The 59,857-nt window shown below is 43.8% G+C and overlaps 1 protein-coding gene and 1 long non-coding RNA gene across 5 annotated transcripts; both read right to left on the reverse strand.

Moving 5' to 3' along the window:
* Positions 1 to 3,247: 3,247 nt before the first annotated feature.
* LOC114899349 lies at positions 3,248 to 18,244 on the reverse strand. Of its 2 annotated transcripts, none has more exons than XR_003794554.1 (8): positions 18,069 to 18,244; positions 17,193 to 17,269; positions 10,899 to 11,014; positions 9,211 to 10,498; positions 8,461 to 8,593; positions 6,595 to 6,600; positions 4,459 to 4,642; positions 3,248 to 3,512 (listed from the first exon to the last, which is right to left on the reverse strand). It is a non-coding gene; the product is annotated as an uncharacterized LOC114899349 (long non-coding RNA). The 2 variants fall into 2 exon arrangements; XR_003794555.1 differs by having other exon boundaries at positions 17,193 to 17,293; positions 18,069 to 18,213.
* A 2,450-nt stretch (positions 18,245 to 20,694) lies between these two features.
* BCL9 (BCL9 transcription coactivator) lies at positions 20,695 to 46,216 on the reverse strand. Of its 3 annotated transcripts, none has more exons than XM_029229799.1 (11): positions 46,129 to 46,216; positions 42,196 to 42,331; positions 40,208 to 40,299; positions 35,510 to 35,822; positions 34,449 to 34,543; positions 32,837 to 33,026; positions 31,841 to 31,940; positions 25,825 to 28,066; positions 25,025 to 25,129; positions 24,378 to 24,638; positions 20,728 to 23,063 (listed from the first exon to the last, which is right to left on the reverse strand). In XM_029229799.1, the coding sequence occupies exons 4-11, from the start codon at positions 35,560 to 35,562 to the stop codon at positions 21,946 to 21,948; spliced, it is 4,164 nt and encodes a 1,387-aa protein (XP_029085632.1). In that variant the 5' UTR covers positions 35,563 to 35,822; positions 40,208 to 40,299; positions 42,196 to 42,331; positions 46,129 to 46,216; the 3' UTR covers positions 20,728 to 21,945. The 3 variants fall into 3 exon arrangements, with proteins under 3 accessions (XP_029085630.1, XP_029085632.1, XP_029085629.1); XM_029229796.1 differs by having other exon boundaries at positions 34,227 to 34,543; XM_029229797.1 differs by lacking the exons at positions 25,025 to 25,129; positions 46,129 to 46,216 and having other exon boundaries at positions 20,695 to 23,063; positions 34,227 to 34,543.
* Between the last annotated feature and the right edge of the window lie 13,641 nt (positions 46,217 to 59,857).

Raw genomic sequence — 59,857 nt, forward strand, 5'->3', positions numbered from 1 at the left:
TCTTCCCCAGAATCTATTTCAAACTTTCTCTGATCTCAAGCCACCAACACCTTTACTTCTCAGAGAAAATAGCAAGCACAAAAACCCCTCTGCTTCCTATCTTTATGTTGTTGACTCCCAGATCTACTTCTCTAGTTCAAGTTTTTTCTCCCGAGCTTCAGACACTTATGTCCACTTGGATGTCCCACAGACACAAAATTTTCCCTCTCTCCTCCTAGATCTGCTCTTCCTACAGCCTTCCCTATTTGAATGGAAGACGCCTCCACCATCCACTCAGATACTAAACCAGAAATCTATCCTTGTCTCCTTCCTCTCACACTTTTCTATGTCTAATCAGTTAAGTTCTATCAGTCCTACCTGTTTATTTCTTGAATATACTCATATCTTTTTTCCTCGATCTTCAATATCCCCTCACCCTACTAATTGCTCTATTTCTTATTTCACTAAGAAAGTAAAAGCAATCGGAAGAGAACTTCCATATCCATCACGCCACCCCCAACCTGCTAACCCAGCTGCATTGGTGCCTATAAGGCCCTCCTTCCTGTTACTAAGAATGAACCATCCCTACTCCTATCCAAGGCCAACCCTCCAGCTTTGCAGTAATTCCTCCAATTATTTCTTTCCTCTATTGTTAATTTTCTCTTCCTACCAGTTATTCCCATTAGCTTACACATATGCTGTAAAATCTCCTGTCTTAAGTTTTCCCACATCTTTGAACTACTATGCTCTTTTCTTCTTCCCTTTGTAGCAAAACTGCTCAAAAGCGTTGTTCATACTTGCCGTCTCTGATGCTTCCCTTCCCCTTCTCTCTTGAACCAACTGTGATTTGGCATTCACCCCTCCCACTCCATGGAAACAGCTTTGTCAACATCATCAGTGACCTCTGGGTGCTAAATCCGTAGCCAGCTTTCAGTCTTTGTACTCAGCTTCTCATCGGCACTCTTGGAATATTTTCTTCATTTGGCTTCCTTGACAAATACTCTCTTGGTTTTCCTCATTTCTCAAATTCTCAGTTTTTGCTGAATCTACCTTTTAAAAATCTCTAAGTGTTGGAGTATCTCGAGGCTTAGTCCTTGGACCTTTTCTCCTACACTTACCCCCCTAGGTGATCTCAAGCAGTTCCATAATTTAAAATATTATTTACATAATGTCTCCTAAATTCATACCTTCAACCTGGACCTTTCCCCTGAATTCTGGTTCCATTTCCAACTGTCTACTCAACATCTCTGCGTGGGTATTTAAGCTATTTAATATGTATTGAATTTCCCATTGTCCATGCTAAACTCTCAGTTCTCATGCCTCTTCGGCTTCTCCCACACGCTTCCCCCTTGAGGTAAATGGCACCACCATTAACCCAGCCGGTTGGGCCAAGAACTTTGGAGTTACCCTTAACTCCTCTTTTTCTCCTGTACTACATCTAATCCGTCAGTTAATCCTATTGCACCTCTCTTCAAACTTTATCCAGAATTGACCACTTCTCGAGACTTCCATTGCTACTATTTTCATCCCAGCATCACCTCTCACCTGGATTATTGCACAGTCTCCTGTTTCTGCCCTTTCCCTCTCTGCTAACTTATCCTCAACACAGGTGTTGCTTTTAAAATACGAGTCAGACCATGTCACTCTTCTGCTCAAAATTCTCCCCGGGCTTCCCATCTCAAAGCGAGAGCCAGTCATAATGGTCGTCAAGGCTTTTATGTGACTTCTCTCCTACCTGTCTCTTCTTACTTTACGCCGGCTGCACTAGCCGCCTTACCGTTCTCATCTGCCAAGGAGCCCCAAGTCGCGTCCTCACCTCAAGCTCTTTGCACAAGCTCTTCCCCTCTCTGCAATGCTCTCCTAGACATGGGCATGGCTAGCGCCCTTTCTTCATTCAGATCTCAGCTCACTGTCATCTCAGGGAGGCCCTTCCCTGTTGTCCTACATAAGATATTTCATATCCACCCCCTCACTCTACCTCCAGCCTAGTTACACTCTATCACCTTGTGTTATGGGTGGAATTACGTCCCTTCAAAATTCACATTTTGGAGTCCTAACCCCCAGTACCTCAAATGTGACTATATTTGGAATAGAGTCTTTAAAGAGGTAGTTAAGGTAAAAAGAGGTCATATGGGCTTCCCTGGTGGCGCAGTGGTTAAGAATCCGCCTGCCAATGCAGGGGACATGGGTTCGAGCCCTGGTCCAGGAAGATCCCACGTGCCGTGAAGCAGCTTAGCCCATGCACCACAACTACTGAGCCTGCACTCTAGAGCCCGTGCAGCACAACTACTGAGCCCACGCATCACAACTACTGAAGCCCGCGCACCTAGAGCCCATGCTCCGCAACAAGAGAAGCCACTGCAATGAGAAGCCCGTGTACCGCAACGAAGAGTAGCCCCCACTCACTGCAACTAGTGAAAGCCCACGCACAGCAGCAAAGACCCAATGCAGCCAAAAATAAATAAATAAAGTAATTAATTTTTAAAAACCATATTTCTCAACTTAAAAAGAAAAAAAGAGGTCATATGGGTGGGCCCTAATCCAATATGACTGGGTAAAGAAGAGAACATTAGGACTCTGACACAGAAGGAAGACCATGTGAAGACACAGGGAGAAGATGGGCATCTGTAAGCCAAGGAGAGAGGCCTTAGCAGAAACCAACCCTGCTGACACCATGATCTTGGACTTCCAGCCTCCAGAACTGTGAGGAAATAGATTTCTGTTGTTTAAGCTACCTGATCTGTAATACTCTGTTACAGTAGCCCAAGCAAATCCAGGATCCACCTTGTCCTGTCTGTTTTCCCCTGTGGTATTTCTCAGTGCTTGATATTACACATCTGTGTATTTATTTATCTCCCTGATGAGAACGTAAACTCCACGAAGGCAGACTTTACCTTGTTCACCGATGTGTCCCCAGCACTGAGAATAATGCCTGCCATGCACTAGTGTTCACACATTTGTTGAGTGAGTGAGCACCTCTGACACTGCTCTCCTGGGCCCATAATCATCCTCCCAGGTTACTCAGTGCCTTCCTAACGGGACACTCCCTTTCTTGTGCTCCGTTACCCTTTGAGACGTGGCCCCTGCTTATATCTCCAGCCTCGTCCCTCACACCCCCTCATGCATCGCCCCCCGGCCAGACTGAACTCTTTCAAGAACAGTTAGTCCCGCTCCTCTGGCTCTTGTGACACACTGTTTCCTCCCCTGGCCCCCGACACACCCTCCCTTTGCCCATGTATCCCTCTCATCTTTTTTTTTTTTTTTTTTTTAAATTAAGCAATTTTTTTTAAGGAGAGAGAGAGACATTTATTTTAAGAAGTTGGCTCACACAATCCTGGGGACCAGCAAGTCTTTAGGAAGTAGGCTCAGGTAAGAGATGGTGTTGCCATCTTGGGTCTGATGGTTGGAAACTCAGGCAGGGTTTCTACATTGCTGTCTTGAGAATTCCTTCTTCTTCTTCTTCTTCTTTTTTTGGCCGTGCCTTGTGGCATGTGGGATCTTAGTTCCCCGATCAGGGATCAAACCCGTACCCCCTGCATTGGAAGTGTGGAGTCTTAACCACAGGACCACCAGGGAAGTCCCTATCCCTCTCATCTTGATGCCTCCCGTGTTTCTGTTTGTCCCTCAGTAGGGGGCTGCCTGTCTTGTCCATTATTGTGTTCCTAGAGCCAAGCACAAGACGTGGCACAAAGTGGACTTCAGCCAAGATCTACTGAATGGATTCTGACCTCTCCCTCTCCTTGTTTCCGCTTTGCACAAAGGGGCTTCTATGTACTCTTCCCCACTCACCACCAGGGGGAAGCATGGAGTAAAGAAAACACGCGGCTTCTACTGGGTTCAAATTCTGAAGCTAGTATTTGTGACCCTTGGACAGGTGTCTCTGAGCCTGTTTTTCCTCTCATGTAAAACAGAGATAATTATACCTACTAATTAGGGTTGTTGTGAGAATTGAGTAAATATAAGGGCGTTCAAACTTTCCTTTTTGCCCTTTGGCTATTTCTTCCCCACTAGATTCTTAGCTGTAACAGGTTTCCTCAACTAGTAGGAAACTGGGATTGTTCTTTCCAGCCACCCTCTTCGTAGGCAGTGCCTGCCCTTACGGAGGAGAGTGAGCCTGTGTGTGCGGGAGAACTCTGGCCCCTCGCCCACCAGTTGTGCAGCTGTGGGCAAGTCATTTAACTTCTCAGAGCTTATGCTTTCCCAACTATAAAACAGTGATGTTGCTATTTGCCTCCCTGACGATTTGTTCTGAGGGTGGATGTGCAAAGCACTTCATAAACTCCTAACCAGCCCTTGCCCTTGACTCCTTTCTCTTAATGCTTTTGAAAATGAGTGTTGTTAAGGTTAAAATAATTTCCAGAGGGGATCTCATCCTTGGATGGCAAAGTAAAGGGCCTCCCAGGATAGAGGAGAGCGGTCACTCCTCTTCCCCCACATAACCGGGCTTGCTCGGGTAGGCTGATTTCATGGGGAACTCACCTGCCAAACCCTCCTGAGGGCCTCATGGCTTATCTTACTCAAGAGCTCTTGGTCTGGTACGCAGTGGGATGAAATAGCTGTTAGTAGACAGGGCCAGGCATTGCTCTGTGCTGGCACCCCTTTAATAGTTGCATGTAGACAGTTTAAAAGAACAGCAAGGACATCAAAACTCTGAAAGTTCCACCTGGAGAGAGGGAGGAAGAAAGAGTTCCCATCCCACCCCACCCCCAGGCCTCAGAGCACTGGGTCTTGGCATGGTGACCTGTTTGTATTTATTATAAGAAACTTGGGTCTTTGTAAGTGATACCTGGCACCCCTTTTCCTTAGCTGGACTCCTCTAGGGCACTGCCCATGTACCTGCGAAGGAGGCTGGGAGGGGCTAAGAGCAACTACTTTGTTTACTATATGCCAGGGACGTATCATTCTTCAGCTTTGGGGCCAAGAGCTGTGGTTCGCTGTGTACCCTGGGTCTGCTAGGGCAAGTGTGAGTCCCTTTGGCTGGCTGGAGAATTGTCTGGGGAGAGGCTGTGTGCTCTGTTCAGACCCTGACTTCTAGTGGCCAAGGGGACCAGCCATGCAGTCCTGACCCTCTCAGTCCACCCCGCCAGCCTCTAGGAACCTGGTCCCTGTCCAAGGGTGAGTGGAGAGAGGGGAGAAACACTTTCCCCAATAAAAAGCTGCTCTTCCCTGAGCTCCTTTCTCTCCACCTGGCTTTTGAAATGCACACTTCCCTGAAGGTGGGAGGTGGTGGAAGAGGGCTAGTGGCATGGAATCTCCATTTCTGAAGCAAAAATCCAAACTAATGTGTAAGGACTTGAGAGAGAACTGGTCTTGGAGTCACGAGCTGTGAGTTCAAGTCCTACCTCTGTATGTACTTCCTGTGTGACCTTGGACATTCTGTTAACTTTCCATTAACAAGCCTGCATATCCTCGTTTGTATGGTGGGACTCAAATATAGCGCCTCCCTCACAGAACTATCCCAGGGGCCACATGTGTAAAGCACTTCATAATGTAAAAAGTGTTATAAAAACGTGAGGCATTGCTCAAATTATTGCCAGAAAAGCCTCTTTGTGGCTCCTTCTGAGTGTTCCTCAGGCAGCCGTGGCGGTGGGCGCCCCATCCTAGATGGCCTGCCATTGGGGGTTAAGATCCTGGTGACTGTTTTAGAGGCACTTAAGCCACTTGTGGGATGGTAAGAGAGCACCCACCTTGGAGTGAAGAACCAGGGACTTGAATTCCACCTTTACCACTTTCCCGTGCTCTGTGACCGTGGGCCACTCACGTAACATGGCCAAGTCTCTCTTTATCTGTATATTGTGACCGTGGGCCACTCACGTAATGGCCAAGCCTCTCTTTATCTGTATATTGAGGATGATGATACTCTCTGCACGTTGGAGAGGGAAAGTGGTGGAGAGTGTAAAACAAAATCACTATATAAAAGGGTCTGGAACGTGGTAGCTTCTTAAGTACAAACTTTGAATCTGCATCTTCATGTACTTGGGGCTTAGAGAAACTACAATTCAGCAGCTTGTTATATGCCCTGAAGTTTTGAGTTGCTCCTTGTGGTGTAGGGATGTTTAGAGAGTGCAGGCATGTGCTTTGAAATCAAAAGTAGGGCCTAGGTAAACCAGTAAAGGAAGTGTGCTGCGGGGTAGGTCTGTTTATATAGGTTGGAAAGCAGGGCATTTTCCCCTGAGGCAGGTTTTCCACGGAGGAAAATCTGGATTCAAGAGAGATTAAAAGTGTCAAAGGTAAAGGAAAGATGTAAGAAAATGGCCTGTACTGAATCACTGCAAAGGACAGTATTCATCAGAGAATTAATTTGGAAGGAAATAGAGTGTGAAATAGCAGCAAGGCTTTCAACTCTGGCCTTAGAAACCCAGTCAGTGCTTCAGAGGCTTGCCAAGGCCCAGCCTGGGAGCTACCTCCAGAAAAGCAGCCAGGGGATGCCCAGAGACCACAAATTGCTGAGATCGGGAGGAACTGATTGAGTGTGTAATTAAGGGGAGGGTTGTATAACACTTGGGTAAGTAGAACTTGATGGGGTCAAACCAGCAGGGCTTCTGGGAGATGAGAGAGCAGTCCCTGGAGCTGCTAGTAATGGAAGCCAGATGCATCATGTTAGACACAGCTTACCTGGGCCTGTGGGGAGAAGGATGGAAGAGATCAGGAAGGAGAAAGGTTGAAAGAGTGATTGCTCCCTAGATCAAAGTGTCCCCAGATGCTTAACACCCTAGTGGTTCAGTTCTAGGTGTAAGGTGGCATTCTGGAGCAATGGGCAAAATCCCCAGAAACTGAAGATCAGAGAGGCTGTGACTTGGCCAAGATCACATAGCACGATGCAGATGTAATGGATGCTGAATCTTGACTGTGGGTCCAGAGTGTGTCTTGGTACACACCAGTGATGGTGACAGCTAGAAGGGAACTGTCAGAATGTAAAGGGGGCATCTTTGATCACGTGTGGGGATTAGGAATGGAAATCATTCACGTTATATTTGTGGAAAAAATGATCATGTGTAGGCTGAATACTGAAGCAATTAGGCATATTTATGAACGCTTGAGTTCCTATAGCTATATCCCTAGCATTCCCCTAGTACAAGAGGCCCCTCATGATAGGCCCTCTGCCCACCTCTCCTACCTCTTGCTCTTCCCTCAGTTCTTGAGACGTTGGCTCCCTCTTGTCATTCAGACCTCAGCTTAAATGCGACTTTTTTGTATGAGAATATTTCCTTATGTGTTTATGTGTATGTTTAATTTAGTGTTTATTTTTGCAGAGACACAATAGAAACTCAGTGGTTAAACAGACAGGCTCTGGAGCCAGACAGCCTAGGCTGATGCTCCATCCGTTAGGATCTGTGTGATCTTGAGCACGTGTCTTAACTCCTCTGTGCCTCAGAACACTTAATCTATAAAATGGGAATAATGACAGTACTGTATTTACTTCATAAGATTTTGTGAAGAATAAACATGTAAAGTGTTTAGAAAAATACCTGGCACATAGGAAATGCTCGATAAATGTTAGTTATTATTAGTAGTAGTATTAGCATTATCCTGTCTCTCCCTCTATAATCAGCAGGAACCTTGTCTGGTTTGTTCACTGCTGTGTGTTTCTCCAGCACATAGATCATGACCTGGCGCATGCAGCCTCAACACATATTAATTGAGTGAATTTTCTGAATTAATAAAGTAACTAAATCAGTGGTCAATCATTCTTCAGGGAGAGGTTTCATGTTGTACAGTAGGCCTCTGCCCTTTTGGACATGTTTTTCAACAGTTTGCGTAAAAATATAACTGAATAAACGTAGAGTGCAGGCTAGTCACATTTACTAAGTGCATAAAACTGGGAGGAACAGCTTATTGAATGAATGAATGAATGAGAGTGAATAAATGATAAGTATGTTAGATATGTCCATGTTGATACCTTTCTTTTGTTCCTGGGCCAAATATTACAAGATGTAACTTACTAGGGATAAATACAGAGTTCTTGATCTCACAATCAGTTGCCCACAACAGTATAGGGGTTGTAGTGAGCAATTTGTTCAGTGTGAATCAATAATATGACGTGTTCCTCAAAATTCTAAGTGTGCTGTGTCTGCACTGGTCCCTGAAATGAAGGAGGTGATGGCCCTGTTTTGTCCTGTGCAGCCCGGAGCACACCCAGAGAGCTGTGCTCAGATCTGAGAGCCAGACTTGGTAGCAGAGACAGACAAACATGTCAACTGGAAAAGGACCATCAAGGGGGAGGAATGGAGATGCTGAGGGCACATCGAAGATTTTTTTATGTGGATCCCAAGGACCACACTCAGACCGGTATGTAAGCTATAGGGACATATAGACTTTAGATCAATATAAGGATAGTCGATGAAATAATCAGAGCTGCCATGCATGAACTGGGCTGTCACTGGAGGATTTTGAGCTTACACTGGCATTTTGCCAGACTATGGAAAAGGGTCGCACACCAGCCAGGTGGTGGAATAAATGGCCTTTAAAGTCTCTACCCACCCTGAGAATCCGTGCTCCTATGATTCCACAGCATCCTTCATTCCCGGTGAACAGTCTGAGTCAGAGGCAGGCCTCGTTTTGTTTTTCATGTGGTCAAGGATGGGGTTTGGTCCTCTAATTTGATGATTCTGAACTTTAAAGAAGAGGGGAGTGCTTGAGAATCTGGTGACCTCAGTATAACCCTGTTAAAAGTGTTGCTACCATCACCTTGGGCCGGTTGGGCTTTGAGACTCCAGGGAATAGTGGCCCTTGAAATAGTACCTTCTTGCTACTGCTCCCACCATCCCATCTCAGAATTTACACTCTGGTGCTTCTTTCTCTAAGGTTTTTCTGTGCTGCCTTTCAGTGCCCAGGAGAGCAGCAAGAGGGCTCCCTGGGTCTCTCTTCTGAACAAAGAAACACAATTTCCAGCTCCAGCTAGAACCTTCCTACTGCCCAGCCAGCACACATCTTGTGAACTTTTGAATTTACTCACTAGCGCAGCCATTTCAGATCTTCTCTTTTTGCATTGTGAGCCCCGGGATGAATCTCAAAAATGCTTTGATAACTCAGCTTGTACAAGGCATATGCATGTATGTTACCTGATATCCGTCTCATAAAAACTGTGACATCCAAATGTAAAGCTGCTGGCTCCGAGGGAACAAAGCTCTGAGGGATCAAAGTCAGTGTTCCAGGGAGAGGCAGAGGCAGGACTCAGAGTCCCACCTTGGACCTTGAGTTCAGCTTGGTTTTCTCCCCATATCCCCATACCTGTCCTCTGGGATGTGGCTTTCCTTTTGCTTTGCCTCCTTCACCACATGTGGTACCTTCTTCTTTTCACTTTCCAGTATCTTCCAAAGCTTACATCCACCTGTGCTCTGGTTCCTTTTCTGCTTCTTGTGATCTTCCTGCCAAGGATGGTAGGAGTACTCTTGCATCCTCAATCCCTCCCACTCAATTGGTTCCTTCCTTTCTGTCTTAAAGTAGTAATATTTCCATTGTCTTAAACTTTATTTCTAGCTATCATCTTATTTCTCTTGCCTAGTACTGCCAAACCTACTGAGTGTATTATAACTCATTATATCTGTCTCCTTGTCTCTTTCACACTCAAACCCACCCTTTTCCCTGATACTTACCCTTGCAATCTGGCTTCCTTTTTTTTTTTTTTTTTTGCTTTATCAAAACTGTACTCTGGAAGACCAAAGCATCATTTAATCAATTTTGAGGCCCATCCTTAGTGCCCTCTCATTCTTCAATTCCTCTGTACCATTTGGCCCTGTGGACCATCTCCTATTTCTTGAAAACCACTTTCCCACCCTCTCAGGACTTACACAACTCTATACATTTGTCGCTATTCCACTGACTGATTCTTTTTTATCTGGACAACCATTTCCTCATCAGTTACACGAGAGAGGTGGGCTAGATCATTTCTAAGCTTTCTTCCTATTCTATGAATTTCAGTTTCTTTGGTTGAAACTTCTCCCCGCTTCTGACTGTGCCAATCCTTCATGACTTAGTTCTTGGCCTTCCATGTGACTCTCTTTTCTCCCACTTCCATGGACAGATAATCTATACTCATCTCCATGTGGAAAAATTCACATCTCCATAACCAATCCAAACCTCTCATCCCCCTGCCTTTACTTCCAGCTGTGCACACATAGATGCCACTCACTTCACAATCACTCACTTCATACTCAGCACTTCCTCAACCCCCAACAAGCACTTGTCCCCAACTCCCCCAATTTTTATCCGTGATACCTGAGGCTTGGGTAAGGTGGGGTGAGGAGGGGAAACTAACTGCTTTTAAACTATATTCTGAGAATATAATAATAAAGTAAAATATAGGCCCAAGTATCTGGGGGAAAAGATTTAATAAAGGAGAGAGACAAAATGAAATCACTTAACTCCAAATTCTCCTCTCTTTGCTGTAAAGGGAACCAATCTTCAAGCCAAAAATGGCCAAACAAACATGGTTAGGAGGGATCAAAACCTTAAAGAGGTGAGCACATAACACCGGGTTGCTTTTAACTTCAGATCTTCATATCCAGTGAATAATACCCTGAGGTAGATAAAGAAGTTATAAATGTTACTTCAGAGAATTATCTATGAGAAATTAAGATATTTTCAGATTTTGAGTCTCAGAGAGCCAAAAATACAATGGCAAATGTGGTCCTAGTTTTTTTAAACCCGTGAAATGTTAGATTCCAGAATCTGAAGACCAAGAGCTCCTTGGCCCCCGGTAGAGCCTAGAGTGGACTCTGAAACTAATAAAAGTCTGTGAGCACTTAGAGAAGAAAGCAATAATTACCATTCGGAGTCAGTAGTTAGCTAAAGTATTTTTTTGTTTGGGTTAATAGACCAATAAGTCAAAGATTCCCAAGAAATTGATAAAATCTTTTTGTTTAGTTTATGTTTCTCAGTCTTACATGTTGGCAGTTTCCTTTTCTTTCATGTCATACCTGTGCTTGTAATCACCCGTTCAGTGTCTGGCTTCTTCAATCAATAGGCTATGAGCTCGGTGAGGGCAGGGTGGGACCATTCCTGACCACTTCACTGCTGTATCCATAATTCTTAGCTTTGTAGGTACCGATTAAAAGAATAGATAAAAGGATTAATTTCTTAATGGGTAGGTGGAAAATGTAAACTGGATGATAATAGATTTATAAGTGATTGCAAAAGTATACTTAAAATATTAATGAATTACTGAATTGATGCCAATGTAAAGATTAGCTCTAACTATAAAACTCTTGGGAGAAAACAGGAGGAAGGCTTCATGACATTGGATTTGGCAATGATTTCTTGGATATGACACCAAAAGCACATGAAAGAAAAATAGTGGATAAGTTGGACATCATCAAAATTTTAAAAGTTTGTGCTTCAAAGGACACTATCAACAGTGAAAAGGTAGCCCATGGAATGGGAGATACAAATCATGTATCTGATAAGGAATTGATACCCAGAATATATAAAGAACTCCTACAACTCAACAGACACAAACAACCCAAGTCAAAAAAGGGCAAAGGTGACCATATGTGTGTGTGTTTATCTCTTAACTTTCTATCCTGTTCCATTGATCTATATTTCTGTTTTTGTGTCAGTACCATACTCTCTTGATTACTGTAGCTTTGTAGTATAGTCTGAAATCAGGGAGCCTGATTCCTCCAGCTCCATTTTTCTTTCTCAAGATTGCTTTGGCTATTCGGGGTCTTTTGTGTTTCCATACAAATTGTGAAACTTTTTGTTCCAGTTCTGTGAAAAATGCCATTGGTGATTTGATAGGGATTGCACTGAATCTGTAGATTGTTTTGGGTAGTATAGTCATTTTCACAATGTTGATTCTTCCAATCCAAGAACATGGTATATCTCTCCATCTGTTTGGATTATCTTTAATTTCTTTCACCAGTGTCTTACAGTTTTCTGTATACAGGTCTTTTGCCTCCTTAGGTAGGTTTATTCCTAGGTATTTTATTCTTTTTGTTGCAATGGTAAATCAGAGTGTTTCCTTAATTTCTCTTTCAGATTTTTCATCATTAATGTATAGGAATGCAAGAGATTTCTGTGCATTAATTTTGTATCCTGCTACTTTACCAAATTCATTGATTAGCTCTAGAGTCATGTACCACAATGTTCATTGCAGCTCTGTTTACAATAGCCAGGATATGGAAGCATTCTAAGTGCCCATCGACAGATGAATGGATAAAGAAGATGTGGCACATATATACAATGGAATATTACTCAGCCATAAAAAGAAATGCAATTGAGTTATTTGTAGTGAGGTGGATGGACCTAGAGACTGTCATACAGAGTGAAATAAGTCAGAAAGAGAAAAATAAATACCGTATGCTAACACATATGTATGGAATCTAAAAAAAAAAAAAAGGTTCTGAAGAACCTAGCGGCAGGACAGGAATAAAGACGCAGACATAGAGAATGGACTTGAGGACACAGGGAGGGGGAAGGGTAAGCTGGGACGAAGTGAGAGAGTGGCATGGACTTATACACACTACCAAATGTAAAATAGATAGCTAGTGGGAAGCAGCCGCTTAGCACAGGGAGATCAGCTTGGAGCTTTGTGACCACCTAGAGGGGTGGGATAGGGAGGGTGGGAGGGAGACGCAAGAGGGAGGAGATATGGGGATATATGTATATATATAGCTGATTTACTTTGTTATAAAGCAGAATCTAACACACCATTGTAAAGCAATTATACTCCAGTAAAGATGTTAAAAGAAAAAAAAGGGCAAAGGACTTGAATAGACATTTCTCTAAAGAAGATATACAGATGGCCCATAAGCACGTGAAACAATGTTCAGCATTACTAGTCATCAGGACAATGTAAACCCAAACCACTTCACACCCATTAGGATGGCTATTATTAAACAAACAAACAAACAAACAAACAGAAAATAACAAGTGTTGGCAAGGATGCAGAGAAATTGGAAGCCTTGTACATTCCTGGTGGGAATGCAAAATGGGTATAGCCACTGTGGAAAACTGGCAATTCCTCAAAAAAATCAAGCTTAGAATTACCATATGATCCAGCAATTCTACTTCTGTAAGTTAATGAAGTTGACTTACATTAAAGATTAACTAAAGGGCTTCCCTGGTGGCGCAGTGGTTGAGATTCCGCCTGCCGATGCAGGAAACACGGGTTCGTGCCCCGGTCCAGGAAGATCCCACATGCCGCGGAGCGGCTGGGCTCGTGAGCCATGGCCGCTGAGCCTGCATGCCCAGAGCCTGTGCTTTGCAACGGGGGAAGCCACAACAGTGAGAGGCCCGCATACCGCAAAAAAAAAAAAATTATTTAAAGAAAAAAAAGTTAAGGCAGGGACTCAAACAGATATTTGTATACCCACGTTTATAGCAGCATTATTCACAACAGCCAAAAGATGGAAGTAACCCAAGTGTCCATTTCCAAAAGAGGAATGGATTAAAAAAAATGGGATATATACACACAATGGATATTACTCAGTGCTAAAAAGGAGGGAAATTCTCATACATGCTATAACACGGATGAACCTTGAAGAAATTATGCTAAGTGAAATAAGCCAGTCACAAAAGGACAAATACTATATGATAATTCCACTTATTCAAGGCACCTCGAGCAGTCAGATTCATAGAGACAGAGAGTAGAATGCTGGGTGCCAGGGGCTGGAGGGAGGAGGAAACAGGGAGTTATTGTTAATGGGCACAGAGTTTCAGTTTTGCAAGATGAAGAGTCCTGGAGAGGGATGGTGGTGATGGTTGAACCACAATGATATACTTACTACCACGGAATTGTACACTTAAAAATGGTTAAAATGGGGGCTTCCCTGGTGGCGCAGTGGTTGAGAATCTGCCTGCTAATGCAGGGGACACGGGTTCGAGCCCTGGTCTGGGAGGATCCCACATGCCGCGGAGCAACTAGGCCCGTGAGCCACAACTACTGAGCCTGCGCGTCTGGAGCCTGTGCTCCACAACAAGAGAGGCCGCGACAGTGAGAGGCCCGTGCACCGCGATGAAGAGTGGCCCCCCGCTTGCCACAACTAGAGAAAGCCCTCGCACAGAAACGAAGACGCAACACAGCAAAAATAAATTAATTAATTAATAAACTCCTACCCCCAACATCTTCTTTAAAAAAAAAAAAAATGGTAAATTTTATGTTAGTTCATTTTTAGCACAATAAAAAGAAATAGGTGGAAAAAAAAGAGTAATTGTGAACTTCAGGACTTTATTCTGGGCCCTTTCATCACTTGGAGAGAACCAAAACAAACAATGTTAGAACAATTTTCTAAGGACTTTAAGATTCTGGAACAATGGATTAAAATTAATATTGAAATTAAGGAGGAATAACTGTAAAATTCTGAATGCAGAATATAAATAAGCAAAATTGATATAGGATTAGGGCAATGACTTATTTTACATGAAAAAGATCTTGGCGTTTTCATTTCCTAAAATTCCAAAGTAACCCCACAGCAGAAATATATTTTTTTTAAAGATCACTTTCCCCTATTTGTAGAACCGTGTTCAGGTAAAAGGAGGTAACGGTCTCACTGTGCTCAGTGCTGATCAGACAAGACTGGGGCACCGCTCTCTTCAGTTCTCGGTATTGTACTTTCAAGGAGTTTATAAGCTGTAATAAAGCAGGATAAAACTGTGAGAACTGTTAGGGAACTCAAAACCAGACCTCACGGTTCTTGGTTGATGAATAAGGGGATTTAGCCTGGGAAAAAGAAAATTAAGAGGGACAGAATAATTGTTTTCAACTACCTGAAAGGCTGGCCTGTGAAATAAGGACTGTCTTTATTCTGTATTTACTCTTAAGAGCAGAATTGGGATAGACAGAAAGCTAAAAGAAGGCTGATTCTTCGTGTGGCAGAATTTTCTAAATATTAGAACTGATGACATTCAGTAGAATGGCCTCCCGGTACTGGGTGGCCACCTGTCAGGAACGCTGTAGGGCAGTAGGTGGGTCCTTTCCGACACCATGATTCTAGCTTCCTTTCATTTTCTCAGTCTTGGCATTGTTTGACTCCTCCTTCTTCTTTCCCCCAATATCTAATGATGTTTTCAGGGCTCTTCCTTCACAGCCTTCTTGGCTTTACCCTTTACTCTTCACTGCCATTGCCAGCAGCCTTACTTCCTCATCCCTGGATGACTTGTGCGTGCTGCCAGTCAGCTCTTCCAGCTTTGGGGCTGCTTGCTTCAATCCATTCTGCATGCCCCTGCCAGACTCATTTTATAAAATATTTACCATGTAATTCCCCTGATCAAGACCAAAGAGTGGTTTCCCACTGCCTCCCACGTCAAAATGAAATTTCTTTTCTTGCCTTTTGGGGCCATTCTTCTTTCCCTGTCTTTTCCATCTCACATTCTATTACTCAAATGATCTATTTTGGTTAAGCTGTTCGCTTCAATGTCAACTAGCCTGATTGTCTTCACCGGTTCATTCCCACTCCATTCCCTCATGTGTGCTGTCCTTCTGTGTATCCCCCGCCCCCCCACCCCCGCTTTATTATAGAGACCACCTCAAGTACCACAGCCATACAAAATCTTTCCTGGCCACCCAAACTCACGCTGATCCTTCCTTTCTTTCATTCACCGAATAAATATTTACTGATTGCTCTTAGAATGCAGGTACTATGCTAGATGCTCGTGAACAAGTGATGAGCAAGAAAAATTCGGTTCCTGACTTCATGGAGTGGGTGAGATAGAATAAACAATTGCTGTAGAGGACACAAATAGGATGTTGTGCTACAAAATGATGATGTGTATATGTGTGTGTGTGCGTGTGCGCACTGAGGATGGGTGGATGTTTTGATGGGGTAATCAGAAAAGGCCTTTCTGAGGAGGTAACAATTAAGCTGAGACCTGAAGGATGTGAAGGTGTCAGTTCTATTTTACAGCCATTGCTAGTATATATCTCTTCAATTAGATGTAGGCTCCTTGTAGGCAGCTGTTATACTTTCCTTTTACTCCACTGTGCCCAGCACAGTGCAGGATCTAAGATAAATGCCCAATGTTTCTTATAAGGCCCTTGCTGAAACCATGGATTCTGTTATATAATGCTAAAGACCATTTCTTTCCTGGGCCAAGTGACGCCTAGTTCATACTTTGTATGGATGTGATCCTTGTATTTCCTTATTGGTATTATTACACTTTTAAATAATAATGATTATATTTTAAAGGCCTTGCAGACACTAAGTATAATAGGAATGAAGAGGACTGTAGGAATTCTCTAGCTTCATTGACAAGGAAAAGACAAACTAATCTTTATGACAGTGTATTGACATTTCAAAACTAGCATTTAATTATTTACATACTGTAGTATACTAAAAGTACATATACATTTGTATAAATAAATCTGTGTGTGTGTATAAAATTTTTTAATAGCTCAACTACTGACAGCTGTAACAGAGAACTTCACCAAAGCCTTGGAAGAACTTTTGCAGTTTGGAGAACAAAATAAATCACAGTAATCCATGATTCCCTGTAACCAAATACACTTTGAGTGAAGGCAATGGTGATGACTCAGTGTCTAGCAAGGTGCTGGGCCCGGCTGGACTGCATTTGATGCTGGGAACTGAGCCGCCAGAGGCCAGAGCTCCAGAGATCTTAAAGCCCAGCCGAAAGCACATGCTTAGATCAGACTGATTCATGGGGAAGGGCGAGAGTTTCCAGGAAAAGAAACTCTCGGTGGAGCTGTGGGGTTTCTATGTGGGAAGCGGAGAAAATGAAAGCTCCTGAAAGCTTGGCAAAGACTGAGAAATAAATACAGGCTCCCAGGAGTCTTCAACGGAAGAAACTTAGGCTGTGACCAAAAAAAAAAAAAAAAAAAAAAATTTTTTTGAAAAGTTAAATCCACCCTCAACACTAATTAACTGGACACTGAATACCACTGAGATTTCTAAGTCCTTTTTGCCTTTGACCCTAGCTCCAGCCACAGGAGAAAGAAAGAGGGAGTCTAGCACAGAGCTGTGGGCAGGTTGTACAGTATGAAGAGCCACACATCAAACCAGTCCAGTCCTGTCCCCCTCTCCCCGTCATGGGGAAGACCTGCACTTTCCTAAGGCTGGGTTTTTTGTTTTTGTTTTTTTTTAACCTGTTATTTGGAACCCTGGGGTCCCTCATAATTGCTTCAGGCTCTGAGGGGGGATTTTGCAAGGGAAGCCTGAGTTCTTGTATGTTTGGTGAAATAACTGAATTTTTAAATACGTGTGAGGAACTCATTTCTGAACCTTCTCTTTATCTTCTTTCTGTGATCATATACTCACCTTCTTCCTCTGGCAGTATTGGTTGCCAAGCACAACTAAGTACTGAGCCAGAAAGTTAACAGTTGAAGTGTGGTTACCTATAGGCAGAAAACAGATCGGGTCTGTTACAGTAACCCAGATAAGGAGCCATGTGAGGGAGAGAGAGAGAGAGAGAGAGAGAGAAAAAGAGAGAGAGAGAGAGAGAGAGGCTTTTTTAATTTACACAATCCTCATAGCATACCTTCTTTTTAATCTAGTTTATGATTTAACTCCCTCCAATATAAAATATTGGGCCACAAACCGGCTTCTGGGCTCTATAAACTGTTTGCTTTAAATGTGTCATTAAAATTTTACCACCAAATTAAGATTCCTTGACTTTTCTTAAATATAAGTGTTTGTGATTTTGAAAAACATGACTGGCCTGGGTTAGAGAAAAGAAAGTGACAGTAGGCTCAACTTATTTAAGCAGCAGAAGAAATATGATGCAATTTGATGTTTTTTAAAGCAAAAGAGATGAGTCTGTGAGTTTAAAGATTTCGTAGAATAAGCAAGTTTTTGCATGTGATCTTCCTGTGGTTCTCTCACCCCTCCCCCAGCCTATCCTCCACACCCCAGGGCAGTAATCTCTCTGCAGAGCCAATCTCATCACCAGATTCCCGTGCTTAAAACTTGGAAGTTCAAACTCCTCAGCGGGCCACCCCAGGTTCTCCCGTGGCCTGTTCTCTTTCTGGGCTAATTTCTTCTCTCCACCCCCTTTGAAGAGCCCAGCTGGCTGCAACAAGCAGGCCTTTGCTGCCCCCACTTCCTGTTTAAAAGCCTACCACCACCCTCCACCAGGAAGTACTCCCTCCTTCAAGAGTAAACTCAAAACCACCTTTCGTGGAGTCTTCACTGTACCTTCTTCTCTGGCCCGTGGCACTCTGTCCGCACCTTCACTATGGCAATGCACGGAATGGTCAATTCACACACGCACTTCCCGGTCCCAGCCTTAGCACAGTTCTTAACACACACTAGGCACTCTCTAAATGGTTGCTGGTTGCTGAATAAATGAGTCTTTGGGTTAAATACAGCTTTCCTCTCCTCTCAGCACTTTAAAAGTAGTCAGAAAAGGAAAAGGAAGTGACTAAAGTGTAGACAGTTTAAACGGAACACAGTACCCACCCTGTCTAGGGTACTCCCGACCACTGGGAAGGAGAAAGCAAGAATAAAGATAGAGACCAGGATCCCAGCTCTGCTGTGGAGCTGCTGGAATTTCTCACAACAGCCAGGACCGGCTACTTCATCTGTGGGGCTCAGTACAAAATGGACATGTGGAGCCCCTGTTCGAAGATTATTAAGAATTTCAACATGTGGCAGCAGGGCATTAAACCAAGCCGGGCCTTGTGCAGCTGCACAGGTCGCATGGCCAGGAAGCTGCCCTGATGACAGAAGTTGCATCACGATCACAGTATCAAGAAGTACAGGAGAGCAGGGAGGCTGGGAGAAATTTTGGATCAATTTTTTGGATCATAGCTTTAAAATATGTAAAATTGTTTTAAAACTTATTTTCTCTTGCCCCAACCCCCTCATAAGGCCTCTTCAGTTATGTTTGCTTGTTTTCATTTATAAGTGCAGATCCTTTAAAAAAGTAATTTTATTTCACATTGTTTTAGGGAAAATACCACATATGCTTCATTAGTCCTTAAGAAATAATGCTATGATCCACACCTCACCACTTACCCCAGAAATGAAGTTACACATCATTATTGTATCTCCTTCATTTAATCCCAAAATTTTGGCAGGGGCAGGAGTGGGAGAGACTGCCTTGGCTTTCACGGGATTATGTTGACATGAAACATCTTTATCACCCCTTCGCTGATTTTTTAAAAAATCTTGCATCATTAGTTCTCCATGCAAAAGCATCCAGCCTCTCAAATGTGATTTTATTTCATAGCAAGAGTGGCAAATTAGAAATTGTTACATTTAAACCCCAAATGAACTTGGTTTATCAGATGTCATCATGATGAAATGTATAAGCTGATAATGTAAGTGAATGAAGATTTATGAAGGGGTCTTTTCAAAACCCAGCTCCTTTGAAACGGGTAAGTTGGTCTGCACTGCTGCAAGTTCTCCAGCAGGGGGCAGCGCGGAGTGCCACATCCCCAGCCTCTCCCAGCAAGGGTCCACAAGACTCCTGCCTGCCTTTGGCTCCCTCCTTGGGACAGACGCAAAGGGACCACACAGCATTAGTGACCACAGCACTATGAGATGCAGCAGGAAGTGGGGCTGCCCACGAAGCCGGACCAGTGGACAAACGCCAGGTCCCAGCCTTCCTTTCAGGGCTCTCATCTCATGCTCCCCATGCCTAGCTGTTTCCCTGTTCTCTTCTATTACTTCAAAGCCAGAGAACCTAGGAACAGGGCTAAATTCATGAAACAAAATGCTCGTTGTACTCTCCTCATTTCTCCACAAGGTAAAATTTTCACCGCCCAGGACCCTCTGTAAAGATCTGATTGTGTCAGAATTCTTAAACCAGTGAGCCCAGTTTTCTCAACTGCAAATGAGATGATTACGACCTACTTCCTAGGGCCCCTCAAGAATTTGCAAGGGAACGCAAGTAGAGTGGACGTGACTGGTAGAGGAGGTGCTCAAATTAAATCTCACTTTTGTGGTCCGGGGCTCTTGTGTTACTGAGAAAATAGTGCTGCTGAAGGTGGAAGAGAAAATGACTCTCAGAACACTCTCGGGGAGAGAGAGAAACATTCACAGGTAAAACTCAGACTGTGGAACACCAGCAGAGCCCAATCTGTACAAGCCTGTCTGCAGACGACTCTGCACCTGCTGCTCCTCGCTTAGATTCTCTCACCTGAGAACAAACACGCACACAGATGCCCACTTGCTTAGCTAAAGACGCCTACAACTCAAATACACACACCAGAACAAACCTAACTGTACAGAAACACAAACAGCTGGTCCCTTAGAGGCACACCTTGCGGGACACACGCTGACGTGCCGAAGGTGTGTGCGTGGAAGTGAACTGTGTAGACTGAGCAGGGCCTGCAGAGGGGACGCGGACAGGCAGCAAGGTGGGGAAGCAGAACGGACGACAGAGACCCACGATTGCGCGTGCAGTAAGAATGCTTCACCTTGACAAGCTCCAGGGACATTTCATGGCTTCTCAAATAACTAAAAATATACCTTTGGCCTCTTAATTACTTCACACCATTACATTGGCTCTCACAAAAATTCCCAGTAAAGACCATGAATTGCCTCTAGAGGTGGGGCATGGGGACCAGGGCTGCTCTTCTGCCTATAGCTAGGGTTTCCTGATTGGGACAGAAACAGCACAGGATCAGTCTACACGAGTAGTTACTCCTCAACAGCAAGCAATACGCTTCATCTGCAAAAGCACTTTTATGTACTTCCACTAACCTTCACCCAGATCAACTCCGATACAAAGCTACTATGCTTCTGGGTCACATGGCAACTAATAAGCCCAATACTGAACAAACAGGAATCCAAATGGACAAAAAAGGCAATTCAGTTTTGTAAGAAACAATATATTTTATTTTTCTGACACCACAGCTCTGGTGAGTGGTTTTGTACCAAATTTAATGGAGGTTACACAGAACGTTTGACGCATGGGACGGGGAGGAAAGGGAAGGAAACACAAAATTAAAAACAAAAACAAAATCTTGGATAGCTTTTAGCATCTGTTCCACTCCCACATTAATAAAATTCACTTGGGAATTCCTAATAAAAGGAGAACAGAAAACAAGGTGGGCAGGGAAGGGGTAGGTTGGGGAAGAAAAGACGAAGGGCAAAGAAGACCATTGAGCATCCCAAAGACAGACCTTTCCCTCCCAGAGCCGGGACAACGCTCGGCATGGAAGGCGAGGCTTCGTTAGATTTATTTCCCCAAAATAACACCGTGTATTGCAGCTGCCAAAGGGAAAAAGAGAGGAGGGAAGCAGGGGGTCACCAGTGGGGGACACAACAGGAGGAAACTCACTTAACCAAGAAGATAGGGAAGGAGAGAGGAGGGAAAACAAGAGAAAAATGTGAAGGTGGGTCTTCAGATTGGGAGAGACAGACAGTGCTGAAGAGCACTTGAACTGAAAAACAAATGTCCTAAGCATCATTATTTTTAAAAAGAAAAATCTCCCCCCTCCCCCCACCCCTCGCTGAACTTAGTTCCTCTTTTTGTGCTTTTCATTAATACTCTGCTCTGAGGTCGTAGTTTGGTTTTTCTATACACTGGAGTTGAAAGAAAATAGTCCAAAGGTCTGAAGATGGATTCTCCACCTAAAGTAAACAGCCCAGCATTCCTGTTCTCTTGTCCCAAAGACTAAAGTCTCTGCTAAAATCCCTTTTACAATATAGTACAGTACACACACAAAAAATAAAGCCCAAAGCAAAAACAAAACCAGAAAAGAATCCTGGGAGAAGCCAGTCCAAAGGACGTAAACATACAGAGAATGGTGCAACACATGACCCATGGCAATTCTCAAAGCACGGCTACAGATTCCCAAAAGTAGGTGCCATCATGGGATACCCAAGTCCACAAAAATAATTTTTAAAAAATAAATCTTAAAAAAAACACACCTGTTGATTAAATGAATAATTTGTTTTCAGATAAATCCATACATTCTCGAGTTCCCCCCTCCCCCAAAGCAGCCCTTGGGTCTCTGTTCTCCTATTGCATGACCAACAGTACTCCTGGAACTCCCTCAAAGCAGCTCTCAGGACCTGGAATCTCATCTTGACAAGGATCGGCACATCCAATCTTAGCAGCTTAAAACATCATGTTTCCTGGGTTGCCAGGTCCTTGGCTAAATCCACCCATGCCCACGTCAGCGGCCATGCTCCGGGGCCTCATCTGTGGGGGGATCATGATGTTCTGTTGGGGTCCCATCATGCCCTGCATGGACATCATCATGCCTGGAGAGCCCACAGGCCCAGGGTGGGTGTAGAGCCCGGCAGGCCCTCGATCCTTGCCAGGAATCATGCCCACGGCAGCAGCTGGATTGCTCATCAGGGTGGGCTGGCCGGGCATTGTAGATTGTGCTGGTGACATCATCCGATGGTGAGGTCCCATCATGCCTTGCTGGAGAAAGGCTGGTGGTCTCATTGGGTTGTGGCCTGGCATGGATGGAGCTGTACCAAGAGGGATGTCCGGAGTTCCCACTGGCCCTGGACCTCCCATGCCAGGTAATGCTAGTCCCATTCTGGGGGCTTGTTCGCCCATCATCCCCTGCATGTGCGAAAACCCAGGTCCAGGACCCTGGGGCTGTTTACGGCCTGGGACTTCCCCTCGAGGGAAATATTGCAGTGTCTGGCTAGGCTTCTCAGATGGAATAATGCGAGACAGATCAAACTCAGGTATTCCGGTGGCTCCAGGTCGGATGACCTCCTGTAGATCTGGGTCTGTAAACACTGAAGGCATGCTGTTCCCCAGGACAGCGAAGGAGTCAGGACCCCCTGGGCCTCCAGGCTTGCAAAGTGCTGCATCTGCTGAACTTTGGGGCAGGTTGCTGGGGCGGCCAAGGGGCCCTTCTCCTGGGAAACCCATCCCTCCTGGGAAGTTGCCCTGCCCCCCACTGGGGCCATTGTGAGGAAATGGAACCTGCTGTGGAGGAGATTGAACTGGAGGGAAGCCCTGGGGGAAACCCATCCGTCCTTGAGGTACCATCGGAGGCTCCTGGGACCCATGCCCCATGATAGGATTGTGTGACATCAAGCCAGGCCCCATCGGGACCCCATGAGGAGGTATGGTGGGTCCCATGGCATTCGGAGAGGGCATCTGATTGGAGTGAGAAAGTGGCTGGGTCATTCCCATTGGGCTGAGGGTTGGCATTGGAACCACGGGGTTTGGACCTGAAATTCGAGGATTCTGTGTATTAATGCCCAGTCCTAGAAAAATAAAGATATCAAAGGAATCAACTTAACCGAAAGCAACTCAGGAAAACTATCATAAATCAAATTAACAAACTATTGTGCATCAAGTGTGCACGGTACTGTGCTGGGGAAACATACAATGCACAATCTCTGCCCTCAATAAGATTATAATACATTTTGGGGCACACAAACCAACAGCTCTACAAGACAATATATTATTGAGTCTTAAACTGTAGGACATAAAGGTATATAGAAGACAGCTAGGAAGAAAGTCTCCTGTGTGAAAAGTTACAAGTGAATATGCAAATGAGTACAGTCTTCTTCATTGGAGACATTTAATACAGAAGAAAACAATTTGCCTGGATGGCTTAGTATGGTCCTTTTCGGAGAAAGAGGACTAACCAGTCCTAGGAGTCTAAGAATCAGCAACAACAACAAGGAAACCAAACAGGCCTTTTTCAATTGATACTTGACATCACTATTTTATATTACCTTACAGAGAGAGCATTTCGAACTCTACGTTACGTGAAATGGTAAAGAAAAGCTAACTTTTAATGGAAAAGGAAAACACACAGGTTCTACTATGGTCTCTGGGACATTTAAATATTTGGTCTCTCCATGGAGTCAACCACTGAGAATGGTAAGGATGGTGCTTGATGATAAAGAGCATCCCTAACAATCAGAATGGAACTGGAACCAGAAACCCATGGCTCAAAAGTCACGGTCTCTTTACTGACCACCTTCACCATCCCAGATCATGTCCTATTAGTGAGATTTGGGGAGATGGGAGGTGTAGGGGTGAAGGAGAACAGAATGAGTAGGGAAGGGAGGAATTTTATTCTCTCTCTAGTTCTAAAGAAAGTGATTCTCTAGGAAATAGGGGCTTTCCATTGTCTGAAATCCTGCGGCTGCTTGTGGTTTGAGGCTGCCCTTCCAGGAAAATATCTGAGGACTAAAGACATTCTGATCAGCATGTTAAAAAGATACCGCTCTCAGTTTTGTGCCAGGAGGACCTCCCCAACCTCCACCAAAAAAAAAAAAAAAAAAAAAAAAAAAAAAGCATCTAGGTACACAGAAGCATCAAAACTTCCATAAGAAAGTGACAAGAACTATAAAGAAGCCTGCTTTCTTATCAACGAATACTGAATTAAGCTAATAAAAAATACTGTGATCATTCTCTTCCTCTAGGCAAGACACTTTAGTTTTACTGAAACTAACTCAGATAGTATACTTTGCCAACTTGGTGAACGTCCAGCCATCAAGAAAAGACTTCAAGAAGTTTTCCTTTGTCCAGAGCTAGCTCCATATCCTATCTTCCTGATTTCTTACCTGGCATATTATTCATTGATGGCAAGTTGGGAGAACGAGCTGGAGGGGAGTCGTCATCTGAGCTGGCCACGGTCTTGATGGCATCGTGGTATAACGGGGTAGAACTGGGCATTGCAAACTTGGACATTCGAGACATCATAATAGACAGTGGGTTCTGGGAAAGGGTCGGCTCTGGAGGCATGGTGTAAGGTGTACTAGAGGGAAGGCTTCCCGGGATACTCACAGAGGCAGACTGGCTGGCTGTAGGAGGTGGGGGGCCACCTAGGAGAAGAAAGCAAAATAAAAAAAGGGCAGGGAATTAGATTTCTCTTGAAAGCTACTGGGCCTATCGTTATGAACGAGCAGGGCCAGGAACGAGACAGATGAACAGGACAGTGTTATTAGACCCAGGACGTGAATCATCGGTCTCTAGTCAAGCTCCGTGTGTGTGCAGAGGGAGACTGCAGTGTGAGATGGAGGTGACAGCTCAGCAGATGGGAAGACAAACGCACCAAGAATGCATAAGAAATATTAGTTCAAACTTGGGAAAACCATGGGTTACAGGCAACTCTTATGGATCTCTTTCCCTTGCCAATCACAATTTAGAATTCGATTCAGGCATTAGTATGCTAGGAAGCCAGATTAGCAATCCCACCCCAGGTACTAACCGAATCGCCCTACACACGCTCTTGATTGATTTTCTGCCACCAAGATGTCTGAACTGAAAAGGTCTGAGGGGGCAACTCCACTGTACCGCTTTTGTGAACTGCTACCTAACGGAGAGACACACTTGAGCTTGGGAGGATAAATCTCCTATCCTATTTTGATTCTAGTCTTCCTCAAGTGGAGACAGCACAGACCTAGTATTTATACCTCAGTGCTCATCTTCCACTGACCACCTCTGGTCCCATTCACAAAACCACCATCATCAGTGAGAGCTTCTCCTAGGAAGAAAATACTAATAAATTGTAGCTGATCTCTGAGAGCAGCAGTTTACCAAGGAGAATGTTTCGGTAACAGTTTCTATGGTCAACACATATTTACGAGAACCACTCAAGTCTCTCAGCAGCCTCTCCTCTTTGCTTGGGATGATACTCAGACTCTCTTGACATGATGAAGGGCAGCCCTTTGAAGTGGGTGGATCTAGTATTTAAAGGCACATTTACCCACTGTTGAGACATTCTATTCCACCACTGTGAGTTCACTGTGCAAATGTAAATCATTCAGTGAAATGACACACATTTCCCACTTTCCTCCCAGTCCCATCTGAGAAACATATTCTGCACTAAGAGCATAACCCCCTGGAAGTACTGATTACGCACTCTGCCACAAATACGTCCATCTTGGCAAAAGCCACCTCCTTTGGTTGCATAATCAGGTTAAGACACCAGTTTTCTTAAAGGATGTAAATCAGGATTTTGCAATCTCTGGCTTTAAGGTGCAACTGTGAGGATGAAAGCATACTGACCTGACTCTACACTTCCCAGCATGGCTGGGGAGGCCATGGTGAGGGGTGCTTTATGGTTTGGAGGGATCCCGGGGCTCTGAAGGGGAGGTTTTGGAGAGGAGGTCCATCCCGGTGACGGGGCGGGAAGTGATGGAGACTTGAGGTGAACAGGCGAAGCAGCAGCAGACCCCAAGACAGGGGGGGACTTAATGGAAGCAGCAGCAGCTGGGCCCGCCAGCATGCCTGCCAGCTGCGATGGAGTCTGGGGGGACTTGAGGTTCCCCGAGGGCGAGCCCAGCATTGGCGACTGGACTTGGCGCATCGTGGGAGATTTCAGAGGGTTAATGCCTGGGGAATGCACCTGGCTGCCTGCCACAGAGAGATCCACGGGCTTCCGCCCCAGGCCGCGCTGAACGGAAGGAGCGGTGTTGAGGCTAGTGGGGTTACTAGAAGGGTTGAGAGGTAGTGGTGGCATATGACTGAGCCGGCTGTTAGTCCTTTGGTCGGGCCCAATTGGTTCTCTGAGATTCCGCAAGCCACTGTTGCTGCCTGGACCCTGAGACATGGGGAGGAACGGCCTGGGGCCCATGCCATACTCTTGCTGAGGGTGCTCGCCAAAAGGCAGGGGCACCATCTTCTGCTGAGCAGGCAGCATGTCTGCACCGCCGGCGCGGAGTTTCATCATCTCCTCGGGCCCCACCCCAGCCTCTCTCATCTTCTGAGGTATCATCTGAGAGTTGGATCCCATGTTGACATTTAGACTGACATCTCCCTTCATCCCACTAGGAACCATCCCAAACTCGAGTTCCCGACCGGGGCCCATCTGTGGGGGCATTCCTTTTGGAAAGTCACCCCTAGAAGGGCTCAGCGGGCCCTCTACTGGTATTCGAGGGAAGATGGGATTATTCCCCGGCTCCATGTGTCGCTGGGAGCCTGGGATCAGCCTGTTCGTCTCCATGCCGGGCCTGATGCCTTCCATGCTCATCCCCGGGGGCAGACCCAGCTGTTTCTCTGCCAGCTGCTGTTGAAACATCTCTTCAGACAATCCTTGGGGGTTTGGGAAACGTTCCCCTCGGCCAGGACCACTGAAGACGCCCTGGCCAGGCGGGAAGTTTCGACCGTCTGGGATTTTTGGCACATCGTCTGGCCAGCTGACTCCAGATAGACCTGGTCTAGATGCTGGGTTGGGGACATTAGGCCCCTCCATTTCGGAGTTCATCATTCCTGCAAATCCAGGGAGGCGCATCTGGCTACCTGGCATGTTGGGGTGGGGAGCCATGGCCCTCGGGGGCAGAGAATGGGGCATGTTGATCCCGTCAGCAAAGGGCTCTGCACCCCCAGGCCCCCAGGCCTCACTGGGGGTCATCTGGTACGGAGGGGGAGGCCCTCGGACCACTCCCCGCGGCCCGTGCTGATGGACCATCATGTCCTGGAGGGAGCACTGCTGCACGACCACTTGCTCCTGCTTTCTCCTCTTCTCCTCATAGAACTCCTGCTGCAGTTTCAGCCACGCTATCTGCTCAGGGGTCATGTGATCCAGGTGGTCGGGTCCAATGGGCCCAGACTGGGAGTTCATGGAAGGTGGAACCATTTCATCCGGAGAAAAGGGCACATCTCTGTGTCCCTGAGGGCCAAATGGAGCCCCCACGTCTGTCCGGGGCCCAGGTCCCTTACCTAGGCTTTGGGATTGAGCCATCATGGCCTGTATTGGCCCTTCTGGTTTTTTCTGAGGTCCATCTAACACCCCAGTATTCTGCTGGGGTCCCCCACTCTGTCCTCCCGGGAATTCTTTCTCATCAGGGAAAAGCATGCGCTGGATATCTCTGAGCGTTTGTAAGGAGCGCTCCCGGTGCTCCAGCTGCTCCTGAGACAGTCCGTCGGGGTTCTCTCCCAGCGGGGGGGGCTCTCCACTGGACACCGGTGGAGGTGGGGGGCCTTTGGGATCTGCTGAAGAGCTACTGCTCCCCTGGGAAACGGGAGTCACTGCTCGGTTGTTGGGCGTCGAGTTTGGCCCGGTACCGTCTGGCGGCAGTGGAGTGGAGCTGGCAGGGCTGCCTACAGAAGGAATCAGTTTGTTTTCTACCCCAGGACTATCCCGGTCCAGGGGACGCGGGGGGGCGGCAGGCTTGGGTGCTGGTGCCGGAATGGGTGGAGTTGGCTGCAGTCTGGTGTTCTGGGAGGAAGTCTGGTCCTGGTTGGCTGGAGCGGGGGGCTGTTGTGGGAGAGGTTTCGGATCATTCCGAAGGGCAGATATCTGTGTGTTCTGAAGATAAACGAGATTTTAAAAATCATTGGTGAACTGAACAGAAGGGCAATGAAAAGAGCAAGATATGTTATAAAGGACTTGTCCCAGCCACATAAATCTACACTGACACTTGCTGTAGAAACTGCTCATGTACAACCCCACTCTGGACATGCAGACATTTTGATTTCTTTCTCACACTTTGCTGTCAAACGGCATCCTCTTTCCCTTGCTGAATAACTTTAAAGCATGCCAAGGGAAAGCCACGCTGCCAAAGTGAATACATTTGAGTATCTATTTCGAGGAACAGGTTTGATATCACATGTCTACTATGTGTTTCTGATTCAGGGAGAGATTAGTTTCTTGGTATGTGGGAGGCTGTGCCTAACACCTTTTTCTTTCCCCGAAAGTATAACTGGGTATGTAGACTTCTCATTGTCAATCAAAAAGTCTAATGTTTTCAACTGAAAGAGAAAGTCGTTGTCACCTCCAGCTCTGTACTCTGCCCGTCAGAGGCGGGAGGTACGGCCGCTCCACTTCAGTGTTTCCCCTGGCACGGTGACTAGTGAAGTACTCCTATCCTTGAGTTTCCAGAGGCCTGACATCTCCGATTTCTGTTTTCAGTTTGTGATCACTGATTCCATTCGAGAATTTGTACATTAACTGTAGTAAGACCATCTGTAGGCAGGAAGGGTCTGCAGAGAAATCTGAGGCTATCTAGCTCGTGGTGTCTCTTGATCTGTTCTTTCCAATAGACAGCACGCGGCCCTTTCTACAGGCTGGATGATTGCCTTATTATTATTTATTAAGTACCGATGCTATACTAAGTCCTGGGTAAAGGCATGCTCACCTACAATAGGTGACACGGACGCTGTCAGTGTCTGGAAGAGGGGCTCGTAATGTTCTGAGTCTACACCTCGGCACTGCTGGAGGTACTGGTACTAGAGAAGGGTGGTAATGAAGAACAGACAGGCCCAGTCTAGCGACTCCATCAAGGGATCTCTCACCAGCCTCCAGTGAGCCGCGTGATCCCTTTTTGATGTTTACTTGCTCCTACCTGTTCGCTTAATCCAGCCTGTATTTCCAAACCCCTAACACTCTTACTTACATCCCCACCTACTCTCTGGAACATTTATCAAGGCGCAGATTTGTACAGGAATCATCATACATATCCCTGAACACGAACAGTTCATGTTCCGTGGGTATGTATGCAAATGTTCCACTTGCTGGTATTCTCCACGCATCTGTGTCTGCAGACCGAGACTGGTGGGGTAAGACTGGCTGAACTTGGATGACTCTGGATGTTGCAGTGTCCTCTGTCTCTCTGACTCCTTAACTGGAGTGTGGAGGTCACCTTAATTTTCTCTCCAGTGCTAGTTTAAGTTTGGTTTTGTTGTTAAGGGTGGTCACTGATTTCCTACAAGGTGACCGTGACAGAAGAAACAGTTTAGTACCACCCTTTATATTTTAGATTTGGAGCAATGGTGATTGGACTATTCCCAATTCACTCCTTATAAACTCCTTTTCTGATTTCATTTTAGTACCAGAGAAGGTGGAGGTGAAAACTGTCTTAATGACTTAAGATCTGTCATTAAGTCAGTAAAATGTCGGTTTGAGTTGCAATGTGCCCCGTGCATTCCAAAACAATATAAATTATAAATAAACAAATATTTTTAAAGTATAAATTTAAAAATATATACATTTAAAATATTATATATATCCATCGTCTACCCTTGAGTAGCAGAGATGCAGAGGGACATGAAATTCTTTTCCTAGGCCTAGGAAAGCCTAAGTCTGCTATGTCACAGGGGGGGACTTCTATGTTCATATACAACAAGGACGAAATGTCATCCATTCTGTATTGAATTGTCACTTCAGTCGTTTATTGTCATTTAACTTTTCCCATGTTTAAGACTCATCCAAGTTTTAGATTTTATGCTTCCTGAACGCAGGGACTGTATCTTGAACCTCTAGTGTCCCCACAGCATTCGGTGCAATGCCTTGACAATGTGAGACACAAGAAATATCTTTTGGTTCAATTTGGAACACTACATGTATTAAAACAACCATTATATGCATTTTCTAATGTAATTTATAGTAGGTGCTTAAGTTCCAGAGAGGAAACAGACTAACATTTACTATAATTTTGGAAATATCAAGCAATTAAAAGCATTCAATGGTTCTCTCACTTTGAAATAAATAAGAATCATTTTGAAAGTCACTGAGACCTTAATTATGGTATCATCAGCACGTACTCCAGTACTGCAGTTTTTGTTGCTGCTTTTTCTCTGTTCTTCAAGTACCTCAAGAGTGTTTGCTATTTTTTAAAATCCTGCTCTTTACAGAGGGTCTGAATTCAGAATTTCCCAGAGATGGCTACACGACGGAAATCCTAAGAGATCTAAATATCTCCTTTTTTATTTTGTACCTCTTCTCTCCTAGTAATTCATCAATATATCAGCGTGTTAGTAGAAAAGGCCAATGCAGTGTGATATGCCTAAAACCACACAATTAGGTTAAATGCTCAAAATGTAGTTTATACCATCAAGATTATCTCCCATTGAACCTTCATACACTGTTGGTGGGAATGTAAACTGGTGTAGCCAATATGGAAAACAGTGTGGAGATTCCACAAAAAATTAAAAATATAACTAACATACAATCCAGCAATTTCAGTCCTGGGTATTTATCCAAAGAAAACACAAACACCGATTAGAAAAGATACATGTACCCTTATGTTCACTGCAGCATTATTTACAATAGCCAAGATATGGACGCAACCTAAGTGCCCATCAATAGGTGAACAGATAAAGAAGATGTGGTACATATATACAATGGAATATTACTTGGCCATAAAAAAGAATGAAATCTTGCCATTTTCAAAAACATGGATGGACCTAGAAGGTTTAGGCTAAGTGAAATAAGTCAGACAGAGGAAGACAAATACTGTATCATTTCACCTACATGTGGAACCTAAAAAACAAAGCAAATGAACAAACCTAACTAAACAGAAACAGAGTCATAGATACAGAGAACAAACAGGTAGCTGAAAGAGGAGATGGGGGTTGGGGAGAGGAGAGAAATAGGTGAGGAAAATTAAAAGGTACAATCTTTCAGTTACAAAATAAATAAGTCACGGGTATGAAATGCACAGTGTGGGGAATACAGTCAATGAGTATGTAATATCTTTGTATGGTGATAGACAGTAACTAGACTTATCATGGTGATCATTTTGAAATGTATAGAAATATCAAATCACTACGTGTATACCACAAACTAACATAGTGTTGCAGGTCAATGACCACAAAAAAACTCATAGAAAAAGAAATCCGATTTGTGGTTACCAGAAGTGGGAGGGCTGGGGGAGGGAGAATTGGAGGAGGGTAGTCAAAAGGCACAAACTTCCAGTTATAGAATAAATAAGTACTAAGAATGTAATGTACAACATGATAAATATAATGAATGCTACCATATGTTCTATATAAAAGCTGTTAAGAAAGTACATCCTAAGAGTTCTCACCACAAGGAAAAAATATTTTTTTTTCTATGTCTTTAATTTTGTATCTATATGAGATGATGGTAATCATTTCGTCACGTATGTAAGTTAAAGTATACAGTATACAGCACAGTAGGCTGTACACTTTTAACTTATATGGTGCTGTCGGTCAGTTGTATCTCAATAAAACTGGGAGAAGAAAAAAAAGACTATCTCCCTATCAGTGAAATTCACCATCTCCCACCTTTACAGTCACTGCAGAACCTTTAAACCATTATTCCGTTTCCAAAATGACATACCAGAGGGGCTGTGCTTCTCTCTGTCTTGCTGTTAGAGATGTTCTGGATGTGGAAAGAGACAATAGTTTCAACCTGGCCCTTCAATACAGCTTCTGCAGCTCTGCAAAGACAGAAGAAATGCACACACTAGGACTTGTTCCTATTTCACTAACTGTAAATTTAAAGCACTTTAACCCGATTAAACTGGTATAAGAGAGGAAGGAGAAGTATAAAGAACCACCAGCAATGTTGAATGAGAAGAAATCAAGAGAAAAAGGTTTTCATTATTTGTCTATCATTTACCATCAAACTTCTGAAATTAAAAGATAGCCATTAGCCAATCTCAAAAGAGGTACTAAAAACCCCCAGGATTTTCTCCTTCAAAGCCATCCACTCTAGTAGGCGTTTTATAGAGCATCCTAGTTCAAAATCCCAACCCAAGAAGGGTAAAATGAATTCTCACACCTAATAATAATTAAACGCTGCCAAGATTCATTCTATATCTTAATTTTTAAAATCTTAAATGAAAAAAACTAGGGTATATTCACATTTTAAATAAATAAATAAATATCCATTGACCCATCCATCCACTAGAGACATATGTACCAAAATGTTCACAGTAGTTATCTCTGTAAATTCCTGAGATTTTTTTTTAGTTGTTTACATTTTCTAATTATTCCAAAATGGACATTACTTGTGTCATTTTAAAAAGAATACTAAGTTGCAGAAAAGTGTATATTGTGCAATCAATCCCTTTTGTGCTTAGAAAAGTATATATATGTATATTTGTACAAGCACAAAAAATTTCTGGAAGGAAAGCCAAGGAAGTATCATCAATGGTTGCCTCTGGGGAGTAGGGGTGGGGAGGTTTTACATTTTATTTTACCTCTTTCTGTAGCGTTAACTTTAAGTAATAATACAAGTGGGCAAAAAAAGGATCAAACTTCAAAGGGAGTAAGAACTTAGATGCCCAAACACGCAAGCCACGCCAATAGCAAGACATAGCCATCAACTTACTTATTGGCCATCTCAGTAGAAAACACATACACCACTTTGGCGGGAGTCTTCTGAGCAGGTGTGGGCTCTGGGGCAGTAGTCTGGCCATGGGAGGGGGTGGAAGACCTGGGGACTGTAGCATTTGACGGGGTCATCGAGTGTGGCGTGTGCTGGGAATCCTGGGACTTTATGTGGTCAGCAGAATTACATTCTAAAAGAATGAAAAGAGTCATGTCATAGAAAGAATAAAACTCTTTTTTCTGCCAGCATTTACAGCATCATAATGCAAACACCTTGAGAATTTCAAGGAGGAAGTACCTTGCTAAGAGGAAACCTCTTCTATTCATAAAAACACTTCTCCCTAAATGACTAATTACAAAGCACTCTTCCCCCACCTCCTTACTTCTCTACTATGCATTCTTCAGATATTAGCATAAATGTCCCTCCTTCCTGGAAACCCCTTTTGGATCCTCCTGGACTGGCTGCCCCTGCTAGTTGAACCCATAGCCCCCTAACGCCCCTTATTTCAGCATTTATCAAATTTACTGTAATTGTTTAATGATCTGCTGTCTAGGTGCATTCAAACCCTTGAGGATAGCAACTGTTTCTGTTTTGCTGACCATGGCACCCCCAGCCCCCAGCATAGTGCTGGCGCTCGTAACAGGCCTCCTACAAAAACCTGAAGAAGAAAGGAAAGACAGGGGAACGATCACCCAGGTTCTCATTTCAAATTTGGGTCGGGAAGTAACACTTCCACTGCTTGAATACTAGTTTCATGTTCTGGCCTATAGTTAAGATTTTTTATTTTATACTAGGAGGAAAAAGCCTAAAACCACAGCCATTGGTCCTATACTCTTTCTGGCTCACTCCATTTTGGTGCCTACTGTATCTCTACTACATGTAGCCACTCGTTCCTGCCACACTGAAACTGACTGTGACAAACCTGGACTAGTGCCAAGGCTGCCTCTTGTGCCTACAACTCTGGCCAAATGGCAGCCAGAGTGCACAAAAGCCAAGTCTTGAAGGATGAATTTGATGGAGAAGAGGAGTGTCAGACAGACCGCTCCAGGGTGGACCCTGGCATAGACAAACTGGAGCTACCGGCTTGACACTTAAGTACAAAGAGTACGGAGGCCAGAAACATCCACGAGAACGTGGCTAGGGCCGTGGAACATCCTAAAACGCTTACATCCTCAAGAGCAAGAAGTCAACAAGGTGGTTCCAAACTATTCTTCAGTTAGTAGGAAAACGACCAGAAATAGTTCCATCTTAAACTGCGAGAACTCCTGAATCTGATGCGCCTACTCTCCCCACTTGGCTGCTATTAGGCTCTCTGGCATCCACCAGTGTCAGAGGCCTTTCCTCAGGAATACCTACTTCCCTCTGAGTCTCAAATATCTTATAGACATACCTTTCATGTCAGAGTCATCGTTTGGAGTCCCAGGATCTCTCTGATCAAAGGAGTCGGCGGAAATACTTCGCTCCCTTTTCCCCTTGCCCTTGGCACCATTTCCAGCCCCATTCTTCAGCCCCATGCTCCCACCTGGGCCAGGGAGTGCTTTAGGGGTATGGCCCCCACTCTTGGAGTCACAGGGGGATGGCTGGGATTGGCTGGCTGAGCCCCCCTGTTTACCCTGATTGGAGAATTTGGAATCCAGCTGGGGGTTTCCAGATGGGGACATCACTGTAGGGGGACGGACCATCACCTCCTGCTTTGACTTAGGGCTACTAAAAGAGACAAATAACAAAGGGAGATCAGACACCGGATGCAACTGGGCAGCACAAATTAGGGAGGACTGATTTTTATCATAGGTCAAGGAGACCTGGACCACTAAGTAACCACCCCACCTTTCATCGCAGCCACTTGCTTGCTCCCTCCTCCCCTGCTCTCATCTCAGAGCTCTCAACAGAGAGGAGGATCAAGCAGAGTGGCCTGCCAGGCCTTGGGAACCCTAGAGTCACATGGGGACCCATCTCTAGGGCTTCTGTCAATAAAGGACAACGGTTTCTATGTACATAGAGAAATGACTCTCACACTAAGACTAGCTCAGAGTAAACAAACAGACATCGTTAAGATCAAAATACCACCCGCCCCTCGGCTGATGACAAGGAACAGCTGTAACAGGAGACTAGCCTCCCTGCTGGAAAATACGAGCAGGTCCAGGAGAGCGCGAGGAAACCTGCCCATGACTGGCAGGTTAGGGAAACCCTCCAGGACATACTCCCTGAACAAGCAGGATCACACCAGAGCAGACACACTAACCACTGCCGCCAGGGGAGAAGGAAACAATTCTTTTAGGGCGTCAGCTTAACTTCCATGGAACAGAGGAAAAAGCCTCACGGTGGGAGTCCAGGGACTGGTGTTTAATTCTAGGACCTTAGGCCTCCTCACCATTCCAGGTCTCGGTTTCCTCATTTGCCAAGTTTAGCTCACTGTACTGGCTGGTCTTTAAGGTCTTTTTCTTTATGTTTTGGTGAGGAGAGGGGTGGTAAATAGGAGCGGCCAGGTAATAATGGACAAATAATAACAGAGGAAAATTCTAACCTAAACTCTGATTCACTATTCTATCACTATTTACTTATCTTTTTTTCTTTCCCCATTCGCTTCTAATTCAACATGTTGTTCCACCAATGAGCATTCACGGTCCACTATGACATCCCGAAAGGGCAGCTGGGCCAGGCCCTAGCCCTCACCTCTGTGTGTTTCCTGACGGAGAGTTCCTCACTTTAGGGTTACTGGAATGCATTGATTGAAATCCTGAGCTTGCAGCCACAAACAGGGACGGGCTCACCGAGTTCCTCTCGGGCTGCAGCAGAAGCAGCTGCTGAGGACAGCGGCAGTGGCCCACTGCTTGTTGGGTGAGTCCCTTAGCGCTGGCCACCTGCACGCCTTTTTCCTCTTTGTTTTTCTCCGCTGTGGAAGTGGGTCCTGTCCCCTTGCGGCTCCAGCATTCTCTGGGTGTGTGCCTCCTGCTGCCAAAGGAAAATCTCGCATCTCCAGGGCACACTGGGAGCAAAAAGAGCAAAAACAGAGACATCAAACACCCTTACAGCAGGACCAAGGCTAAAGCACCGCCAACTTGATGGTGCAGAGCTAGATGGTTCCTCAGCTTCCATCAGGGTTAAAGAAAAGGGAGATGTTCATATTCCGGCCAAAAGGCCCTGGTGCTAATGCAGCTGAGGGGTGACTAAGACTTTCTGCCAAGCATACAAGCCTCCCACCCAAGCTTCGTGTACCAGGCATTTGTAAGCAGATGAGAAAGACATTTTTATCTTTAGCCGTATATCCTCCCTTACATTTCTCTACGTCCAAATACAAAACCCTCAAAAACCTGGGTTTTTCTTTCTTCAAAACAATGCTTTGAAACCACTGAGTACTCCAAATCCATAGCAACTATCTGGTGTTTCACCTCTGATGGCTCTGAAATGTAACCAACCCAACCCAATTTCAAACCATGAAACAAATTACTCTCTGTTTATATTCTCAGGGCCTCAGGGTGGGGAGACATTAAAGGAGGTACTTCTGAAATCAACTATTGAGCCAATACAATCAGTTCTGTCCCCTGATTTCTATCATCTTTCTACTAAATTATGCTGAGTACGTGTCCTGTGTTCTCACTGCTTAATGACAGGAGCTGTAGGCATGGGTAAGCATGGGAATGATCCATAATGCGGAAGGTAAAAGAACATCTTTGAAGGCTAAGATATTTTTTGAGCCAATTTGCAAGGCTAATTTGAAGCATAAAGGTCAAGAAAATATTCCCAAACCTAGCCAGAGAACAAATGAGAAAGCCCTTTATTTAGGGAAGCCTAAACAGGGAAAACCAAGATACACTTTCAGTCACTGCTCCTTCCAGGGCAGTTCCAATGTGGTTTTTTGGTAACCACTGTCCCCCCGCACCTCCCGCTCTACCTTCTGGTATCTTATCCATGGGGTATAGGATTGAATGAGGATATTAGATGCAGGATTAGTGGCTAAAGAATCAAAGGGAGTTAGAAGTAGCTTAGGTGTTACATACACTTTGAGAGGCCTCAAGAACTGGACTAAAATTGGGAGGGCCCATTATATTCTAGGACTTGGCACTGAATATGATCATTGTCAAGTGTTAGATGTCTATTTCTTCATTTAGAAATTTGCAACAGTCCCAGCGATTTTACCTGAGACCATGAAAGGAATTTATGGAAGTTCTGAGTGCATACAATCACGTTTTTTTCTTTTAAATGAAGAAGTCAGGAAAAAGAAATAGAATACAATGTTACGGAATGTTTCTATGCTGACCTTGGGAGAAAGCATCCTAAAAATATTTTGGTCTTGATTATATTTAAGGTTGTATGTTTATCCCCCACCACCTTTAGCTTTTTTTGTTTTTCCAGTTTAGACTATAAAACTGATTGTGGTTGTCAAGTTCAATATAATATATGATCATACACCATATTGTAACCTCCCACTAAACATCGGGAATCACTGGTAAAACAGAAGTGGTAAATGAATCTTGCATGGACAAAGCCATCAGAAAACATTCACCTCAGGAAAAAAAAGAAGTTATCACCTATATAGTCCCCTTCTGTAACTTCTTCTGGTACTTTCTGTCTGCATCACACATTCTAGCACTCAATCATACGTCGAATTGAATAGTCCCATGTGTTTTTGTTTTTTTTTTTTTTTTTTTGCGGTACGCGGGCCTCTCACTGCTGCGGCCCCTCCCGCTGCGGAGCACAGGCTCCGGACCCGCAGGCCCAGCGGCCATGGCCCACGGGCCCAGCCGCTCCGCGGCACGCGGGACCCTCCTGGACCGGGACACGAACCCGCGTCCCCCGCATCAGCAGGTGGACTCTCAACCACTGCGCCACCAGGGAAGCCCCCACGTGTATTTTTTATCTCCCTATGTAGACTATGCTCTTTGAAGACAAGAACCTTGTTTTAAAGTTCTTCGGTTTTTCTATAATACTCAGCATGATGTACTAAGAATGTGGTTGGACTCTTGGTGATGTACCCAGTTCCTCTCAGAGCAGAAACACCTGGCACTTGTGTTGCACTCTCCTTCCAAAGAAACTCTAAACATATTACAAATATCAAATCACCTCAATGTGCCAGGCATTTCTGATGAGCTGGTAGCAAAGATTATTTCTAATAATAATAATCAACGGCATTTTACAGATGAACGGACGGAGCACACAGGTGTGAATGGGCTTCTCCCAGGTTTCGCATCAGTGCTCTCTGACCTGCTCTTTCCTCTAAGCCATCTCCTTACCATTACTTTATGGGTGGAGAGACAGCACAGAAGGCTGAAACAAGCTTGTGGGCTCACCTAGTGATGGGAATAAAATCCAGGTGCTTTAACCCCTAATCCAAGGGAGTTGTTGAAATAAGTCACCCTAGCTTTAGCCTGACACCAAAAACAAGCAAGCAAGAAATCTGCCAAGTATCTTATCATACAACACCAAAGAATAAAATGAGACTCTTTCAGCTCCTACATTTGCAGGTTAGTGCTCAAATGTTTACCTTTAAGGACTAGAAAAGATCTTCCACAGAATGGTTAATTGTAGCCAGGGAGAGATATTTCCCCAGTATAACTAAATCTCCTAACTCTAGGATCTGCTTATATAATTTTTCTCTCTTTTCTTCTTAAATAATTCTTAAAATTTTTACTATGTGTACATACTAACTCATTCACAACAACCACAGAAGGCAGGTCCTACTACTATCCCTATTTTAGAGATGAGGAAACTGAGGCTCTGAAACAGTAAGTAATTTGCCCAAGTAAGTTGGGTCACACCCCAGTCAGTGGTGGAGCTGGCATTCAGCCAGACACTGGCCATGCTCTTCATCACTGCAGTGCCTGGCTAAGCACGGACTTGGTGGACAAGGTGAGCCAGTACACAGAAAATGCTCAGCAGCACAACATAAACATTCAGGTTAGCCATGACTACTGCCATTCTCTAGCAAGCTCACCCATCCTGCCTAATGGCATTTCTTACCTTCGCCGTCTCCAACCATCATCCTCCTCTCCTAGTGCATGGCCTTGCCCAGGACTTAACAGGGATAAGAGAAGTAACCAGGCAGGATTCCTCACCACCAAATCTGCAAATCTCTTTTTATCAGTACCTTCCCATCTTTCTTCCCTATTAATGAAACCGAAAAAAAAGCCCACTTCTCCCCAAAGGTCAGTCCTACCACAGGTGGTCTAGGTCCCAACCCTTCCAGCTTACTGAGCACCCTCACTCTCTCCAGTGGCCACCTCTCTACATCCTGCATCTCCTGGATATTTCCAATCAGCTTTCAGACATGTTGTAGTATCTTCCAGATGAAAAAAAAAAAAAAAATTAAAGCCAAACAAAACCAGCTCTGGCATTCTATTCCCCTTTGGAGCCAAGATTCTCTACCAGAGTTGATAAGACACAGTCTTCAGTTCCTTACTTGCCATTCACCCTTTAACCATTTTAAACCAACTTCTATCCACAGATCACAAAAACCATGACTTTTGTTAAGGTCACCACTGACCGCTTTTCTAACCTCATCTTACTCCATCTCATAGACTCTGCCAGTTGATCACTTCCTTCTTGAAACTCCCCTCTGTTGGTTCCCATAATACCACACCTTCCCAGTCTTCCTCCTTCCTCTCAAGTCACTCTTCATCTGCTTCCTTTGCTGGCCCCTTCTCTATCCAATCTCTACAATTTTGAGTTGCTCACGACTCTACCCTGGGGCGTCTTCTCTTCTTATTCTATAAGCTCTTTACATGCCAACAACTCCCAAATTTCCATCTCCGGCTCAGCTTCTGCTCTGCTGACCTGTATACACAACTGCCAACTTGACATCTCACTAGATGTCTGAAACCTAACAAAGACAAAGATGAATTCTTCTTCTGTATATAGCCTCCCTCCCAAAAGTATTTTCCCTTCAGTTTTCTATGTTTTAGTAAATGGCACCTTCATCCACCCAGCTGCTCATGACAGAAATTTGGAGTCATTCTTCACACCTCTCTCCTTCACCCCTAACCTTCCATATCAAGTTGAATATTTTTGCTGAGTGAAGAAAATCTCAGCTTCAGTGTTTCTTCTTCAGAGAGAAAGGATACTGTATAGCCACTAATCTAGACAAAATTCTCCATTACGCTCTTTTCATAGCATCCTGTGTTTTTCCTTCACAACATTTCCCATGTTGTATGATTATGTGATCATTTGCGTAACATTCATCTCTCATGCTAGGCTCCATGAAGGCAGGGATCAAGACTGATTTGTTCATCCTTGTATTCCTAGCACTTACTATAGTGTCTGACACGTGCTATTTGCTCAAAAAATATCTGTTGAATAAAAGTTGAAGCTTTTCCCCAAGATCATCTTTCTAAGCCACGCATGCTCTCTAGTGCTATCATCCATCAGGCTACTCACCAAAACCCCAAGGGTCACGATACAGCAGTGCTCATCCTGGAGGGGAGGAGCTTGCGGAGTCCAGGAACCCCTGTCTCAAAGGTGACCCTCACCTGGATGAGGATAAAATAAAGAAGAAGAGTTTCTAAGTGATTAGGGAAAAAATCAATAGTATCATTGTTACTATCTTAAGAGAAGAACAGGTTTCCTATTTATTCTAGAGTATTAGTTTAAGAGGAAGTTATCGCCTCCCATGTAAACAGAATCACCTTCCAATTATTACAGGGTATATTATCCAATCTGTAGGTATCTCAAGGGCCTTGTGACTTTCCCTCCTTCTCAACTGCATATTTTCTTTTCAGAAACTGGAAAAATATTAATAAAAAATAAAATCAATTTTTCTACTTTTCTGAACATTTAGTAGGAAAAAAACCCCTCACATTTTTGCTTCTTCCCATTCCTAATTAGTACAGAGAATTGAGAGCTGACTGTAAAGGTGAAAGATTCAAAATTCCAGATACACTTTTGAATTCACAAAGTGCACACCATTCACAGTTCCTCCCTACTCTCAACTGTAACTCTACATGTCAAGCATGCAGCAAGGAAATTTATTTTCACATACTTTTGTGGGAACATATGACTGAACAACAGGACCATATGATTTCCTTTGCTTGAGAGCCTACTGTGTGTGAAATGCTATACTGACTTGAGCTAGATAATTCAATAAAACACTAAGTAACTCACCAGGCAGAACAATTTCCAACATTAGTCCTTGTAAACTAGAATTATAACACCAAGCCTCCCCCTTTGCCCAGAATTTATAGTTTTGAAATGGCAAGGAAGAACCAAGTTCCAGATTGTCCTAAAGCCAAATTATTTAGGAATCTTTAAAAGGAAACTCTATAAGGTTACAACAAAGTTGTAAATAAATTCACAAATTAGTCTAACTTAGGTCAGAATCACCTCTATAATTCCGATTTCAACTCTTCCAATGATCCTTTTCCACTCTCCTGCTCTAAGAAGTCAAGTTTATTACAACTATGTCATGTTTAACAAATTTCGTTTCTATGCTATGACCACTACACCATAAAAGGCATAGTATCAAACTTAGAATGTGGAACTAAAAGGCCTCAGGATTCCATTCCTAGCTCATTCTTAACTTCTGGCATGCCAACTACTCAAAGGCTTCCTCTTAGAAAAAGCACACAATAGGAAGAACCAATCTTTCCCAAACATGTGGAGAAAAGAAAACTATACTATGGACTTATATAGAAAACTTTGGTCCAAACAAAATGCTAATATATGTTTTCATATTCAAAGAGTAAAAACTCACCTACTGTCCTTCAAGCTAACAAACTTTAAGCAAGCAAGTAAATTTATATCAAGCTCAAGAGTTTCGACAGAATTTAACCATTCAAAAACGAACGTCATCTATCATCATTTAGAGTAATGGCTACCCAAAGTAAAATGTCAGCACAAATATCCCTTCTTTGTGAAATTTTCCTTGATTCCAAACTATCCCCAGGAATGTCCTCCATGGCCCCACAGCATTACACTCATGACACTGTTAGAACACTTTAAAAATTGTTTCCCTGTTATATATAGTCAGGGAACCCCCTGAGGAAAGGGTCATCATCTCAGGGCCCAAAAGAAACTCAACAAATGCTGGTTGATTTGTTTATTATAATGAGCTTGAGGCTTGTGTATTGCTACTCTTGCCTCACATTCATACAAATCAATGATGACACAATAAATACTTGTTTAGCTTCTTACCATCTGCCTTTCCTAGGAAATAATTTATTGCAGAAGTCCCTGTTCATAGGAAAGTACAAGGTAATTGCACTTACAGTTATGACTTGCATTTAACTTGATGACCTCTGCCTTGGGAACTGCTACAGTAATGAACAAATATAGTTTTAACTTACAAGAGACCCTACAGAAGCAGGAACAAAATCCAAAATGCACAGACTGAATCACAGAAGCTACGTGCTCATCATCGGGCTCTTTACCTTTCAAGATGTCCAATTTGCTCTCTCTTCTAACATTGGGACACAGAGGAACTTTCCAAGAGTGATCTCTGCCTCCCAAACAGAAAGGAATTTTTAGGTCAAAGTGGAGTAACACCAGCTAGTCCCACATTCAGTCCTACAGGAATGAGAAGAATGGAAAAGTTCATAGCCCATCACACCATCGGCAAAGAAAACCACCCATTCCCCAATGCTCTGTGACCAAAACAATATTTGGAAGAAGGAATAGTAAGAAAATAATTAGGTCAAAAATGGGGAAGGAAGGCAAAACCATTAAAACTCAAAATGCAAGAAGCTGGAGCACTATAGCCTACTTCTATCCTATTGAAGACTGGGAAGTTTAGAAAAGCAAAATCCATCAGGCACAAAAGCCTCATTCTAATCACTGTTTTTAACTTTCTCCCCACAGTTATCACAGGTTGTAAAATAGACTTTTATTTCATATCTTCTCTATGCCCTTGTTCTTAGCATGGTGAAGATGCTGAAAAAAAACTACAAAGCTTAAAAGGCAAGTGGCCATTAGATAATTCAACTTTCAAAACTCAGCAGGTCTACAGCAGGACCTCTTAACCTGGGATCCACGACCTCTTAAGGGGTCTCTGGAGAGACTTAGGAGGGGTGGCACCTGTGAACTTGGCTGGCGAAAATTTTGATCTTCACACTCACTAACCTCCAAGTAAAAGATAGCACCACCTTTAACTGTGAATGTAGGTAACAACCCACAGTAGTATTAGCAATCCCCTGACTATGTCACCAAGAGGAACCACAAAACACTTCACATCACATTACAGTTGTTGCAGATCTCTCAACATAATATTTACACTCATCACTACTTCAAAATTATAGTATCATTAGGTCTGAAGCTACATTTTGTTATTTAATGTAAACATACAAACTACTGTATTACAATTGTTTAACAGTTTGATAACTGTTTCCGTGTCATTTGTAATTCTATATATTTTATGTTATACATTTAAAAAACATGATTCTCAGAAGAAGTCCTATGCTTCATTAAATTGCCAAAGGAAAACATGGGACGTAGAAGATTAAGAACTTCTGATCTAGAGCACATAAAGTTTCTATAGACCCTAACATAGTCACCAAGGCAGACAGACAAGTAAGTCATTCCATTAGCAGTACTTCATAGTTGAAGAAAATTAAGCCACCAGGAAGCCAAGTAACATGTCCAAGGTCACACAAATTTAGAGTCAGCATCAGCCTAGGTTAACACTCACAGCATGTACAGTCCCACTCTCTCATGGGGACCTTTGCTTACATTTCTACAATTGTCATCAGTATCCTGTTTTACCACTAAATGGGGAAGAGGTATCACCTTTCAAAACTAATATAAAACCAAAACCTGGACAACAGAACAAGGTAGATGTATAAGGTACTTCTTTTTGTTCCCTGATCAAGCATGCTGCTGTAATTGTTACAGAAGCTGAATTTGGTCTGTTCCAGAGATAGCAGTTTTTTACAAGTGAGAAAAAGTTGCGCTACGTAAACTTTCATTCCCAGAAGTGTCCAAGGCACTGTGCAGATAAGCATTAACTTGTTAAGTGCTGCAATGCATTGTGAGTGGTTAGGGCAGTGGTATCCCCACTTCATAAATGGGAAAACTGGAGAATAAATATGAGAGATTTGTTTAAAGTCACACATAAGTCAATGGTAAAGCCAGCTTCCTGATTCCAAGTTCAAGGCTCTAACCACTATACCAGATCACCATGATCAAATATTAAGTTGATTATAATGCTTGTGAAACCTCTGTACTTTTTTCCCCCTACAAGCCAGAGAGCATTTTTTTTTTTTTTTTTTCTCTTCGGTACGCGGGCCTTTCACTGTTGTGGCCTCTCCTGTTGCGGAGCACAGGCTCGGGACGCGCAGGTTCAGCGGCCGTGGCTCACAGGCCCAGCTGCTCCGCTGCATGTGGGATCTTCCCGGACCGGGGCATGAACCCGTGTCCCCTGCATCGGCAGGCGGACTCTCAACCACTGCGCCACCAGGGAAGCCCAGAGAGCATTTTCTTTTGATCCGTGGGAACAGACACACTTTTGAAGGCTATGGGAAAAATATCCCATAGAATAAATTCCAAAGTACGTAAGTGCTTTTTCACTTACACTAGTCATCTAAGAATCCAGGTCAGGAATCCTTAGCTCAGGAGCCAAGTTACTACATAAAACCTGCCTTATAAGAAGAGAACAGTTTGGAAATTGTTCCTTCATCTTTTAGTCAATGACCTTCTTATCGATCTACCATTATGTTTAGGAACTATTATCATCTTACATTCAACACTGTTATTACAAAATAATATTCTAATGGTTCAATACCATTAGATCCTAGATTCTAAAACTATGAAAGGTCATCCCTATCTCAACTCTGCATTAAATTTTCTCTTATCAAAACCACTAATTAATGGAATCCTCATTCCCCAAAGCATCCTTATGCCATCTAACTGCTTTTATTAACCCATTTCTGTGTTTTACAGATTGGGTCTTTTTCAATAGTTAGTAAGGAGGTCTTTCTTAAATTTGTACTTAGGACCATAACATTGTTCACACTAAATCCTTGTTAAACCTTCCCATATCATTAGTATCCAGTCAAAAACCAAAATCAACAGAACAACCATGTTGTACAATCTCCATGAAGAGTGAAAAGTTCTTGTCCACACAGGAGTCTTATCTACCAATATTCATTTGCACCCCCTACCCCTTACTCTCAACTACTTATCCTTCCTACCTGCTAATTCTGATTCATCACTTTGTGCTCAGTGTACAAGAGTCCAGATCTCTGACCTAAGAATAAACACTTAATTCTTGAATACATCAAATGCTAACAAATACTCCATCACACACCATTGATCAAAATGTAACTCTTTACACAGCCACTCAATCATTTTCCCACTAAAGTCACTGCCAGGGATCTGTCCATGTCTGCCCTAACCACAGTCTAACTCTGCACCAATTCCACCCCACCTTAGTCTCTCGCTACCAACACATAGTTATGTCCATTTCTCTACTTTGTTTAGTAACTTTAATAGTCCCCAACTGTCTGCAATCTAGGCTCTAAGTCACTCCTCTCTATCACAGGGCAGGGCTCTGGAGGACAGATTTCAGGCCTCCTCCTTCAGGCTTGGGAGCCTTCACCTAAGGCCCCCAGCAACACTGTTATAGGCCTCTGGCCCTTTCCTCTGAACATAATAACCAACCCTGCTGTTTTTTCCTTGGGATATCTCCATTTCACCAGGCTCGCCCAACACTAACCAGTGACATCTTAATAGTCTTTGCAACTTTCAAAGGTTAATGGCTACAGCTCCACTTTGGAAACCACTGGTGTGTCCACGACCCCCACAATGACTCAGTGACCTAGACATCCCCACCTCACCTGCTGGAGCCCTTTACTACACGAACATTCTTCTTCGCTTTCACTTCTCCCCAACCCTCCAACAAGTCACTGGTCTGCAAAGTCCCCTGTACTTCACTATCCATCTCCGGGGTCTAACAGACCCCACCAGACTCAACTCGAATTCCCTCATTTAGCTCTCCATCTCGCCCCTCGAATGCCCCTTCATCCCAGGACCCTGGGACCGTCCCATCTCATCGTTTAGTCTCTCCAAGCACCGCCTGGGACACATCCTCTAAAAAATAAACCGAGAGATGCCTCCGTCTCTCCCCACCACTCAGTGAGCGGTGGGTAGAGGACGCCCCCCCATCTCCCCCTACAGGTTTCTCTACACTCAACTCTAAATCTACGACCTCGACCCCCACCGCTTCTCTCCCCCCCCCCCCCCCCCCCCCCCCCCTCCCCGGTCTCGCTACCCCTGCCCTCAAACCCGCTCAAAACACGCGGACGCGGACCCTGCCCCCCCACCCCCGGCTTCGGTCCTTCCCCTCCCCCTCCCCCTGAGGTGCCACTTACCCCCGAGGCAGGAGTGGGGGAGGGGAGAGGAGGAACAGAGTATGGGAGGGGGCTTCGGTCCGGGGCGGCTCTCAGCCCCGGGGGGCCGGGGCCCGGGCCAGCGGCAGCGGCGGCGCAGCGTCTCCCCCCGGCGGCGGCAGCGGCGGCGGCGGCGCCGTCCCACTCCCGCAAGCACACATAGGCTCCATTGTCCGCCGGCGCCTCCCCCTTTCCGGCACCCCCCTCCTGGTACCGCCCCTTCCCCCTCCCCTCGGCCCTCCCCCAGCCGCACCGCGCCACGAAAGGTACCGCCGGCCCCGCCTCTGACGCGAGCGAAGGAGTGCCCCCTCCCCCCGGCCCCGACGTTCCGCCCGGCGGGGGAAGGGGGAACGCCCCTCCCCGCCTCAGCAAGGGCCCCGCCGCCGGGAAGGGCCCGCCCCCCTCCAAGGGAATGTCACTTGTCCCCCTTCCGGAACGCGCGTAATGGTACCAACCGGCCGCTTCCTCCTCCCCCTCCCCTGCCTTCCCGAAGAGGCACCGCCCCCTTAGCCCCGCCCACCAAGTAGCCTCCCCTCCTCGACCCCGCCCCTCCCTCCAATATTTTACTATGGGGCCGCCCACCGCCGGCACCACCTCCTGCTTTGCATGGACACGCCCACCAGGTCCCCGCCCCAGTTCGTCACCCGGCCAGAGGTGACGCCTATTCCCCACCTTAAAGCGGCAGAGCCCCCTTTCTCAACTAAAAGAACCTCCCAAAAGGCCGGTGGGGTGGGAGGGGCGGCCAGGGAGGGTCGCTTCTTTCCCGCACCTTCCTCCCCACGCACGCACTCACCCGGACCTCCCCACCGCCTCTCGCAGCATTGAGAAGCAACCCAGTGGAAAAGGCGCGGAGGGGGGAAGGGCAGCGTAGAATTTGGCCATCTTTGACAGAAATACATTGGGAGCTGCCAAAGGAAGGGGTCTTTCCCTCACACTTCCCTGTTGTCCTGGTCCCGGCCTAGTCCTCAATCTTCAAGGCGACCCCCCGCGCACCTCCAGGATGCGGTTCCACCCTGCCCCATCCCCTCTCCCGTCCCTTGTCTTCACCCCTCAATCTCTGCACTGCCTTTGCTGTTGCCGGCTTTCTCCCCTCCCAAGGGTGCAGGCCCCCCTTGGGGTTGAACTCTCCTCCAGCTTCTCCAAAGCACATTCTCGCCAGGTCCTGCAGATGCGTTAGCTGGTGCAGGGTTTCCCCTTCCTTATGGGGCCCGGCCCAGCCCCGCTCACGCATCGCTACCTAGTGCCCATTGAGGACCTCTACCTAGATCCTCGAATCGCTTCACGACCGCTTTTTTAATCGCAGCATCACTTCCCTGATTTTTGGAAGGCCTGTGCTTTGGAGAGCTCAAAGCCCGGGCATCCCGGCACTGTCCCCTGTGAAGTGAGAGGGTAACCCATTAGACTGCACTTTTTCTTAGAAGGAAAAATGATGGCATCATGGTGAGCGCATGTTGCTGAATAAAGCTCAGATTCCCACTACTCCTGTTTTATCTTTGTGGCCCTTGTCGCTGCCCTGCCCAACTGTTATTACAGACCTGTCTGCTCCACAGCCCTCCCCAGAACACAGTGTTACATCTCTGTGTTTGTAGAGTCTTGATCTAAGATGTTTCTGCAACTATATGCACTGGCCCGGCAGCTTTTCTGAATCAGTTAAGCGAAGACTGCTTATGTTATAGTGTACTGCGTATTCTCCCCGAAGATAGATGGAGGCAACATGGCCAAAAGAAGTAGATAAATTTTCTTCTGCTTTTGCTTCTATCACCATGGTTTTAACCAGGTACTTATCTCTATGTCACTTTCCCTGTCTAGAAAATAGGAAACCTTCCTTAGGGCAATCTTTTAACGAATGGTGCTGGTTGTAAAGGATGGTACAGGAGAGCCCAAAATGATAAAGCTTTAGAAACCATTTAAAACTGTAAGCTGGTCATGTAAGTTTCTATACCATGGCTCCCCAGCTTAGATTCTATGAAAAACTGTTTTTTTCATAGCAAGATGTTTTCTCTTTGTCTTCTGTTATAACTGAGCATATAAATAAAGAAAAAAGACAAAAGCAGGTATAAACAATATAAATTTAGGATCGATTGAAGGATTCCAAATGGGAAATAATTAAAATGCTTTCTTGTCAAATTTTGGTGATAGAATATTTGATGAAACATAGTAGGCACCTCTGTAAAAGAAGGCAGGAGGAAAAAGTCAGGTATGGACATATGAAAAGACAACTAAATCCAGAAATACACAAGAAGCATTTGGGATTGCTAAGGTAGATGGAAAGAAGGGATTCACAGACTTATCTGTAAGAGAAAACCACTACTAAAATAAACTCTGGGCTGGGGTGTTCCAGACCAGATCACCTCTGCTCAGAGAGCTCAAAAAACAAGCTCATTATAATAATGACACACATGCAAAAAAGTCTTAACCATTTTACTAGGCCTTACACCCTCACTTAACTTTGACACTTTATATGTGTCAAAGTTCGGAATTATTTATTGAACCAGAAGAAAAAAGCAAATGAATATTAAATGTGCAACACTAGGCTAAAAGAGCAATAATACTGAGAATTTAAGCAAGCCGAAAGTCATGTTAATTTAGCTACCTTGCACAAGGGATCGAAATGCACTTTAAAATATTATTTATTGTAATGAAATAGTTTATCTATTTTTACTAGAATTTTTTCCTCTGAATTTTCTAACTTCCATGCATTTCCATCTCACTTGAGAAAGAATTCTATTCTGCTGTACAGGTATCTAGTACACTGTATATACATAAATACTAATGGATAATGATGAAATCATTGTTAAAAGCATCCTATAAATAAAAGCTTCAAACTATTTCTGTCACTCTAGAAATTCTAAGGTAAATCATTTTTTAAAATCCAAATGGTAGTATTGTTAAAAATAAAAGCTTTCAACACTAAAGAGATCTGGGTTTGATGTTTTACTTTCTGAAATTTGCTTCTCATAATGATGATATGCACTCACTGTGATACAAACATGGATTGTATGTCTGGCTTCTTAGTTCTTCAAGTAATCACAGCATCTGTTATTTAAGTGTGCCGCCAGTCTTTTCTACCTGTGAACTCTACCTTCGAAACACTTTTGTTCTCTCAGCTCTTGATAAACGTATACCTAAATCTTAGGGTTGGAAAGAAACACCTCCTACTTTACAGATGAGAATTCTAAGACATAGAAGTTTAATGACTTGCCAAAATTATGCCCATTTTTAGGGACTAGAATTTAAGTCCAACACTCTACAGCACTGTTCTAACCTCCAAGGATTATTCATTCCTAACAATATTTACTATTGTAGGAGAGAACATGAAATTCTACCTTAGGAATGATGAGATCAAGACTCAGAAGGGTCGAACCCACTCAGGCAGCTGCTGCTAGGTTTATAAGAGGCCCTAATAAATCCTTGCCTTGGTCAAAGCCCTTAGTTTGTCCACGATTTCCTGCTGCTTATACTGTTTCTTACCAATTCATCTGTCTCATTGTCTAAAGCAAAAGTGGCAAATTTCAACCCCAAAGGAATACTACCAAGATAGTCATTTATGACTGAAAATGAGGGGTTAGAATGGAATGGCATCTTGACTTTCACAGTGCTGTAATAAAATAGTCAGGAAGGGATTTCTTCTTTAGGTTGCCCATGGAGGAGAAAAAGATCTCCCTATCCTAGCTTTCACCAGTCCATTTAAGCCAATGGGGAGTCCCAGAGCTTCATCCCTGCCAGGAAAATTGAGGGCTAAGTGTCTCTTTTGTAAGGAAAAAATCAAAATTCCCACCTCCTGCCTTCCTGCAGCTCCACCTGGGGCCATTGGCACTCTGATGTGAGCTTGGGTCTTGTTCTGTGTCCCCACATATCTGTTTTCCACAACCTGGGAATTAGAGGCACCCTGTCTGTAAAAGCTCTGACAGGTCTGTGATGTGACACTCAGATCCCTTTAGACAGTACCACCAATGTTTCTCCTTCACATTCACACTCAAACCTTCATGGTTGTGCCTCCTACCCTCATTGCCTGCCTTCTAAAAGTCAATCTTTGTGACATTCAGCCCACAAATTCCTGAGCCCTAATTGATTGATATATTAAATGCTGATCCACTTCCCCAGCTTTCCAATTTAGCCATAGTCCATCATGGCTTAACAACCTATGTTTTCCATCGGCTCTAACCATTTCTCCCCAGATTTCTTGGTCTTCAGGCCAGTTCTTCACATCTGTCCTTACAGTCTCATGTCCCCTTTCCTCTTCAGTTTCCACTAATTAACTATTTCATTTCTTATTATTAACCTCTTTCCCAAGAATAATTCTGGGAGAGTATTTCTACTACTTCATTTCATTTTATTCTGCTAGACATTTCTCTAGGAATTTTGCCCCTCAGATACACTTATGTTATTTTTCCTGGGTTCTGCCTTCACTGCTGAACTCTTCCCACTTCCCACAATCTCTTCCCAGCCTCTCTGTGATTGGTACCCAACTACTGCAGCTTTGACCTCACCTCTATGGTTTGCATCCAGGTTGCTCTTATTAGCCACACTGCCTTTTGGAATCCTTGACCACCCATCATCCCAGCAATGGAAATTCCTAAGGCTAAGATGTACGTACATTTGTTTCCACTCCTGGGCTGGCAGACATTACTAGAAAAAAAACCATGAAAACAAGAAAATGGATCTCAATCAAATTTCAGGTGATGAAACTTCAATTGAACTTTATTAGTTTTTACTTGGCAATCCTTTTATGCATCCTCATTGCCTCCTATGTCATTTCCCACAGCAATTATTCCAAATTTTATCCACTACTTCTCCTACATTGCAGGACCAACCTTGTCATCTCATCTCACCTCAGAAGGGTTTTGCTCAGTTCTCTCTCTTCCATTTACTTTCTCTTTAGTATCTTCAGTAAAATCTTTCTTACACAAATACTCTTTTTTTTCCCCTTTCTTTTCATTCCCAACTTATCCAAAGGGTAACCTACATTCTCTGCTACCACAATTCCTTTTCTTCCTCAGTAATTAACCCAACCACTTACCAAAATTCTTTCTCCAGTATGGCCAAACCTAATCACCAAATCCATCCAATGAATATCCTTTCCTTACTCTCTTACAGTTTGAATTCCAAGATACGATGATATTCTGGTTTTGTCTCCCTCCCCACCCCCAGCTTCATTGAGATATAATTGACATATAACACTGTATAAGTTTAAGATGTACATATAATGATTTGATATATGTATACGTCGTGAAATGATTACCACACTGTTTAGTTAACATCCGTCATCTCACATAGTTACAATTTTTGTGTGTGTGATGAGCACTTTTAAGATCTACTCTCCTAGCAACTTTCAAATATGCAATACAGTATTGTTGGCTATAGTCACCATGCTGTACATTACATCCCCAGAACCTATTTATCTTATAACTGGAAGTTTTTACCTTTTGAATACCTTCACACATTTCCCCCAACCCTCTACCCTCTGCCTCTGGTAACCACCAATCTGTTCTCTGTTTTTGTGAGTCTGGGTTTTTTAGATTTCACATATAAGTGAGATCACACAGTAATTTGCCTTTCTCTGACTTATTTCACTTAGGATAATGCCCTCAAGTTTCATCCAAGTTATGGCAAATGGCAACATTTCCTTCTTTTCTATGGTTGAACAATATTTCGTTGTGTGTGTATGTATATATATAGTGTATATATATAGTATATGTATATAGTATATATATATGCGCCACATTTTCTTTATTCATTCATCTCTTGATGGGCACTTAGGTTGTTTCTATGTCTTGGCTGTTGTAAATAATGCTGCAGTGAACATGGGGGTGCAGATATCTCTTCAAGATCGTAATTTCACTTCCTTCGAATAGATAATTAGAGGTCTGTCTTCTTTTTTTAATTTTTAAATTTATTTATTTAATTTATTTTTGGCTGCACTGGGTCTTCATTGCTGCGCGCAGTCTTTCTCTAGTTGCAGCGAGCGGGGGCTACTCTGTTACGGTGCGCGGGCTTCTCATTGTGGTGGCTTCTCTAATTGCGAAGCCTGGGCTTTAGGCGCGTGGGCTTCAGTAGTTGTGGCATGTGGACTCAGTAGTTGTGGCCCACGGGCTCTAGAGTGCAGGATCAATAGTTGTGGCACACAGGCTTAGCTGCTCTGCGACATGTGGGATCCTCCCGGACCAGGGCTCGAACCCGTGTCCCCTGCATTGGCAGGTGGATTCTTAACCACTGCGCCACCAGGGAAGCCAGAGGTCTGTCTTCTTTCTTGATTTTAATACTTCCTTGACCTGAACATTCCCTGAATGTTCCTTAAACTCCTTGGTTCTTTGAGCTTTTCTGTCTCCACTTCTCCCTCAGATCTCTCTCTCTCTCGCTCTCCTAACTTTAGCCATCACCTCTCTGCGGATGATCAACACATCTTCAAGTCTAGCTCAGGGCTCTCTTGAGCTTAAATCCTGCGTTTCTATCCATTCAGCTTGCCCATCTAGAAGGCAGTTTAACACATCAAAAAACAAACTCACCATCTTTCAAAATTGTCTCTGAATTCACTGCCTCTCACTTAGGCTCAAAACTTTGGAGTAATCCTGACTCAAAGTTTCCAGCTGTCTATGTATTTCTCAATCACCAATGTCCACAAATTCCCACTTAAATCAATTTCTTGTTTTCTGTTCCCAAGTTGAGACTGACTGTTGGAATAATTTCCAAGTAGACATTCCTGCCTCCAGCTTTTCCCCCTACCAGTCAATTCTCCATGCTCTTTCCAGATGGAGCTCCCTAAAAGACCTGTGTGTGTGTGTGTGTGTGTGTGTGTGTGTGTATATATATATAATCATCATATATAATGATATATGATATCATATATGATATCATTATATATGTGATATAATTATCATAATATATATATAATATGTATATTATCATTTGTGTAGTACCTATTCGTCTCTAATTACCCTAGCCCTACTGGTTCTTCTGGGCCCAGCTAGGGCCTCTCTACCCTAACATCTCAACAATGTCGTATAGCAGGAACAATATTGGCTTTAGAGTCACCTGGACCTGGGTTTGAATATTGGACTGCATTTTACTGGTCAAATAACTTCAAACTTCAATAGGAAAAAACGTTATTTTCTTTATCATTAATTTCAGTCGTAGATGTCTATATCACCAATTTTAGAACATAGCCTAGACACGCAAACTTTTAATGTCATCTACCTTCAATTGTAGTTGCCAATCCTCCCCTATATCCTGAGAGCAGAATCTGACACCTCTTTGTGTTTTGCAGTCATTTAGTCATTGCTATATTTATTGAGCATCTACTAGGTGCAGGGCACCTTGAGGGGGTCAAAAAAATGAATCAGATATCCAATTTTGTCCTCAAAGTATAATTAGACTTATACAGAAGATTCATTCATTGGGGGAAAAAAAAGTTTACTAAATGCTTAATTTGTGCCAGGTATTGTGCAAAGTACTGAAGATTCAAATAAGAGGACATGTCCCTGATGTTAGGATCTGGGATCTATCTAGTTAGGAATACTAACAAGTAAACATTTATAATCAAGTATAGTAAATGCTGTGAGATGGATAAATACCAGGCATTTGGGGCACACAGAGGAGGCGTATCTAATCCAGACAGCAGAGTCAGGAAATGCAATAAGACCTGAGTGGAATCTTAAAGAATGCGTAGGAGTCAGCCAGGCAAAGGACTCAGCAATGTGCAAAGGCTCAGCTGTGTGACAATGTATATAAATAACCACAATACAAGATAGAAAGTAATATAATAAATAAGTGGCAGAGCAGAGGCAAAAAGTGGCTGTCAGAGGAGATACATTATTGGGAGTTCCATGAGGTGAGCAGAAACTGCTTTGTGGAAGTGGAGGCATTTGAAGCAACCTGAAGGGTTCGGGGGTCAGGTTCAGACATGCCATGGGGTCAGATGCCTCTTTGCCTTCTCAGCATTCTATGCAGTGCCCTGTACACCATGGCACAGTGCCTTGTTTGCTGTGATGATGGTTATGATTACGATGATGATGGTGATACCTAGGTTTTTCTCATGAATTTGCCTCTTCCCTCTTCCCAGAATGTTTACAAGGGGAGACTCATGATTCAAAAAAGTCATTTCTGGGTGGAGGGGCTCTCAATCAGACTGCCTAGCTTTGAATCCCAGCTCTGCCATTAGAGGGCTGTGCGACTCTAGAAAAATTACTTAACGTCTCTAGGGTCGAGTTTTTTCTTCCACAAAATGGAGTAATGATAGTATTTCCTCACAGGGTAGTATGTGGAACAAATGAATGACTAATGTAGATGTCTAGGAATAGTGCCTGGCATACAGTAAGTGCCCAATAAATGTTGGTTATTATTATTACATTTGTTCATCTCTGGATTATCCACAATGGGATTGGCCTTCGGAGAGATTTTAGAAGCACTAAAAAGGCCATCTCCTCAATACTTCACTTATTCTGACATCAAATCTCACTCACTGGTATCTCTTCAACTCTCCTAATACACTCCTTTAAATTCTATCATTAGAGATTCATACCTTTGGGGGACTTCCCTGATGGCACAGTGGTTAAGAATCTGCCTGCCAATGCAGGGGACATGGGTTTGATCCCTAGTCCAGGAAGATCCCACATGCTGCGGAGCAACTAAGCCTGTGCACCACAGCTACTGAGCCCATGAGCCACAACTACTGAGCCCACGTGCCAAAACTACTGAAGCTCGCATGCCTAGAGCCCATGCTCTGCAAAGAAAGAAAGAAAGAAAGAAAGAAAGAAAAAGAAATTCATACCTTTGGATTTAAGATGTCACTTCCCCAATCCCTTGGGAAGGAACATAATAGGGCGTTCGCCCTGTTTTATTTTAATAATTTGTCTGGCCAGACCTCTATCTTTCTTAACTGCCATGTGTACTGAGGAAATATTATGGAGAAGAAAGAAAAGGCTAATTCTGAAGCTTGGAGAGCCTTCCCCAGAAACTTAAGCTAGAAGGAGATACTCAGAGGGCTTTCTGAGGGCAGTAGGTCCTCTGGGATTGGAGTAAGAGGTGAGATAGGAGAGAGATGACAAGAAGTAATGAGGACAACAAAAACAAGGTCATTTGTGTCAGTAAAGACAGGCTTTACTAACTTAACAAACAGTGCTGACCTTGACTTTGGAACTCTTCATCCACCACTCCTTTCTCCACTCTGTGCTGTGTTTTGGAATAAATCATTCTTTTCAGGATACATCTTGATTCTTATTAATGAAGGAGACTATACAGGTGACCAAGCACCCCTGGTTTTAAAATTTCATAATGACTTTTACATGTTGGCTTTCTTCATGATCAAAAATTAATAATGTCTTAGTGCCAAATTAAGTAGAGCGAGAATTTCATTAGAGGCTGAAAAAATAGTCCCTCTCAGGGACCTTACAGTCCAATTGAGGAAGCAAAAAGATTTCAGGGCTTCCCTGGTGGCGCAGTGGTTGAGAGTCCGCCTGCCGATGCAGGGGACGCCGGCTCGTGCCCTGGTCCGGGAAGATCCCACATGCCGCGGAGCGGCTGGGCCCGTGAGCCATGGCCGCTGAGCCCGTGAGCTATGGCCACTGAGCCTGCGCATCCGGAGCCTGTGCTCCGCAACGGGAGAGGCTGCAACAGTGAGAGGCCCGCGTACCGCAAAAAAAAAAAAAGATTTCAATAACAATTAATTCCTAAATTGTATTACAGACATGACACAAACTCTAGACTTGAAGGAAAAAAAAAAAGCAGTGAGGAAAGTCTGGAGTAGCAAGCAATAATTTGAAGGGTCAGAAGTTGAACTGGGCCTTGAAGAATAGGATTTGGGCAGTTCCAGGAGGGGACAATGACCCCAGAGGAAGAGAGACAAGGAGCAAGCCAGGGACTGAAAAGAGAATAGCATATGGGTGGACCAAAAATTACAACAGTAAAGGTCATTTCCAACAACCATAATGACAGCTGTCCATTATTGAGCATTTAGTATGTGCCTGTAACAAGCACTATTCTGAGCACTATGTTTATGTTGTCTCACTTAATACCCATAATAACGTCATGAGGTATGATCTGTTATTCTCATTTTACAGTTGAGGGCTCAGATGGTTCAAGGAATATGTAACTGTCCTAAATCGTGCAGCTAATTGGGGGCTGAGATTATAACCCAAGTCAACCTGAGGTGGAAGCTTTTAATCACCCCACACTACAGCCTCTCTTCAGTGCGGGTATTAGGATGCAATGGGCATACAATTGGTTAAATAAGTTGGGAATTCATGACACAAAATATAATTTAGAGAAAGCATGCAAGAAGGATACACTGTGAGTTTAAAAAAAAGCCACATAAAATAAGCTATAAGGATAGATTCTACAACATGTGGAATGTAGCCAATACTTTATAATAATTATAAATGGAGTATATATAACCTTTAATAATTGTGAATCACTATATTGTACACCTGTAACTTATATAATATTATACAGTAACTATACTTCAATAAAAAAAAGAGTAACAAAAACCCTAGTATTATAAAAGTAACATGCTTACTTTTTCTTCATGATTTATTCTGTTGGTAACTTTCAACCAAAAGATTGTTCATTCTAAATAAAATAATATTGTAAAAAGAAAAGTACCGTGCTTAAAAATTTACAGCCTCAAAAAACAAGAAACAAAACAAAAACAAAAAAAATTTACAGCTTTTCTATGAATAATTTTTATAATGTCATTTACTGGTAGACATTTAACAAAGATACGTGTATTTGAAAATACTAGCAAATATTGCAATAGATGCCTATATTTATCAAAACAGAACCAAAAGCATGTGTATATATGCATTTATATAGCTAAAACAACATTCTAAATCTCCACTAATAAGAAAAAGTCATAGTCTACTGAACACTGCTCGTGGAACAGGGACCTTCCTTTCAGTATCATCCTGCATGTGATTTATAATTACACCCATTTTACAGGTGAGAAAACCAAAATGAAGAGGTTAAATGGCTTGCCCAAGCCTCACAATAGTCAAACAGCTCAGTCCAGATTTGAATGCTAGGCTGGCGGCAACGCCTGTGCCCTTGCTGCTATCCTACACAGCCTCTCTCTTTGAGCAAGGGGAAAACTGTGTAATAATAATACCACTGCAACATACATGGTATTTTTCAAAGCATTTTCACATTCATAGCAACAGCTGGTCCTTATGATAACCATGTGACAGGTTTGGAAGATAACTCCAGCATAGTGAATAATAATAGTAGTCATAATAATCATTAGAATAATAATATTAGCCAGCACGGATTGAGTGTTCCCCATACACCTGGCACTATGCTAAGAACTTTACATGGATTGTATGGTTGGTTCATAACAACTCTATAAGATAGGCTCTATTATTATCCTTACTTGCACATGAGGAAACTGGGGCTCTCCTAACTGGTGTTAAGAGAGGTCACGTAACTTAATGAAGGAGGCTGGGCTCAGATAAGTTACAGAACTAATTCAAGGTCATGTGATAACGAGTGTGATTCCTGGACTAGAGCACAGATCCCCAGATTCCACATCCACACATGCCCTTTTCATGTTACTATTCTGATAATGAATCTGCAACTACAGGAAGGACAATTTGAAGAGAGAGCTTCAACCAGCAAGAAGAGCAGCTGGAAGACTAGTATGTAGAGATGATGCAGAGCCAGGTAGCATAGTGTGAGGGGGAATGAAGAGGTGGCAAAGCCAGGGGATATCTGAGGAAGGTTATAGCAGCTCACTTCTGCAGCATGTAAATATAAGAGGAAGAAAAAATAGCTTAAGTTTGGCTTCTAGCCATAGAATTGGTGAAAAGAGGAGCATTGTGGCCAGAAATGAGAGTGGTTCAAAAATGGCACTGGTCCACAGTAAGATAACACTACACACCAACATAGGATGGATTTTAAAAAAGACAGACAATATCAAGTGTTGTGACAATGGAGAGATGCTGTAACTCTCATACATTGCTGTGGGAAGGGAAAATGGTGCAGCCGCCATTGAAAACAGTTTAGTAGTTTCTTAAAAAGTTAAACATAATTTACCATATGACCCAGCAATTCCACTCCTATATGTCCACAAAGACTTGTATGTGAATGCTCTACAGCGGCATTATTCTCAATAGCCAAAATATAGAAACAATCCAAATATCCATCAACGGATGAATGGATAAATAAAATGTGGTATATCCATACAATGGAATACATTCAACAATAAAAAATAATCAAGTACTGATACATACTATAACATGGATGCACCTCAAAATCACTATCTAAGTGAAAGAAGCCAGACACAAAAGACTATATATATTGTATAAGTTTATTGACATGAAATGTCCAGAAAAAGCAAATCTATGAAGACAGAAAGCACATTTAGTGGGACTGGGAATAAGGATCAACTGCAAATGAGTATGAGGAATCTTTCTGGGGTGAAGCATATGTTATAAAACTGGATTTTGGTGATGGCTGCACAACACTGTAAATTTACCAAAAAAGCATTGAGTCATACACTTAAAATGGGTGAAATTATGGTATGCAAATTGTGTCTCAATAAAGATGTTCTTTAGAAACGTGAAGCTGGTTTGTGAAGGCAGAAAGAGAGTTAAGTTTTAGAATCACAAGTGACCATTAAACACTAAAGTGGAGATGTCCCACCAGGTAAGAGGGTAGGCTAGAGGTGCAGAGGTGAGAGCCAAAGCAATAAAAATGGATAAGATCACGAAAGAAAAAGAAAAAGCACACAAGACAAAAGGAAGAAAGGAAGATGCCGATGGCAAAATTGGCAAACGTTTGGTGTCACTACCATTTAGGGGCAAGGATGATGGTTTACCTGGGCTAATGTGGTATTTACTCTGGTAGCGACGCATCTATAGCTAATATTCAGATTTACTTGTATTCTCTAAGCATACACCCACTGAGAGCAAAGGTACGTGCCCCACAGCATGGCAAACAGTAGGGTAAATCTACTTGGGGGAAAATTGCCTCTAAGTGACTAAGATACACAAGGCTAACTGGGAATGGACTGAATATGTTCCCTGTATTTTGATGTTAAAAAGAGAACCGCACAAAAAAAAAAGAGAACTGCACACACTTTTACCCAAATTAGAAGTAACATCAGCATTAGGGAGTGCAGTTTTCAAGAGCAATGATATTTCACTTAGTTACTAACAACCAAGAAGGATCGATATTATGCTGGACCACCCCTGGAATCAGACTCTTTGGCCCCAAATATTGACTTCTGAATTTAGGAGCCAGCAGAGACTCAGGTAAACTCTACAACTGCTTTCTCACCTCAGAATTAGTGGACCCTTCCTCCTCCTGCCCCCACCCCATCCCTACCCAAAGCTTAGAACTTTGGGGAGGAGACCCTCCCAGGCTAGGGACTAAAGATGTCTTCCCTCCCCCAAGGCCTGACAATCCTTTTTGTTTCTCCTTCTGTCACATTTCTGGTATAAATGAAGCAAAATTAGACTACAGACCTTGGCTGTGAAAATAAAGGATTAAAAAAAAAAAACTCAAAAAATCAGGGAGCTCGGGCTTCCCTGGTGGCGAAGTGGTTGAGAGTCCGCCTGCCGATGCAGGGGACGCGGGCTCGTGCCCCGGTCCGGGGAGATCCCGCGTGCCGCGGAGCGGCTGGACCCGTGAGCCATGGCCGCTGAGCCTGTGCGTCCGGAGCCTGTGCTCCGAAGCGGGAGGGACCACAACAGTGAGAGGCCCGCGTACCGCAAAAAAAAAA

This window comes from Monodon monoceros, unplaced genomic scaffold (assembly GCF_005190385.1).
Source record: "Monodon monoceros isolate NGI ecotype Baffin Bay Population unplaced genomic scaffold, NGI_Narwhal_1 Super_Scaffold_18, whole genome shotgun sequence".
NCBI lineage: Eukaryota > Metazoa > Chordata > Mammalia > Artiodactyla > Monodontidae > Monodon > Monodon monoceros.

Coding starts and splice junctions, on each gene's coding strand:
- BCL9 (XM_029229796.1), bottom strand. CDS start 35,562: ATGCATTCCAGTAACCCTAAAGTGAGGAACTCTCCGTCAGGAAACACA. Junction 31,941..32,836: donor TCTACTGAGATGGCCAATAA/GTAAGTTGATGG, acceptor CTGTCTTTGCAG/AGCTGCAGAAGCTGTATTGA. Junction 23,064..24,377: donor ATCAATGAATAATATGCCAG/GTAAGAAATCAG, acceptor TTATTTTTCTAG/GACTGGGCATTAATACACAG.